The sequence below is a fragment of the Copidosoma floridanum genome, unplaced genomic scaffold (assembly GCF_036245765.1).
Source record: "Copidosoma floridanum isolate Cflo_tuat_1 unplaced genomic scaffold, Cflo_Japanese_pri ptg000019l, whole genome shotgun sequence".
Lineage (NCBI taxonomy): Eukaryota > Metazoa > Arthropoda > Insecta > Hymenoptera > Encyrtidae > Copidosoma > Copidosoma floridanum.
Window position 1 is genome coordinate 11752787 of NW_028321896.1, and position 72089 is coordinate 11824875.

Below are 72089 nucleotides of genomic sequence, written 5' to 3' on the forward strand. Positions count from 1 at the left end.
TCACCCGTGTCTAATGCCGTGTATACTCCCTCGGTGGCAACATAGTGGCTCTTTATCTCTCTCTGTTGCGCAAAAACGGCTAACTTACCGTGTCCCCGTGTATATGTACGTGGGGGTCCAGACCAACGCGCTATAATGGCACCCCTTTCTCAGCTGCCCTTTGTGTGCGCAAGGGGCGCGCGTCGTATTATACATAGACCGTGTACTGAGCGCAAGGTGCAAGGCGCCGTGTACACGCGTGTCTGCGATTATGAATCGGATTTACATGTGTCATAATTCATTAATCGTTCCGATGCCTGGATGGGATTATGGGTACCTACCATTCAGATTTTTAGCCCCTTCATCGTGTGTACTGTGCTCGCCCATTTTCACGAGGCATGCGGGGGGTTTTTTTTTTTTTTTTTTTTTAGCTTGTCGCTCTAATCTCGCATTCTTTCAGGGATCGATTTATCATCTCTTTTCTCCTCTTTTGTTTGCCGAGGATCAATTTATTAATGCGACAACTCTGTGTGCTTAAATTTTTATACATGCGCCGAACTAAAGCGATAACGACTTGTGAGCCATTTGGAAGCGTAGTATTTTCACGAACCGAGTGATGGTTATGTCGCAGACCAGAGGACGAGCGATGAAATTACATTAAAAAAAAAAGGAAGGGATGAAATAACGTTATGCTATTGCAAGTTGTCTTAATTAACATGAGAGTTTCGATGAATTTTAATTCGCGACGCTTACCGTATAGCACGTTCGATTTGTGAAATCAATGGGGGTCGACAACGACAGGAGCTAAACATACACGCCGACAAACGAAATTAATTGAATGATTGGTGCGTGTGGGCCTTTGAAAAATGGTTGTCTCTAATTTAATATACGCCTCGCTTTTTTGCAGCCCGACAACAATTGCCCCCCTCTCTCACTCCCCCCTTTTTTTCCCTCCATCTCTCTAAGACGAGGTTGTTTTAAAAGTCGTTTAATTCCACGCGACTCCCGGCGATCAATTGTGCCTCCGGAGGATCGATCAATTACGAGGATGCGTGTTTACCCGCCCCGCACGAAATTAGAGAAAATGCCCAATTCCACTAATTTGTCATCGACGAATACAAATGCGCTTGCGTGTGTCCGACCCCGGATACATTTGTCGATCGCTTACCCACGCTTCTGTGTTTCTCCTTCGCAATGAAACTGGTGATTAAAAAATTGTACGAAACGACTCCTCATTTAGACTCTTTTTTTTTTTTTTTTTTGGTCTTTTTTTTCTTTCGATTCACATCTGAAAATAGATGAATGCTTCGTTTATTGTTTATTTTCGTAAGAGCTCAAGAGTCGCGTGTCGGAGTTGTATATACATTTGGTCCGCTCGCCCTCGCTCTCGGGGGAATGATCGATCAGCTTTAAATTCTGTCATGTGCCGTATGCATAATGGACATTATTGACCATCGATAACGACGTTATTCCCGGACTCTTTTAGGAGACCTTTTTTTTTTTTTTTTGCTTTTACTCTTGTACGTCAAGAGAGCCGCCTCGAGCACGTGCCGCGGTGGCTACAAGACGGATCACACATCTGTTTTCCTTTATTCTCGTCAGACCTTGGAAATAAATGTCATTCGATGGTTGGATAGGGATACTTCGTAAAAAGGTCGGGGTATGCACGTATATAACGAATAATTGATTGTTTTATCCACTAAGTCGATGGAGCCGTAAAATATTCTTGTGTTTAGAAAAAAAAAAAAAAACATCAATCAAATATTGCATTGAATTTAAGTCATTCGCTTGAAAAATATTAAATTCAAACGTTTATCGCAACGAGTGAATAAAATCAATCGAAAGCTACTCTACAAAATTCAAATGACTGTGTTTGATGTGCCTCAATGTGTTTGTATATCTCTGCTCCCTTCCTACTCCCCGGAAAAGTTGATTCGAGCTTTCGACTAAAATTTCCCCGAACAACCCCGTATCGCCCTCCTCCGGACTCCAATAGTGCGATTCCGGGTTATTGATACCATCCCTTTTGTCCAAGTAAGCGATTTTTATCAAACTCACGCACGCGTACATACAGTTATACAAAACATATCCATGCGTATGCGTGTATATACTCCCATCGTTGATGTTGGCCTGGCTCTCTTTCACCTTTTTTTTTTTTTTTTTTTTTAAAGCCTCCCTTTTATGCGTCGGTTTTAAAAATCGCACCGATGATCGCAGCTCTTTGGGGGTAGCGCGATTTTTCATAAACCGCTTTTTGCGCGCAATTCCAACGGTCGATCGGATATTTTTTCTCCCCCAAGCGGGCGAGTACGTTTTCGCGTGGAATCAATTTGCGTGAAAGCGCGCGGTTGTGCTATTTTTGCCCTTTTTTTAAAAAAAATACAAAAATAAATAAAAAATTCCCGATATCCGGGGTCAATCGAAAGGCCAAAGTGGCCATTGTTTTTTTAATCAATTCACATTTTCCAGATGACCAATCGAGCCTTTTGTTTACTCGGTGTAAAAAAAAAACGAAAAAGTCAAAGAGTATAGGTATATGGGCACACATAAAGTCCGTGGAGAAAAGTCCGCGCTGCAGCTTGAGGATTTGCGCGAGAGCGCGGAAAAGTTTGGCTATTATCGGTTTACGGCACACTCTCGAGAGCTGGACAAGTAAATCGTACAACGCGCGCGCTTGCACACGAGGAGCGACGGAGGATAATAAAATAAAATTAAAAAAAAGAAAAGGAAAAAACAGAGTAAGAGAGTGAGAGGAAAGAAAAAGGAAGACCTCTCAGGGCAAGCGATACGTTCCCTCTCGGTCGTGTACAACGCGTTACCGATAACTTCTTCGGTGATTTAACTTGGGAGGGTTATCGAGTTTTCCGGCTTGCTCGATGTAAAAGATACGACGAGGGGAGGACAAGGGGAAGGTGAGCCCGGCCCAACGATGAATATCCCCTTTCGCTCTTTTCTCCGCGCCCAAGACTCTCGTTCTCTCTGCTTCGAAGACGTACCTATATATAACGACAACGGCGGAAAAATTTCAGAAACGCTTGTACATCTGTACGTGTATACAGGCTTATCGTGGAGGAAAACGTATAATCCCATGAATTAAAGTACTGTGAGTTTTGGAGCTTTGGAAGTTTTCGGCAATTGCAAGCTGTCATCTATATCCAAAAAATGCAATGTACCCCTGTATAAGAAGTCCCAGTAAACTACAAGTCGTATCGTGCAAATAAAAAAAGGTTAACTGATAAGTACAACATTTTCATTAACTATGGACAGCAGCGTGGTAATTCACGATGCCAACGAAAATACACGGCCAAAACCGAGCAAATAAGAACAGCAACGCCCAGCTCGAATCGAATTCCACACGCGGAACTTGGACACCTATAGTCTCCCTCGCTCTGGTCGTATTTCTCCATCAAAACTCGAACTGCAATTCCCCAAACGGATGCAAAATCTTGTTCAACGACCATATAGACAGAGAGACCCGAGTTATATGTGCTTTCGAGAGCATCACCACGTCGTAGTGGTCCTAGTGGCGGTATACCTATACTCCCTATGCACACGAAGCACACACATATAGGTAATAACAGCTATCGAGAGCGGCTTTACCGCGTTTGGCTGTCCGTGAGTACATATCCATTTCCACGTACGCACAGTCGTATCGCCGAACCCCCAGTGCAATCCTACACCCTCCCTCGCATCCTCGCGTGTACGCGATACACACACAGCCATCTCATTTAGCCGTAGTCCGTCCCTGCACTCTATCTCTCCTGGTTCTCCCGCTTAGCGGCGGCAGCGTTCATGTAAACAGTTAATCTAAATCCAGAGCAAGCAACGATGTAATGTTATGCGGTGCGCAAGACTCATTATACTTGTAAACCAGACCCGTTGGCCCGACCGCAAGCCACAGCAGTTCCCCCGTACCGTAGGTACACGACTGTATACTTGCCTGTACCCCTTGTACCTACATACATATACGTACGCGTGTATATACATATTACGTCCAGAAAAGAAGAGAAGAAGAAGAAGAAGTACCGATAATCGTAGAAATTCGCGTATACACGTATTTTCTCACCGATACACGATACGAGAATCTATTCTCTCTATCTCTTGCTCACGCGATCCTCGATACACGTATACAGATAGTTTACATAAGGAGTAAATTTTTTTTTTTTTTCTTACAAACGCCTCTCCCCCTGCGTATGAATGCATTGCGAAGGAATAATCGGACGGTAGAAATAAGGCTCCACACACTCCTTCCACTGTTGAACAATGCCTGCAACGTTTTGCCCCGCGCGATCGCCTTTCTTTGCTTTCGATGTTAACACGCTGTTTTCGAGCATGTTTTTCATGCACCGGGGGTGTATAGCTCAACTCGTGAATCACCAAGTTCAAATGCTTGTTATTAGGCACCTGTCATATTTTCATACAACAATAACTGTGACGTAATCACTGAGCACATAAGTATAATCACTTGTTATGTAGTTATTACATAGAAATTAAATTTTTGCAGTTCAGCCACCCTTAAGTGAACGACATTTTTTTTCTTCAATATCATACGAATTGTAACCAAAGTTATACTCAAGAAGAGGAACTATTGATTTCTATAACCAATGATACAAATAATATAAAGACAAAATGATTTTTAAACTCCACGCAAATGTCGTGCTGGGTTTTTTTTTCAACGGCCCTGACGAAATAACGTGTACACTTGAAATTATAATTTTTTTTAGCTCGTTTACGTTATTGGCACAAGTGAATTCCAGTTTGGCCACAATAGTTACTATGAAAGTAATCTTTGTAGTCATGTAGGGTAGCTAACTATCACGAGATCGTTTAGTGTATTTCGATGCCCTACTGACCGAGTGGAATAGCAATGATCAAAACGATGCAAATAATAGAATGATGCCAGGTGGTGGTATAACCCCACCGTAAATTCGTTAAAATCAATTTTTTTTAACCATGTGCAAGTGGACAATCAGAAACTCAGCTACGCAATAATCCTTTGAAAAAAAAATCCATTGTATCTGTACTGTATGCCCTTAAGAGAGCCCTATAAGAGCGAGGAAGAAGCGGTACAAAGGAGATACTTTTGTGCAGCAGCCATGCAGAGTACTAAAAGAGTTGCACACACGTGTATATACATTTACATGATACCGCAGTCGTGTATAAGTATATATCCACGCGTACGAGCACAGCTTTTTTTTTTCTTTTCGTTTGCCGCTGAGTGCGGCGAAGAGAACAATGCCCGCGAGATTTAACGTGGATAGATAGATTTTTACACCAGTTGCGGCACAGACGCACGTATATATATATATATATATACATGCTTTGCCGTTCTGGTTCAGCGAGAGTAAGTAAAGTACGCACACGTACCTGTGCGAGCACATCCCGGACCGATAAGGAACGACAGGCGCGTAGAATTATGTTATTCGCGCGGGATTAGCAAAGCTAATTGCTTGGCGGCACCGGGCGAGGAATATCATGCTTCGGGAAACGCGGGGTGGTACATCTTTCTCTCTCGCTTACGTATATAAGTATATATGCGCACTCTCTCCTTTGTGCCATATGCGTAATGAGTAAGTGCAGGAGGTAGGGGGTGGAAGGGAGAGAACTCTGCTGCTGTGCTGTTACGCTGGCGTGATTTATCGCCGCCTTGCGAATTTAAGCCCCGAGTTTTTCGCGAAAATGGAGACAGAAGCTCGGAGCTGGCTGCCAACCAGAGTGTTGTATATTATGCACTCTTTCGTCCTCTCTCCCGGTTTTTATGTTTTTTCTTCTCTTCCGTTTTATGAGATTTTTTTAACGGCCAAGAGCAAACTACTTGGCACCGGTACGAAAATTAAAATGTTCCCAAGGACTCGGCTCTTTTTTTCTCCCGCAACAGTTTATATTGTAAATGTTACTCTTGTACATAATATATATATATATATGCACAATTCAGCTGCGCGCGTCGCCGAATATCAGGCTTCGATCGTTTGACATATACAAATAAACCTGCTTATTCAAATTTCATTCACAGTATTTTTGTTTCCAAATTGAATATTTATACAGGACGATCTGGAACATGGGCCGGGAATAATCTATGCCGCACAAAAATTTAAAACGTATCGATTATTTCGATCTGGCTCGACGAAGAGAGACAAAAGTATGACGTTGAAAATAAAAGCGTGTGTATGCATGTATGTTAACGAACGATTTGAATATTCGAGCAGGGGCCAGCTTCTAAAAAGAAACGTATTATCACAATATTACGCCCGAGTAGTCGAATGGGGGGGGGGAGAGGAAAGGGGAAGGAACGTCGTCGAAAATCAAACTGATAATTCGATGCATATGTAACAGTATTGTAATTCAGGCGCGTAATCGCGCAATTTATGGCCGTGTCTGATGGCATGTAGCGAAAGACTCGAGTTCGAAAGGCAGAGCGTATCGGTGTACAAATAAATGAAAAAACGAAGACATCAGAGGGGCCAGAGTTCGATCGACATCGGGGTCATGCCCGCGCATATTATACGCAATCGTTACACGAGCGTTGCTCAATATACGCTATGAGTATTGCAATATGTGGCTTCCAATTTTATATTGCTTACCACGACATTGTCAATTTGACTGCGATTTTTGACCATTTGTGCGTCTGTGTGCATCTAAATTCACAAGAGATCATATATATGTCCTCACGAATACCTCGAGCAATTTTCAAGGCTGCTATTGTGCTGTTTTTTTTTTTTTTTTATTTATTTCAAATTATTATTCAACGCTGTCATCCTCAACACGGCATTTGGCTTGCGGGTCAAGGCGATACTCTTTAGACGCGTTTTGTCTAAAAAATTACTACGCATACCCGTATGACTATAGAACAAGCCATTATCTCACCCATTAAACATATGGTTAGGTAATTGTTTCATTTGAATGTAATTCGTGTTTTACAGAAATAAAATGGATCCCGTATCATTTAATACTCTGGCCACTCGTTTGATACGATTGTTCGATGAAATCGTTTCGCTTTACAACATAACATCGTAACGTTGATCACCCGTAATATGACCAATTACTTTTTGATTGATCCGAGGTACAATAGGCTGACTAATACATGCAATGATAAAATAAAGACGAGAGACAACGAGGGGTTGGTTTACACGACAAGAAAGAGAGTCATGGGCTTTCTTATCGCATTAAAACTCACCAAAGTTAATCACCTCGATGACAGTGAGCCCGAGACTCGGATACACGTAGGTACATATATTATATGTACATGCATAACATAACCGGCATGAGCTCGGCCGGGCCATACACGCAGTCCATTTTATTTACATTCACACATATTATACGGATATTAGCGATTCAGCTCGTCGCATATGGTGTCACTCGCCCGCATCTTCCCAGGGGTTGGCGGGTATAATATATATTCGAATTGTGTGTGTGTGTGTGTGTATGTGTGTGAGAGAGAGAGAGAGGCTTTACAAACATCCTATAGCTTTGAAGTATGTTATAGGGGTATACGTCCCCCATTTTTTACCTAAATTTTGCTGCACTTATGAGTTATATCGCTTGGAAATTCCGGCGAGATTTGCAGGCGCGCGCGCAAATGAAAAATTGCCCGCCTATCTCGTGTTGTTTCGCTGCCTCGCTTATAAATGTTTCGAAAATTCAAGTCCGCGCTTTTTGTACCGTTACTCGTTCATCTTGCTTAAATTAGACGCCCATTTTGATCACAAATTCAATGCTGGTCGCTCGCGCTTTTCTTTTTCATTAGGCGAACCTCGATGGCTTCGTCGGAGCTCGAGTTGAAAACTTTGCGATGATTAACTTGAATTACGGTGCTCCATGTTTTTTTTTTTCGACACGCCGTAATCGCCCCGACAGCTATTTTTATCAAGTTTGCTAACGTGAATCATCTCGCCAATACACGTACCTCATCGTTATGCTTTTGAATAACAAAAAGAAGAAAAAAAAAAAAAATTGAAGCGAGGAATTATGGTTGGCGGAGGCAGTTCGTCTATTTGGCGTTTATCTTTTTTCCCCCGTCGCGTGTCCTCCCGCGCAATTAGACCCGAGCCGATAAATTAAAAGCAAAACAGACCGAACGACGAAAAAACAGTGGACGCACGGAATAGAGAAAAAGGTGATGTCACCCCCATTGGCCATATGTGACCTCTCAGAAGAGTGGATGCTAATAGTAATTGATGGCCGGTGGAGCGAACCATAAAACACGTCGTATAGTCGTAGTCGTGCCACTGCCGCCGTGAAAATACGGAAGGTATACCATACATGAAGGCACCAAGAAAGAACTCGAGAGAGCGAATGGCAGCAGCTGTTTGTGTACGTCGTGCGCGCGTATAATACCGATGGACGACGGGGCGTTATTTTGCTTTTACTCTCTTATCGAAGCAAACACCGTAAGATTATATATCTACTTGCGAAAGTGTATACAGATCTGGGAGTTTTCCCACCCTCGACCCGCTATCATTATTCCTCTCGCACGTATGAATTGATATTTATTGCTCATAAAGTGTGACTGTTTAATGTACAGACAGTAAGTGAGAAACAAGTTAACTTTGACTCGTTCACAGTTGGCTGTACGACCTGAAAAATTAAAAACGGTCAAACATACCGTAAGAGTAGGTGTAGCGTAAAAAAATTATATTGTTTTTTGTTTATCAAAGATGGGTAGTTCGCCCCTCGGCTATTCTATAGCAAAACCTAAAAGAAGTTTATCGCACACGTCAGTCATGATAACCCAATAACCCTCACATCGACAAAAACATGGTAGAGGCCAATCTCGTTAGGTGCACTCATATATACGCATGATATAAGTACGGTTCGGCTGGGGTAAAGAGAATGGGGTTGGGAAATAACTATATACATATAAAAGGGAGGCTGGGTTCCGCACGGGGTGCGTCAGTCAATCAGTCAGTTATGGAAGGATATTTCTGGAACAATTAGGGGCGCAGCTAGCCGATCACGTGCCAACAGCCCGCGATAAATCTCAGTGGAGGAGCAGCGGGAGGAGGAAGTAGCAGAGTCCCCGGGGCGGAAGTGTCGCCCATAGACGCGCCCTGTCATAACAGGGGGCGCCAGCCTGCCACGTGGCTATCCCCTTTACTTTTTCTCTCCTCGTACCTATATGTATACTCCCGTTAACGCGCATTCATAACTCCGCACTCGATTCTCTCTCTCTCTCTGTGTGCGTACGGCTCTCGTCTGTTTCCGCTCGTCGGCCGGTGCTGCCCCGTTGGCTTTTCATCCTCGCGCAGTCAAGGAGGGAGGAAAGATCGAATTTTTATTGATACAGGACCAAGGGCTCCGACACGTGCTGCAAACAGCTAATAACTTTTTGCCTAAACATTTGTACGGGAGGCGCGTATAACCCACGTTATACGGTATACGCGCAATATTATCGTTGGTCCCATGTTTGAAGAAGCAGACCAGTTGATGTTTTCTGTAACAATATACGCCCTGGCTTTACCGTTGCCCGGGTAGTCATTGTCCTCACAATCATCTTTGGACTCTGAATTGTAGTGATATACGCTTTCACTTTCGCACATTTCGGTCGGGACAGCTTGAGTTCAGAAATGAAGCGATCATTCGCAGGCTGTGGAGGGCCGTTTCGTGAAGAATTTGCGTCCCCGGTTGGTGGCCCACGACGCGTGTCTCGCTCGTTCATCAGCGTGTGTGTGTGTGAGCGATGCTCCCCTGCAGATCCACGTACGCTCATTGTCCGGTGCAACCCTCCGTGGACTCAGGAAACATTAACGTCTGCAGAAACGGGTCGGAAAAGCTCGCACGATAAATCATTGCTCGCGGCTGGAGAGAGCCTACGTGGACGCGCGAAGGCGCAGCTATTAATGGGTTTTAATGTCCGCGCGCGTGTGTGCGATTCGCTTTCGAAAATCATGACGAATGAAAAGTCCGTGTCGATTCAGTTTCGAATGTTAGTGTTTGTGCCATTGTGCCGTTTCCATTGAGACGTGAATAAGTAGTCGTTCTCCTTGTTCGTTTCTTTGCTACGCACGACCATTGCGTGGGAGTATCGTTTTGTTGTTGAAGAATAATGCCAAACTCCCTATGAACAACACATTTTTTTTATTTAAAAAAAAACTCTCTATTTTAAAAAATGTGTAGCTTGAGTTTATTGTGCGATATGTATTATGTTTCTGTAAATGTATAACATTACATGCTTCATACGTTGCATAAAATCTTCATACTTTTCATTAAGGTTTATTTTCTTTTTTGTTTCAGAAAATACCCGGCATGACCAAACTCTGACGAATAACGACTCTCCAGAGCACGCATGGTAAGTAATTTTCACAACTGCTGCATAATGGTAAATATCACTCGAGCCCCTGAAATAAATCAATTACCACCGATTTCACCGAGTAGAAGTGAAAAAAAAAAAAAAAAAAAAAAATCATCTCTTGAAGATGATAAACAGAGAGCGTTTGTGCGCTCACGCACGAGCGATTAAGGGCACTTTTATAACGTGATTCCATTTTATCTCGTACAGTGCACCCACTTGCCTGGACTGCCCAATAAAACGCGCCGCAAAGCGCGAGCGAGTGACATCTGTGTCAATAAGGCGAATATTCCCAAGGGGATGTATATGTATATATTCTCGTCCTTTCCAGTCCAATCATCGATTTTGTTTGGTTAATAAACCGATTATCCCGACACCCGCGCCAACTCGGACGCCGGTGGTCCTCGTCTCGATCAAAAACGTCATTTACATCTCTTTATTCGCCGCGAAATTGAAATATCGCCGCGCGAATCAATCTGCGCCGGATCCCTTTTCTCTCGCCTCCCCTCGTCGTCATATAATAAAGCTTTGAAGTGATCAGCCCCGCCGAGAGTTTCGTCTGTGTATACTTTCTGTTCCGCTCGTCCTTCCCTCACCGTCGATACATATACATATATACTTTTTTTTTTTCCTTGGTCCGCACGACTCCACGGTCTGCTGCTTCGACGACTCGCCTTTCGTTCGACTCGAGAAATATCACAGCTTTTCATTTTACGGACGATCAAATTCAGAGGACTCGTCCTGACAAAGCCCAAGATCCGAGGGAATTAATTTCAATTCTCATTTCGTATCGCACGACATGGTTCCAGTTTTCCATTTCTTCGGAATCATTGTGAATCGCGTTCCCTTTGTCGCGAGTAAAGAGTTTTTTTTTTTTTTTTCATGTGATGTAGGAAAGAACGTCACTGATTACTACTCTATTGGGTTCCCTAATTATTGAAAAATGTTAGACACGAATTTTTTTTTTTTTTTTTTAACGAAAATTGTCGAAGATTGTCAGAGTTTGACAAACAGGGGGTGAATGACGTATATGTCCCATGACGTGGTAATCAACAGACTTTATCCATTTATTTCAAAAGCAATGTTTATCAGGAAAAATGTAAGCACAGTGTAGCCTACACGATTTATGTCACTGTTCAGCAATAAACAATCGATCCAATCCACCCACGTGCACGGATCCCTCTCTCTTTCTCCCTCGTTCATGTATATACATCGGCTCTCGTCATTTTCATCACTTCCCCCGAATTAATTAAACGCTCTCTGCAAAATTCCGCGAACCGTCCGGGGATCGGTATGTATACAGCAGCGATCGTAAACCTCCAGCAGTGCCTATTTTGCAAAGTACGCGTGTGCTCACCCGCGCGCGTATACATTGTACAGTATGTATATGGCGAGGACGGGAACGAGGAAAAGGGAGTCACGCGGTGTGTAGCAAAAGCGGGGGGTATAAGACGAGGCGTCCCACTACGGGAAAAACAGTAGGGGGGGGGGTGGCAGCAGCCCGAGATTGCCTTTAATCCAGCGAGATTTAATACGAGCGACAAATTTTCAGGCGAATTAATGGAATACGGGAGCGGGATCGGCGCCGCGCGGATTATTGTACGCCGGTTTAACGGCTCCCTCTGTCTTTTCCTGCGCTTTTCCCTCGTCGGGCTGGTGTACTCGGGCGATTTAGCCGACGCCATTGAATTTCAATACGCCGCGCGCACTTACTCATCCGAATTTCGAGAGGCTCCTCGCCCGCGTAGGTACAAAGTTTTAATTTGTTTCGGGGTGATTGCCCCCCCTCCCCCACCCCAGCCACGGCACTGAATATGGATCCGAGCCTAGGCATTACCGGGCTGAATCGTTAATTGAGAAAATTACTTGCACTTTGTTCCCCGGACAAATTGCTCCGGCCCCCCCCTGTGTAATAAAATCATCATTGCGACCTCTCGACTAATTTCATTGGCTGGAATTTGAAATTCCGGAGGAAGCTCAAACTATCGGGGATCAACTTTTTTTCTTATTTTTCAAAGGGTACACATTATATCGGTTCAACTGTAAACACCAGAGCGGACAGTTTATTGATGATTCGAAGAGTATGTGTATATGTGTGTGTATGCGTGCTGTCGATAGCTTATCTCGAATTTACGAGCACACGCGCGGCTACTGAGTCACGTACATACGATAGTACGCGAAGCAACTCTCGTTGTATCAAGTTTAGCTTTCATTAAACAATCGAGCATCGACTCGGACGTGTACTGTGCTTCGTCCCAAACTGCACTGGGCAATGACTCCGTTTCGACTCTTGACAAGTTTGTTGTGGTGCTTTCGCATTTCCGTCGCTTCAAACAGCACAGGTAAATACAACGTTTGACTGTTTGCTTCGTCATCCATCCACTGTAGTACACTTTCAAATCCATGCAGATGCTGGTCTACCGGTCGGAGACATCGAATTTCTAGTTACCAATAAAAGCGACATCCATCGGATGAGAGAAACTGGCGAGAAGTACCTGTACAAAACGAACGCAATGGCGATCGGCGACGTTGACTACCACTTGGAGAAAAACTTGCTGTTCTGGATCGACACTGGAAAGCACCAAGTACACTCGCAAGCTCTAAATGCCAACTCGACCAGTCCCAGCGTCATTTTCAAACAGGACAATTGGGAGCCGATTGCCCTGGCAGTGGATTGCATTGCCGACAAGGTCTACGTCGTCGACATCAAGGGAATAAAGGTAGACCTGTTCTCGGTGGACGGCAAATACCACAGCATTTTAATAGGTACGGACCTCGTGCGGCCCTCGGATATCGAGTTGGATCCTTACGATCGTTTGTTGTTTATTTTGGATGGGTTCAGAATCATCCGGGCTCGCATGGACGGAACCGAGACCGTTGCTATTGTCAAGCAAAACATCAACGCAGCTTCCGGGATCTCCGTGGACGTGGTCAGCAAGAAAATATACTGGGTGCACCGGAATCAATCCAAAGTGATTGAGTCCAACTATTTCGGCCAAGAGATTCGTTCTCACGAAGTAAACACGTCATTTCCAGGGTGGTCCAAATTCGTCGTTGTCAATGAGAGTATCTTTTGGGCTGGAGAGCTTGTCGATTACAGAGCCGATTGCTCCGATGAAAGAATATACGCGTTTTCATCGTTAAGAACTTCCGTGGGAATGAGACCTGTGCACGAAACCAATCCAGTTCCAACTATAAAAGTGTTGCGCTTTTCTGGTCAAAGTTCGGCATCCGATTCATGCAAAAGTGACAACGGCGGGTGCCAACACATGTGCGTCTTGGTCTCCCAGTACAGTGACCCTGGGAAACCTTCTCGGCGATGTGTTTGTAACGTTGGATGGAAGCTGGATACAGATTTAAAGAGTTGCGCCAAAGTGGGAGATTTTTTGATGTACACGCAACCAGGCGTCCTCAAAAGCCACCTAACGGAGAACTTTGCGTCGTCCAACGAGCCTTACTTGCCGATTGCTGAGGATAGGAGTAAATTCATCGACTTTGATTACCAGTACAGGGGCAACCACGTGTATTACATAGTGAAAAAGGCTGTCAAGAATGACATCGTTTATAGGGTACATCCAAATCTGCACGAACCAACCGTCTTTTTGGAAGGTACGAGAGACACCTACCAAAGTTTGGCCATCGACTGGATGCTGAACCATCTGTACTACACGGATCCCCAGGCAAGAGTCGTCAAGGTGATGGGAACGGAAGGTGAGAGAAAAAGCCTAGCCGTGTTGGAAAATTTGGAGGAGCCGGAGGACATATCGGTCCATCCGAGAAGAGGTCTCATATTCTTCCTCCAAACGAACGGGAGCACCAAAGTCACGGTACTGAGCCGAGCCCACACCGATGGGACCAACTTGACGACTCTGGATGCTACGCCGCTGAGGAAGCGTTGCGGCTTCGCGGTGGACAATTACGACGACAGATTGTACTGGTACGAGTGGAGACGGGGCCACATTCACCACATGGATTTAGACTTTGACGACGCGCAAGTCGTCCAGTCGCCCTTCACCAAGTTTGTGTACACGATATCCATTTACGAAAAATGGATCTACGTGGCGACGACCATCAGCGAGGGCGTCTATCGGATGGACAAGAGGACCGGCCAACAGGCGGAGTTTGTCCTGTCGGACCTGAGCAACCGAATCATCAGGATGAAGGCTTTCGGTGCCGGTGTTCAAAAGGTTAACGGGGATCATCCGTGTCTCGTGGTGGCCAATGGCGGCTGTTCGCAGTTTTGTTTCGGCGTGCCGCGGTCGAGTGGGAACAGCTCTCTTGTCAAAGCGTGCACTGGTTAAATGTGTCGAAGCACGTGTGTCACGGTAGAAAAAAAAAAAAAAAAAAAAAGAAAATGGATTGCTCGCACATCCCCCCCTGGCAAACGACCCGTGTAACGTCAAACCGGTTGAGCCGAGCGGGGGATCGAATGTCTTGGCCTCTTCTTGCGAGAAATTCAATGTCCCCGAGAGACGCGCGTTAATAACCGGAAGTAGTCGGCGACAGTGTCGTTTGTCGACAAATATGCGGCGAACTCGGGGTGTAAACGAGAAAAGGCGAGAGAAGCCCGACCAAGACGACCCATCAAGGGGGGCGAGAAAGGGTACAACAATTGGCTCTCAACTGTACTGATCCGACACCCCGTACTCCAAGTGTATTTTCAGTCGAAACGACGGTTACGTTATATTTTTAGTTCGGCCGCTGCAGTTAATTTTCTTCTCCTTCCCAATGTGTCCCACCCTATACCGAATGCGCTTGTTCGTATACATTTTATCACCGGCCATTAAGAAAACAATATATTTGACGATGGTTTAATTGTCCCGAGACTTTTCGAACGAACAGCATATATATATACGTATATAAGTAGGTATTTATTGGTGAAAACTTTATGACGCCCGTAACACGAGTCGCGTTGGACGCGTCCCCGAGGAATTTTTATCGCCCGGAAAAAGCGATTAAAATATCCGACGTATCCCAGAATGCGTCTCTTAATTTCGACAGTACTCGCGCGATCGGGTAAATCCGCTTCCGTTTGCTCGAGGAACGTGAGCCTCGTATGGAAAAAAAGTCCCCCGTCTCCCTCTCTGTTTTCCAAAGCCGCTATACGTATCCAGCCACTTGTACAAAATCCGTGCCGTCGCGGGTACACAATGCACGCGAGGCCCTCACGAGTGCAAAGAAAAACACCGAACAATGGCCGAAGGAAAATATTATTCTGAAAAAGACAGAGAAACCCAGGGATAATTTTAAGAACTCCCGGTAGCAGTCACGCGCGCGTGGGTGGCACGTCCCCTCCATCCCCATCCCGTCGTCATATCAATTACGGAACGATGCGCCTGCAACTCTGCGCGTGTATCCATCGTTCGGTTAGATAAACGCGCTAGAAATGGCCTATTAATAGAGGCGTTTTTTTTTTTTTTTTTTTTTCGTTCTGTTGCCCCTGTGGACTATGACAGGCCGATCCTATTTATACGCGTCCGCGGGCGCGCGTCGGAGCGATGAAATCATTTTGAGGAAAAATTTTATACGCGCGGCCGACGGGGTTTGTTTGCTCGGGAGCTTATACGGCCGATCGTAAAGGCCGCCCGGCTTTATCTGTTATTTGAGATTAAACAGCTGAAAGAAGTTAATAATCACGCGCGCGCTCAGCATTGCCTCCTCTGAGTGGGAGAATTAATGTTGATGGCGGGGATTTGTGGCTGGAAAAATAATGTATTCGGGAGAGAAAGAAAGAAGAAAAAAGGTCTCGGATCAATATTTATCCCCCGTAATTTCTGGGACTCACCACGTGACGTGACGAATGAACGCGCGTTTCGTAATTCCAAGCGTCATTACGTCACTTCGTTTTCATACACATTTGGCGGTGTGTATATACCTATACTTCTTTTTTGTCACAACAAAATCGAAACGGCCTTTGGAAGCTCAAATGAAACCCACACGCGTATACATGTGCACACGGGGTGAGGGGGAAGGGGGAGGCTTTAATCAGCTGGAGCGAGGGTATATACCGAGCGAGCTATTGGAATTTTAATTAAACAAAGACTGTTCTCTCGCTATTGGCACACAGAGGGGCCGATAGCAGTATCGTTACCGTGTGTAGAGTGTACAACAATCGGCAGTGTACATAATATACTCTGTATGTGGGGTACAGTGGCTCATCGATCGACAGCACTGTGGCACACGCAGTGAGTCTGTCGCGCGTGTGGATTTGTATTCGCGTCCTCGCTTCCATATTCAAAACGAAACAACGAAAAATCACGGGACGCAAAACGGCGGAGCATGTGAAAGCCGAAGGAGAGGAGAGAAGGAGTTTGGTCGGGTCATCAAGAATTTATTAGTTTTTGCCAAAATGAAACGAGTCGGTGGAAATAAATATTCATGGGATGAGTGGAAAGGGAGAGGAGGGAGCGGATACAAGAGGGGCGGAGAGGGCCATTTCGTGCGGGAGAGGACGGGAAGAATTTCGCGAAGGGATCGCGCGAGCGAGCGGCCCATTAGCAAGATTGGTCATAGCTTTGTGAAGCGAAACTCGAATAATGTCCCACGCTCGCAAAATTTCGCCGCCGTGTGTATACGCGTGTAGGTATACGCGCGGTGGAGCTTGCGAGAGAGTTATACGCGCGATGCCTCATAGGAAAGCCCGTGCTTTGCTGTACGCGTGCCCTTCACGCGTGTATGGGATGGATTTTAGGAAAGCTGCTCGAGCGCGAGTAATTTTTACGCCTCGTTGCTCCAAAGGCCCGTTTTATTATGCACGTATATATTTAATGGAAGCATCTGCTGTATTGGTGATGGTGATTTATGGGACATGTGCATTAGTTGATGAAGCTTGTCTTTGATTATGTTGGATTCGGTGTAAGCTCCCGGTTGACTGTCAACGATTTGGATGATCAAGTGGTGCTCGAGACTTTTTTTTTTTTTTTTTTAATTTAAACGTACCGTCATTCAATGCACTGTATGGTAATTACCATTTGTTCGGTGTAAGCGACTACTTGATGGCGTTCTCTTGTATAGTTATTGTTACAATCCACTTGCTTTTAATAAACCTATATTGTACGAATGAACTTTGGCTCATTTTTAAAAGTATACATTTATTTGTTGGTTGGGCGTGAGTTGTAAAGTTAATTTGAAAAAATAAAATTTTCACCCTCTTTAAACCTGATTCGAGAGCGTTGAAAGGACCATCCGCGGGGACGCCCCAACTCTATCTCACGCACGTGCGGAGTCCCGTCGTTCAAGATTGGAAAGCCAGAAACATAACAAATTGAATTTCGGAACATAATTAGAGTTTTGGCCCCGACCCTTCAAATCCATTCTTTCCTCGGTGAGAAATAGCTTTTAATGATTGCCAGATAAAAGGTCCCACCGGCGAATTGCAGTTGAAGGGGTTGGCTGCGCTTGGCTGTGGATAATGTAATCACTTTCCACCCGAACCTCCCCCTCCCCCACCTTCGTAGTTTGCGATACCGTATAGTAGACACGGTGTACTGCGCGACGACGAACACCCGTGGAATCACTCTAAAACGCTCGCGTGTTAACCAATGATTGTGGTGTATCAACTTTATTCTAGAACTAAAAATAAAATCTTTTTCCCGTAAGCAAAATAGTTTCGAAAATTGCGTTTGTAATACCACAAAATTGTATCACTACCGATGACGAAGCAAAGATCTGACATTTTTGCAGCTACGTTGGTATTCCTTTTCAACGTTTGGCGTTAGGTACATTGTTTCTCAATTATAACTCCCTCGAGGACTTTACAGCAACACTTACAGGATGTTAGGAATCGGTTGGACCGTAACCGTTGAAATAACGAAGAGTTATTGAATTACTGAAACATATTGTTTGAAAAATGCACTGAACAATGATACGAGAAATAAAACACTTTGATAAGCATTATTGTACAAGGACAAAAAAAAATGTAACAAAAAAAAAAATTTGTACGAATGCAAAGTTTGAAAGAAACTGGTGACGAAATACGGTATAAAAAACAAAGATAATCGAAAAATTATTGTACCATGGTCGAAGTCTAAAAACATCCCGAGCATGAATGATTCGTTTGGCAAATAAAATAATAAAGTGTTAATCGAATAAGCATTAGAGTGCTCTTTTAACTCGGTGAATAAATTACTTGGCCAAAGCACTTGCAAATTAAACAAAACACCGAACGAAAGAAACGTCGAAAAGGCAAATTATCCTCGTGCGAAGGAAAAAAAAAAAAAAAAAGGCAAGTAAAATTTATTAGCCGATACAAGCGCAGCACACGCCGCTCGTGGCTTCATAACGAAGCCATAATCGCAAATACTTTCGGCGACAATAATCGTTTTACGAGGCACTCGAGCCGCGCAGACCACTCCCATGATGCTCGCTATAAACTCTTGAATTGGAGGCTCCAAGTATGAAATAGACTCGAGGTATATACCTGCGGCAAAATCCACTGCAATATGCCGTATTCAAGTAGTAAAAGTCTCGGTGGCCGGGAACTCGTCTCCGCACATGTTGCATCGGCGAGATCGCGGATTATATGAGAAAATTATGCGGTGTCTGGCAGCTTTTCTTGACAAAAACTGACCCACCGAGGTTCCGTATTGATGTTCCTCGGGTAAACTTGGTCTCTTCTCGCTGTACATATTCCAAAAGTGTCGAATAAGTCGCCATAATTTATGAAGTTAAAATTATCGCGACGCGACATCGCACCCGGCAATATAGACAGTATTCATTTTAACTTATCCTGGTTTTGGAGGATAACCTTTATTCTTAGCCGCGTTTTATTTTTGACCCACGTTTTTTACGTCAAATTACAACGTAGAGCACGGAGTTCCGATAAAATTTCGATTTATTCCTCGCAAGCGGAAAAACTACACACGAAGTCGGAAGAAGGGGAAAATTTTAGTGACTTATAGTTGGCGATGGAGTTTCAACGAAAACAAGGCTTCTTTTAGTCGAGAGGAGAGAGACACGTGGCCACAGAGGAGAAGCGCCAACGAGGCGGAAAGGGCCCGGATAATTGATACAGCCTCGCCCTTGTAAGCCCGCGCACCCTCTCCAACCCTTGTTTTTCCCCCCTCCTGGAAAAGAAAAATGAAAACCTTTACAGGACAAATACAGGCTCGACAGTGGCAACAGCACCGTCAACGCGGTACGGAGAGAAAAGAGGCCCCCCCCCAGCCTCACACAAGGTGACAAACAAAAAAAAAAAGAGGAAAATTTTCCCGGCACCGAAAACTCTGTCACGCGCCACCCTCCCGCGTACACCTTCATCTTGTGATCGAGCAACGGCAAAGAGACGAGCGCTCGCTAGCAGTTCTTCCGATTAATTCTCCCAACAATGCATTCATTGCCCCTCCGACGCCCTTTTTTTTTTTTTTGCATCGCGAGCCCCCCCGTGAATGCAGTCACTGCCACTGCTCCACCTCTCTCTCTCTTTTCAGCTTTATTTTCTCATCGCTGCGCATACGAGAGAGCGTTTAAAAAAAAGGGAGGGGTGGGGCGAGAGAGGGTCAGCAGCCGTTTATTGTCCGTCCCTTGGAATTGGAAATAAAACGCGCGAGCACATCCCGCGAGAGAAAAAAGGGACCCCCCCTTCTTTTTTTATTTTTTTCTCTCTCTCTTTTGCTCCCTTCGTTTAGCAGCGCTGGCACTTTGCACTCGCATTGTACGGGGGTAGAGCCGTGTACGCACACGTGTCCGAGAATCAGAAAGGAATAATTTTCGTTGGTGTATACGTGTGTGGAAGTACTTTGGGTATGTGTATGCACTGCTCTGCAAGTGCGGATGAAAAAAAAAAAAAAAAAAAAAAAAAAAAAAAAAAAAAAAAAAAAAAAAAAAAAAAAAACAAGCGAGAGAGAAAGGATCCGAACAACAAAAAGTGGAGGACGGAAGATGGGGAAGTAATGCTTGCAGCGGCAATTACCGGGGGGCAGAGACTGGCAGAGGATGTGCATCGTATACAGCGAGTGCAACTATGCGAGACGCGCGTAATACGTACATATATATGTATGTATACACGAGAGGGCCGGTATTCTCTTCCTCTCTGAGCTGCTCTCATCCTCGCCATGGAGCTTTATGTCGCGAATTCGGTGGGACAAATATAGGATGCTTTTTTTTTTTTTTTTTTTTATTCAAGCATTGAAACGTTTGGCGAGAGCGAGCGCCGGTTTTCCAATCAAGCAACTTGCTGAATTTGTTTCCCTCCCCCCCCCCCCCGACTGGGCGCGCGCATGTGTTTTCAGAGTTATTGATTGCCGGGGAGACGAGGGGCGGGTCGGCGGAAGAGTTACAAGCGGAGAGAGAGAGAGAGTGACGGAGGGGAGAAGGTCGGTGTAACTCCGGAGCGTCCTGTTTCGTTTCGCCTCGTTTCGCCCCGCGTTGTGTACGCGCGTTACGTTTGGTCTACACGCTCCCTTGGACGCTGCGGAGTTTCCCGCGAGATATGGGGGCGTTTCGACGGTTTCAGAGTTGCGAGGCCATACCCATGTAGTTTCCAAGTTGGGCTCGATTATCGCCTCCGGTTCGCCTATTGCCGATTTCTTGAGCCTTTATTTATTTATTTTTGTTTTTTATTTAGCTTGCACGCGACGGTATTTCTATAATGTTGTACTCCCGAAATGGACGCATGTCTCTATACAGCTTCACGGTCAATGATTAACTAGTTGCCATTGTTTCTTCTCCAATTGGATGTTATATTAGCCACGTTATATTCCCTATAGTTCAGCTTCTCGCTGTACCACTCGTTGATTGAATTAGCGATCAATAGCCGTGGCCCTTTTTTTTTTTTTTTCAAGTGAAGAAATTAACCGAGCATCATTTCACACGGTATTTCGAAGCTATAAAAAAAAACATTTCTTTCAACCATTGTTCATGTGAACGCTTTATAACTGCGTAAAGCGTATAATTATCACTTGCCTGAAGTTCTTTATTTTATCAACGTTTGATTCGATTGTAATAATAATGGTCGTGTAAAGAGTCCGGTCTCACCCAGTCCTGAATAATCGTCAATAATTAATTTTTGTTGTTAATGCTGACGTTTAGTTTGGTCCTCGATTATAGTCTTAGAATTGTTGGTTTCCTGTAAAGTTTGACTTGGTAAAATTTCCAAAAAAAAAAAAAAAAAGAAGCCAACGAAGCACACAACATATTACAATCAAAGCTATACCTGTACTACAGTTGGAGCCACAGGTGCATTTTCCGCTGATTTTCTTTTTTGCGCGGATTACAGTGCGAAAGACGAGCGAAATATGTATGTGCGCGCACGACGCTATATTATGCTCTGCTTATTATTATACACCTCGGGGCTCTATAAATTTAGAAAAGGAGTTGAACGCCGGTCGTCGTTTGTCGCGGGCATAACGAGGGGAACTTTTTTACCTCTCAGCGCACAGTCACCTTCTCTTCACAGCTGTCGAGCTCGGCAACGCGACTCCGCGTCATATCTTTGGATTTTGATGACGCGCGCGCCGACACGACGGCTCGCGTTTTTCTCCACAGGTTTTTGCCCTTCGGTCTACAAAAGGAGAAATAAATGTATCGACGATTCTCCGCTTCGTCGTGTGTTGCGGGGCGCAAAGAACATAATTAGCTCGTATACTTCGGGGCAATCGTCACGTGTAAAATACACACACGTAGGATGAGTCCGGCAATATTTTTCGCCCCGTTGTTTTAATTTTGGCTCTTTGTCGTGGGTAACTCGGGCTTTATTTATATATAAAGGCCTACGTGCAATAAATACACACACACACACAGAGTAAGGGATAATTGACTGTTCTGGGCAATCAGCGCAATTAAGCTCGACGGCGACGACGCCGACAACGACAAACTGGGCCAATAATTAGCGCGCACTCGATGGGTGTTTGCGAGCTGATGGTCAATCGTTTGAAAGAAAGTAACGCCACCGCGTCGATCGGCGTCCCCTCTAAATGAATTTTTAGCCTCTCGATCGAATTACGCTTCGAGAGATTAGCATAAATTTTGCCGGACTGTTGCGGTAGTGCTTTATTTCTTCCCACCCCCGTTATAATGAGAGCTCAAATGGACGGTAAATATATATCATGTACGAGATTTATGCCTCGATCGACGTCTTGGTCAATCGTGTATACATTAAAAGCTGCGATCGGCAGGCGAGGAATCAAAGGACCGGCGAATTAACCGAGGCAGCCGTAAATAGCGGGTCTAGGAATCTTTGCGAGCCAAATAATGTGTACCCCATGCATGGGAACTCTCGGGGGCTGCTATAAATATTTCCGTCCTCTCGGCGAGGAGTCGACGAAGAAACGAGAAAGATCGCGATCGATCATAATTTCGTGTTTTTTCCTTTACCGCGTGCCGATGCCCCCGCGGGAGTAGAGAGCGACGGTGCCCGATCAAAGGGAATAGCGCGGCCCTTTGGCGTATATATATAATATACCTCCTTCTGCTGCTGTCCGCGATCGGCGAGGAGGACAGCGGCGGACGCATAACGATATGACGGTCCGCGCGATATTTTATGTATAAGCGCGGGGGACTCTCTCTCTTTCCTTTCCTCTGCTGTTACGTATACGGACGGTCGTCCCCTTGTTCTCCGGCGACGGAGATGCCGGCATGTAAATCACACGATCGGTATACCGTTGTTTCACCCTTTTCGGCTTTTTTGACAATCAATTTGAAATTCATCCCGATTAAATTACGTTTAGACAATATAACACGTATGTAACTCTACCACGAGAAAAAAAATAAATAAATAAAATAAAGTCTCGTTCGACAGAGCATATGGCACCGAAGCACAAATGGTGGAAATGCCATATACGGGCGAGCATATATACAGTGGATGTACGTAGATACACATAATACCGGAGAGTAGTCGCGAGGGGCAGCAAGAACAGTGAAAGCTTTCCGCGGACGGACCAAAGTCAGGTTGTACACACGGGTACAAGAGGAGAAGAAGAAGAAGACGCGGAGACAAGTAGGGTCCGGGCATTCCTGGGGGACGCGAGTGTAGCCGCGGGTACGAGCGGCGCGCAACAGAAAACAGCCGGCGGTTTTTTCAAGCGACAGAGCTCTCTCGGCCAACTGACAAACGGCAGGACGGGGGCTCCCGGCATATTAGAACGGAATGCACCTGCATACATATATTGTATACGTGTACAGATGTACGGGCAAGAGCATACGTATGTTATACCTTCTTGCTGCACCGCTGACACTTGTACCGCATACGTATATATATACCAATAGGCAGTTTACACGAGTCGCGCCGTCCGGCTTTGCTTCGGGCGCAGGCATTCCAACTTTTGCTCCGTTGTCGCCTCTCGTGAACGACAAAAATCTGCAATTTCTCTCTTGCGCTCATTTTTGTCGCACCGCCTCCTCGAGACCGGTGAAAATTCCAGCCGGCCGTCTCTATAGCGTATACCTCGAGGTGTCAAACGCACACGCCCTTCTTTACTCACTTTAGCCTCCTTTTTTTTCCTCCCCCGCACTTGGATCTCCCTCGCGCGCTTTCAAGTGTTTTCCCTCTCTCGGTCCTTTCGACGAGAGTCGGGTAATTTTTCTCCTCCGTTTAATTTCCCCCCTCCACGATAGCTCGTGAGACGATGGATCGCTGTTTTTTTCCCCCAAAAGTACCCTACCGTCGCCCCGAACGGTGCAGGCTCGTAAAATATTTGCTCGAGCCAAACTACGAGCTTTAATCCCTCTAATGCCGTCAACCGCTAATCGAGGCGCAAACGCCGCTACCGATCAGCAGCAGGTACACGATGGGGTGGTGAGAGAAGGGGAGGGTAAAAAACCCCCCACAGGCCCAAGCTGCACATCTGAGCATTCATGCATTTTCGTCACTCTTTATCTCGGCCGGTGTACGTATATAGTATCGGCCGCACCGCGCCGCTTAACTTTTTCTCGCTCCTCCTCCGATCGCGCGCAATTCTTTTTCCTCGCACTCTCGGCATTCACGCTCGCGCGTGCAAGACACGGGATGCAGGAGGGGGGGGGGGGGCGCATAATAAATCTTGCGGCGGGTGCTCTCTTTCGGGCCGATCTCGGCCGATCTCGGATCGATTCGTTATGGATGAGAGACAGCGCCGAGAGGAGGCCCACTTAGGGCTGCCGCGCTATGCACCGGCTCGAAAGAGGTGGTGCGGTGCGAGCGAGAAACGGCCCCCTCTCCTTCTTTCCGCTGTGCATCCGTCTTCGATCGGGCCCCGCCGATACATATACGCGCTACCACTGCCCGTAGGATTTTCACCCCCCCCCTTTTCTCCCGTACCGATCGGATTGTTTTTGTGTGCCGGCCTGTCCTTGAACTTGTGTATAGGTTCTCGTTCAAGTCCGGTTGGGAGCTCTCCGGCGATGCCGTTTTGAAAAGGGAATTTATCTTTTCGGCAGTGGATAAAGAGAGAGGGAGTAGTCGGACGCGCTCGCGAGATTGGCGTTGTCAATTATTGGCCGACGCGCAAGCGATATCGGGTGCCCCGCGCTTGTGTTATAGATATAGGTATGCTTGAGAGACGTAAATTGTACGTGAATTTAGTGCACACCCCTTGGACTCTTTCTTCTTCTCTCCCCTTTTTTGTTTTTTTTTTCCCATTCCTGTCCCCGTAAATTGCCGAGTCTCGCTGCGATAACGCGGACTCGACGCGTCCAGGTCAATGACGACTTTTTGCGCGGCTCCATGCAAATTAACGCGGCATTCCGCTATGTATATGTATACGCGCACCAAGAAGAAAGACGTCGCGTCCCAACTAGACGGGTCCCCCCCTCCCCCCTGCATAACTGCTGTCAGCACGAGGGAGATTTCAATTTCTCGCTTTGCTCGCGCTATGAATATTAAAACGTTGTTCAAATGTACTCCTTCCTTTTCTTTCTTCGCGTGCACACACCTTTCGTTATGCTGGACAAATGAAAAAAAAACGAAACACCCAGCAAATTGCAGGGGAGACCGCGAGCCCGAGCAAAAAGCGCAGGAAAAAGTCGATCGGCCGGGGAAAATCCAAAGTATAAAAAGGGGGAGCGGAAACATGAGGCAAAATGATAAAAGAGGGGGGGGGAACTTGTAGCGCTCGTATGACACAAACCCGATGGATTATAATCGAATTATGGCGAGGGTATGTAACGACGGTGGTTCGCGGGGCCAAAAAAAAGGCGCAATTTTTCGATCAGCGCGAGCAACTCTAATTTTTCCCGATCGCGTTTTTGCGCTCGCCGATACCTCTGAAATTAATTATAATGGGGAATTTCACTCTCTGCCGTGCTGCCCTTGCTTTTCAAAACGAATCGGTATTTAATTACCGATAATTAAATTAATATCGAAATGAATCCCCACGTACGTACAAAAAAGGTTTTTCGAAGGCAGCGCGGCTCGCGTCGAATTAACGAAGACGCGGAGGGGGGGAAAAAAAAACGCACTGGCTACGGCGTTTCATACGTGCAACAATGAGCGTGTCCCGGCGCTCACTCGCGATGACGAGGTGAAAAAAAAAAGGGAGAGCCGATCATCGCCATCATTATCCGGAACAACACAAGGAACGGCACGGCAAAGCGCGTATCTGGACAAATACCCCAATAAAGCGCACACATATACATATACTTGTACGAGCATCCGTGTAGTGGCACAAAGAAGCGCGGCTGGCTATAGCTATACACTTGACAAACGTCACTCAAGTCGTCGACACTATCTTCTTCCGTCCGTCCGTCGGTCCGTCAAGGCTTATTTCGCAGGAAAAGTCAGTTTAAGGCGCTCCCCCGAGGTGTGTATGTACCTACCGGAGGTGTGTTGTACGCGCGGTAGCGATTATCACAGCTGCAAAGGGAGCCAATCGTCATCGCGACGGCACCCGGACTCTCGCTCGGGCCTCGAGAGGTATGGAGCTGCTGATCTCGATCGCATCCGCGTGTCCTCTTCTTCATCTTCTTTTTCTTCTTCTTTCCTCTGTTGTCCGGTGCTTCTGCTATGCTCCTTTTGCTGTTTCTGATGCCGGAGGCCCAAGGAATGTGGAGGCGCACGCCTCGCGATAGTGGTATACTCATTAGAAAAATTAATGGCCCAGTTTCGCCTCCGGGATGCCCCTATCGGGTAATCAGAGTTAGGGTCCGAGGGTGTTTTTCGGAATGGTCCTCGGGAATTTCTTTCACGTTTCTTATTTTTTTATTTCAACTCTTCCGTATCGAGTTTGCTTGAGCTTATCTCATCTTTTTTTTTTTCACAGTATCACGAAAACAACATTTTTATTATTATTAACCATCGCAATTTAATGAGAGTCTGTATCGTGAACTACGATTATTCCAGCTGAATCAGGTATAATTAATTGTTATCCTGTGTATACAATTTTGATAGAGATCCTTCGGGCTTCCTTAGATTTCTCTCAAACCAAGTTAGGACCGCTTAGGTTGAGCTCGAATCCTACGCGATGAATCAAAATCGTGTGGTCTGTATTGAATTTCGGGGCGCTGAGTAAAAGTTTTTTTATGAGTTAGAACTCCAAAAGAAAAGTCTAGAACCCACCAGACTTGATTGGATTCCTCAAGGTTGAATTGCAATTCTTGAGGCATGGTCAATCAAAATTTGAATCTGATTTAAGTTAATCAAAATCGATTGGAATCCAACTCGCTATGGGCCGAAACTCGGATCATCGGAAGGTCATCATGAGTCTCCACAGTTGATGGGAGTCCAGGTCGTGCATTATCATCGAGCTTTGCGCCAAAGGCACGTATACACGGGAAATTGGAACAATAAGCTCTGCTCCTTCAGGGAAGGCAAATCGAGAGGCCTCCGTGGCTAAAAAACCAAAAAAGAGGCGAGAGATAATGAGGCAGCCCCAAAGCTACAGAGTCCCCAGAAGGAGGGCGAGAGGGAGGATTTCTCGATCCCCTGACCCCTGCTACTATAATATATATCGGCGCACAACAGAAGCCGTTCGTAGCAACGTCGGCTTAGAGGGCAAACTGCAACAAATCCAGCTTTCACTCGGCTTGCGCGGCCCTGCACAGAAGGGCAGGGAAGACAATTTATGTGGCGCGCGCGCGAACAAGCAAAAGAAGGGAATAGTCCTGAGATTCGCCCTCCTTCTTTTTTCCTCCTCCTCCTCGACGTGTTTATATTCGCGCGCGAGAGGAGAACTTCTTCCCGCAGCGATCCGAGATATACAACCCTGTGGTGCTCTCTTTTCGCCAACCTTTGCACGTTTGCGCATACATGCGTGTGCGGTGTGCGCCCGTGTGTGGATTTCTCCGAGCGGCCTTGGGATGTGGGCTCTCGGCGGATTCCCTTTGCCTGCGATATAGGTATATATATAGGGCTGGGGTGAGGGGAGCTTGAGTCGCGAGAGACACTTGTCGCCGACGGCTCTTTATCGCTGCGAGGCTTGCGAGTCGCGAGGAGTAGGGGAGAAAAAGAGCCGAGAGACAGACACACGTCTGTCCTGCGTGACGAGTCATTCCCGCGACGGGTCCGCTTGACTTCTATTCTCGCGTGTAACACAATGTTGGCTGTTATTTTTGCGAGCTTTAGCCTTTTCCTTTGTTTTTTCGCGCTCGCCATTCCTCTGACCACTTTATCATTTTGTTCGGAAAGAAAACAAAAAATAACCAAGTCGCGGTTGCCAAGTTTTTTCCCCCACGCGTAACCCTCTTTGGACAAAAGTGACATTCAACCGCGAAACATTGGTTTATCTGCAACCTGCATCGGTTTCTCACAAGCACACATTACTTTTCGCAACTTCCAAATTATATATTTTGTTTTTCATCATGGATAAATCAATGCAATCGTGCGCAAAGCCATCCGTGAGAGTAGTCATAATTATGACAAATGTGATCAAGTGTAGAGAGGAGGCGCGGCCTTTCTTAAAAAGCCATAACCATTTGCTCGGAAGAGAAATGTCCATCGACGATGTCTTCATAGTTTTCACCTTCTTGCTTTATGGAGAAAAGCTGGAGACGCGTATTTTGTACAATTGGCACCCGAGCCGTGAATTATGGCGACGCGTGGGTCGTCCTTGCACCGGTAAAAACCACCGCTACACCATGACTCGAAGGGTCGACGGGGCCCTCCGAGTTTTTTGACCGTCACAAGTTGCACCCAAGGGAAGCGACAGTACCCCGGAGCAGTTGGATAAATATTCCCGTCGCAATCATACAAATGACTTTCACTGGATTTACGGCTGCAGCGAGGATGTGACGCTTTAATTGAAAAATCAAATGTTGCGGCCACAAAAGGGGCAAACGGAACAAAAAACAGGTGGCTGCTTCTCTCGGGGCACACCGAGTGGGAATATAAATTAGCCGGAAACTAAGTATAATATTTTAGATAGGCCGAAATAAATTGCTCGAGGTCGATGTATAGTCGATCCTTCCACGCCCCTGCTGTTTTGGCTTTTTTTTTTTTTTTTTCTTCCTCCATCATTTATCTTGTTTTTATTTCATGACCGTATATACAGAAGCCTCAGCAGACCAAGAGACGAGTTGGCTGTATGTTAATGGCTCCCCCCCCCCAATGCTCTTGTTATGGAATTATTATCATTAAAAGAAGGAGGGCTTGTCCCCTTGGATCGTGTGTGTATGTGTGTATATACACGTCAACGCGCCTCTTCATTCGCGAAGGGATAAGTGCCGGGCCAATTATAATAAATATCAATTAGAGCGCATAATATACATACACACCGGGGCCCATCCTTAAATATGGAGCCAGCCACGGGAGAGGGAGAGGAAACGATAGGACCGGCTCTCAAAACCCCTCCCCCCCTTCTGCCCCCTTCGTTCGGCCGACACCTTTCCGTTTCACGCGAGGCTTCCATCCTCCGCCTTCTCGTGCTCTTCCTTTTATAAGTTTTATGGCTGCATTAACGCTTATAAGTGGGACCGAGTGTTTTTGTCTCTCTTTTTTTTTTTTCTTCTTTTTACTCGATTGATTGGATTAGGATTTTTCAGCGACTTGCATATATTTGCATTTTTATCGAAATTTTCTTTTAATGCATCATCAACTTGGGACTTTTATGATTGGGATGACTTTTCAACAGTTAATTACAAAATTTATTTCGGAAACACCAAGTGAGCTTTTACAAGTTGACTCACTTATACAGTTTCTCCCACAGCGGGTGCCTTTTCCGCGTATACATTTATATATAACTTCGTGTTTGGTGAACGACAGCGTCCCCTCGTTGATTTGTCTTTTTCGACTTCTCTCCTTTTGGCACAACTCTTGTGGTACACGGGGCCTTTTCTCTCCCGTCACTTTATGCGGCTGATGGACGTCGATGCCGTTGAATTTTAATGGCAGTCGAGGAGCAACGGAGAAAGGGAGCATATACATACAGCATCGACGTTGCGTGGCTAATAAAAGTGAGCCCTCACAAAAAAAAAAAAAATGTCCAGGTAGGGCCAAGAGTTATCGTGGCCATTATACGCGCCGCCTTGCCAATTTTTGCCGCGTTTTCGACGAATTCGACTATAGTACGTGTGCGAACGAGGCGCGTGTGATGGAGCTTGGCTATATTTCGTGTGTACTGTCGAGAAATTTTAATGCGTTATTTATATGAGTTTCTCGTTTATCGTGCAAATTATAAAGCTGGACAGTGTCGAACCGCTTAAAGAAAATCGAATCGTAGGCATTTTTGGATCATTTCTACATACGTTTGATAATCTTTAGATAAAGTTTCTAAATATTGTGCATCGAACGGCGAAAAAAAACAAAAAAAAACTTGTCTCAATAATCCCCTTTTGATGAGTCGTTGTTTTAACCATTTCCTCGTTATGCGTATTTTCAGTTTAAACACTAAAAAACTAGTTGACGCGTGAAATCATACCCCAAAACGTGGCAAAGTTCAACTCTCGTAAAAGACCACGCGTGAAATTTCGCAGTTAAAAGCGCTAACCAAGAGAGAGAGAGAGAGAGGACAACTGGAGTCCAACCCATGTATGTACGTATAGTTTAATTAAAACAAGAGCCGCCGTTGGCAGGCCGGTGCTCAACGAGCCGGGCATTTTTTCGGCCCGCCCGAGCACGGAGCGTATACACAAGAGCGCCGAAGAGCGGCTTGCGGCTGATTTTCGCTCTCTCGATGCTTAATCGTTTTTTTTTTTTTTTTTTCCACCCGATCATCGCGCGCCCGCCCGTTCATTTGAATCGCCACCTCTTTTGGAACAAAACAACCAGCTGCTACTCGTGTTTCCAGAGAGAGACAAGACCATCGGCTTTAAATCAGCGCATCACGGCACACACTCGCGATCCCGAGAGAGGAAGATGAGGCTGGATCACTTAACGGTTATTTGTATGGGGGGGAGGCCAGGAAGAGAAGAGGTTTGTTGAGGTGTGCTGCAATGCCTTATATACCTCTCCCATTTTTTTTTTTTTTTTTTTTTCGATCGCAGTTGAAGCTGGAGTGGACGAAGATGAAGGAGAAGAGGAAGATGTGCGTCGCATCTACTCGCGTAATCGTGACGGCGCAACTAAATGTTCATAACCATAATAGGCTATAACGGGGAGAGGGAGGACAGCGCGCACTCCTCTTCCGTTATGCTTCAAATGCTGGTGGCGTATATATATATATACACATGTGCTCAGGCACCGTAAGAAACCCCGACTTTCTCGGAACTGTTGGCGCGAAGCGATTGATATATGTATATACATTTTATTTCATTTTATCGAGAATAATATGAGCTGGGTTTGCTGTTTTGAGGGGGAAAGTCCCAAGAGACGCTAATACTCGCGCGTACCGCGTGCGTGGAGACAGGAAGAAGAAGAAGAAGATGAAGAAGCTTGGCCTTTTATATACCGAGAAATATGACCAAGTTGGTAGCGTCCCGCACATGACGGGAATATCGATGGTGGGGAATTTCTCTAGGCAGCGCGCAAGAAGTCGCCGATCGACTCTCTCTCGATCGGCACGAGGAAGCAGTAATGTTTTTCTGTGGATTCGGCAAACAGACGCAACAACTGGTTCGTTAGGGCAGCTGGGATATATCGATTATGTACCAGTAAATATATCTATCGTTTGATTTTTCTGACGAACACGCGCTTTGATTTCCTATGCTGACGGCGCGCAAAAAAAATTAAAAAAAAAAAAAAAAACACCTTCCTCTCTTGCGTGCAAAACAAAAACGTATTTTTCATCTCCGGAAATGATAACTCAGCTGCATTCTCGGGATAATCAGATAAGCCGATTCGGCTATTAAGTTTCGAGCGGCCTCTTTAGCGTCACTGTGTCGCACATCTCCGTCTGTCTCGATACGATCTCCCTCTCCGCTGTATGCATTACAGCATAGGCGCCTTTTTTAATTTTTTTGATAGAGCCCGCAAAAGTAGAAAATAAAAAAAATGGATATAAATCAAAAACAAAGAGCGAGGATGAGGGTAGGAATGAGAGGAAACGAGCATCGAAGAGAGGCCGAGAGGAGAGTGACCGAGGCAATCTCGGAGGATTTCCGGTCACACGATCGTTAACTGCCGAAATAATTAATGTCCGGACCCGGCTCCTCTCCTCCCTCTCTCTCTTTCCTCTGCGTACAGTCGTAACTTTTGTATCGCATGACTCGTGGTGGTGGTGCAAAATCAACGTGAAATCACGAACCGATGGCATAGGGGCTGGCCGCACAACGATCGGATGTATCAGATAACTCCCCCTCCCCCTCCGCGTGAATTATAATCTATGCGAGAGAGTTTTCGCGCATCGCGTGCCACGAGCTCTGAAACTCGTTTCATAAAGTCTATGAAGCGTCGACGACACCCACGTTTTCCGAGAAACCCACTGTGCCCCCACCTTCCCCAACCCCCCTTGCCCCGATGTCAATGCCGCGACCAGCTTTTTCCCTCCCCCCTCCCTCACTTACTTTACTTTACTTTACTTGCCGGTCGAGCGAGGCGCGTGTGTAACGATTTATGGTGAATGTCGATTGCAGTTTAATTTCTGCGCTCACGGAGGAGGTTTTCCGTGATTTCCGAGGAATCGGTTATGTACACGTACCCACTGGGTTTTTGTCGCTCGATTTCTTCGGACTCGTGAGGTGTATAGGTATATGTATACATACACATGTACCATGGAGTTTAAAACAAACTGTGAACGGGTCCTTGGGAGGAGAAGGAAAAAAAAAATGTTTGGACAAGCAGTGCGGAACGTATTTTAAGAACCAACTTTCCTGCCGAGTCCATTGGGGTACGGGCTCCCGGTGTGCGGCGTGTATGATTTCTTAAATTTACGATCTCCAAACATCATTAACCATTTTCTCAAATCGGCGTTAAAACGTCGGTGACGACGACGGGGGCAAAGAAAATTTTTTAGAAAGTCAAACTACGCGTGTGCGCTAACTCGGCTTGCGAGGCAAAAACAAACTGCTTCGTACCCTTTCGTTCTTGGAACCCCCCCCCCGCCTGAAAATCCTCTCGCAGGTTTCCCACACTCGTTGAGAAATCGGTCAGTGTAGCAGTACGTAACAGGAAAACATGAAAAATTTCGGGTGTTTCCATCGCGCACTTTGTCATATTTTAATGGTCCTTTTGTGATTATTGAAATTTTTTGCCATTGTAATGATTACGTAACAGAAGGTAGCTTGGTTTTAAAATGATAATATAAAAGCTATTCAGAGTGAAATGATTTGAAAACTACCAAGAGAATTTTCCGATATAAATACCAATGCTCTGGCGAAAAATGTATCTATCAGAATACAAAGATTTTTGCAGCTTTTAATATTTCTGTGCATTGAACAGTGAACCAAAATTATAACATCAATGGTAAAGAAACACTTACAACTGCCAACAAGTAGCTGCTTTAGTTGGATTAGTAAACAATACACGTTAAAAAAGCACCTGGTCTATAAAATATCATCGTATACGTTTTTTGTCAAAGTTAAGCCATAGTAAGTCTCTGTATTTAATTTATCCTCATACAATCACATATCTCCAACAAAGGAATTCTGGGTGTTCCTTACTACAAATTCCTACAGGCACCCTGTATTAATCTATAATTACTCTAAATGAAATACCAACCTGAAAATAGCAATAGAACGACTGCCCAGAGAAAAAGTATTAATATCCTATGAATAAGTACACCGAAAACGATCATCGTGTACGCAATAAAACAAGGGCAAAAGCAATCTGATGCATTACACACCTGGAGCCAGATGAAACAGACTGAAAGGTGAAACAGACATCGCATCGAGCAAAAGAGAAGAAGGTGGGAGGTCAGGAAAAATGGTAGGCGCGCGCCATTTCTTTCAGCGAGCCCGCGCCATTCACTGAATACTAAAAGTTCGGGCTGAATGCTTTCTTCTTGCGGCTTGTACCTGCACAGGTGTATCATATACGTAATTCAAGACGCGAGGGAGAGATCCGAGCTCCGGAATATATCGTGTGGTTCAAAGGTTAACTATAGCTCTTACTCATTACCGCGTACGTCATTCAAGTGTATATATATATATATATATCCCGTGCTCGCAATTTTCATTAAAGTTTCGTGGGTATAGAGGTGTACCTATACATGTGCTCCTCGTAAAACGCACATCCAAACGCGTTACTCGCCTCTTTATTTTTCTTTCTTTCCTCGTAGCCCTTGGCTCTCTTAATTCTCTTTTGTAACCCAAACCAAAGTACCTGGGGAGTATTTTGCTCCCCCCCCCTACCCCCTTTTTCTTTCTCCACCTTTTCTCTTGCTCTATGTATTTTGTTTTTTGCTCGCCTCGCATAATCTCGCGAGTGATACTTTCTCTCTCTCTCTCTCTCTCTCTCTCTCTCTCTCCATCTATCTCTTTCTATCTCGTGCTGCTAGTCTTTAAATTAACCGAAACTCGCACCGCTGCAAAAAACGAAACATATAGGTACATCGCACATACGTTACTTCGAAGCAAGATCTGCAGCTCATAATTATTTCCCGCTCTTTCTTTACTCGTTGCGATTTACAGGTATTTTTCTCATTTGAATAGAGTTTACATAAAAATAGCTACTATAAATATCGGAATGTACCGAGTTTACGTGTAATTCATCGATATTGGAACCTTTTTCATGTATATCATGGAACCCATTTTTTTTTTTCCAAAGGAGAGGTTTCAGTTTCCTTTCTGGTGTTGCTCAAGACTTGTGGCTTTTCCTGTGCTTTAAACTGCCTCTGACCTCAACATCGGAAGTGTTAGACGTCAATACGTCGATTTCGTTAATTGTGTCGTTATACCCGCGTGACTCTGATGCATAACAATAAATTCCCTGCCAAAACTCATTGACATATATTCGAGGCTTTCGTGGTAAACAATTGGCCCCCACGCGAACGAATTTCTCGATCGAAAATGGCAACGAGGCAGACGGAGGCCGCATTCTTATCGATCCCCGTCTCCTTAACGATCCGCAATGTTTTCCCAGCCAAGCCTGCAATGCACTTCCGCTTGAGGCCGAATTCCCGGGGCGCGCTCCCTCGCGGAGGAAGAATCCAACGGCGGCGCAAATCTCGCGCCTCGTCGGCGTAAAACAATGCATGAGGAGAGCAGCCATTCTTCGCGTAAAATAGCGAGCTCCGAGGGGCGGAAAAAAAACGAAGCCGGCTCCGCTCCGGAATCCGTATGAATAACGCTGGTATTACGTGCTGCTCTGATGCTGATGCAGACCAAGAGAGAGAGAGAGAGATAATTGCATAATAATCCCGGTGCTAAATTAAGTCGACGCGCCCTGGGGTGTGGGGAGGGCTCGTGATGCATTGGACCATTGAAGCTGGTTCCCCGGTATATGGCGAGCGGGACGGCCCCGCGCCACCTCCATTTCGCGGCAATTTAAACTTTACGGCAAAACATGACAGGGATCCATCCCCCCTCCCAACTGCTCGCGATCTTGGGCGCGGCGGAGGATACCAATGGTGGGTGGAAGGGTGTGTGTGTGTGTTTACGCGTGGGAGGGGCAGCAGCGGCGTCGTCTACGGCGGCGTTTAGCGTTCGTTAAATAAACGTCTTTCGGGACGCTGCACCCCGTGTATAGAACCCCCGTAGGAGTCGGAGCAGGGGTGGGGGCTCGCGCGTCACTCACACGTACCCCGAAGTTTAATTGATCAATGATAAAGTTTATCGATCATTTTGAATTCATTAAACTTTGGCTCGCAGTTTCCCGTGTGTATACAGTGTATGTATACTACAACGCGCTGCTGCTGCTGCTGCTGTCGTTGTTGTTTCACGAGAGTAAGCCGAGGTATGTGGAAGCGTCGACGCCCCTCCATTTCCCATCCTCACCGTGTGATGTAAGCGCGAAAAGTGCAGCCATGGTAGCGAGCAAACTCATTTATATTCGCGAGTATACATCCCGTACGTGTATACGCGTCGCTCTTGTTTTACTTTGCTCGTGTGCATGGAGCTGCCGTCGTTAATTTATACTTTACTGCTTGAAGGAAAAAAAAAATATACATATATTGCCGTGCCAAACGTACCCCAACAGCTTCGTCGGCTCGATTACGTCAGCCGGAAAGTACTGTCGAACCGTTACCTGAAAATTGATAATAGCGACGTACGCAACCCCGTGAACACGCGACCATACCCTCGGCAAAATGGGCGGAGAAGTTGACGAAGGCATCAGCCTCTATACATCAGTTGGAATATTATATCATACTCGGGAAGCGATAGTACGTACGTTTTGTCTTCGGAGCGAGGCACGCGATGCCAAAGTGCACTCCCGGCCCTAATTCGCCTTAACGTCTCCATCGACGCGGGGCGCACCTTGGCTCTACTTATACGCGCATATATCGTACACGTGTGGGTGAAGATGTATGCCAACACTCTCTCTCTCTCTCTTTGTCGCGCTTTGTTCCATAACACGGCGAGGGGTAAGTATCCGCGAGAAACCAGCTGTCGCGTGTTTGTTTATACTGCATTTCCATACAGTAGCCGCTATACACACGCATGTTGTACGCATACATCGGAGGAGACGAGGGAATATGGGTGCCTTTACTTATGTGGCGCGGTGTGCGTCTTTATATAGCTTCGGTTGGCCGGCGTAGGTGTTGGACTGAAAAGGTGCGAGCATTTTGTTGTCGTTTTGCGCTCCGCTCGAAGGAACAAAGATGTATCGGGCGTTGCGTTTTTACCTATATAATATACCTTCCTCTCGCTCTTTTTTTTCCTTTTTTTTTTTTTTTTTTTCGTTCCCTTGTTTCTTCATTTTTGTAGATTGTTGGCTCTGATTTTCATCCACCCCACACCCCCTCTTTTCTTCGCGCTTCTGTTTGCCACACGTAACATATATAATGTGAGAGGAGAATAGCGCACGATGCCGAGGCCAGATATAGGGGATTCTCTTCTCTGTAAAAGAGTGGCGCATTCATATTAATAGATGCGTGTTTTATTCATGATGCGTGATAGAAGAGGTGGAGTTTGGCAAAAATGCCCCCGCATTTACAATAATCTCTCTGTTTTGCATGAATGTGATGAACAATGGTAATATAATGGCAAATCCAACGTTTCCAACAAATTTATTCCGCGTAACCGTGCACGTTCACGTAACAATACATGTAGAGCAGCAAGCGGTATGGTCAAAGTCGCGTGGATTGGGAAGACATGGTGTGTATATAGTATAGTTTGACAAAACGATGTTATTGTCAGCGATATCTGGAAAAATTATCTTCCGTGTATAGATTATGACACCCGAGCATTGAGGCACAAATAAACGGCTCAGGTAATTTAACGACACAGAATTCAGATGATGCGAGGATGTAACACCAGGTATAGCATACGAGACTGACATACTTAAACTTTGAACCAGATGTTAGAACACGAGGCCTAGTCACCAAGGCAAAAAGTCATTATTAAAACAGATATTAATAAAAAAAAAAGTTTTGGACAAATAAATCAAGTATTAGCTATACTGGATTCTTATAGTATTGAAAATAGGCTTAAACCTTAGCATACGTACCAAACTTCCGAGATAAGCTTTTAACTTTGTCAATGTTGAAGGTTGAGTATGATTGTTGACAAAACCGTAAAATATTTTACGAAGTTGTACAAAATCTCAAGCCTTGAACTTATTTTCCTGATTGAAAATGCTATACCTTTTGCCTTTTTGGTAATCAATACTTTTTCTACGCCCGAGGAACGATTCTCCAGTGGGAAAAACGTACGCCTCATGATTGGTAATCAAAGGCCATCAAAAAGAGACTCGTATACCTGTCGAGCACACTTCTCTCATGAGTTAATTTCAAAGCCTCGGGATGCGTGTTATAAACCATCACAATTAGGCGTAATGAGCAGTTGGCTCCTCGCAAACGCCTCGTCATCACCATCGTTTAACAAAATTGACCGATAAATATCTGGACTCAATTATTTTAGAATTCATAGCAGCGGCCGATTCCTTCTTTATAAACTCGAGCTCTCGCCCCACACCCGTCCCTTCGACGTCTAAATTAATCCTTCCCAAACTCGTTCCCAAAATATATGTATACACACACGGCAGCATCAGCATCGGGAGATGGCGACAAAAAGCAAACGAGAGGGAAACTCGCAATCTGATGCTCTTCTTGTACGCTGCAAATACAATATAATATATACAGCCTCGTTACGAAATCCGAGCACGAGCGCGAAATTGATCGAACGTTAAGAAGTGCCCATACATAAATATATGCCTTTTGCATTAATAAATCCTTGGAGATGCGTGTATTATCTAGATGTTTTGCTGCCACGGAACAATAACTATGTGGATAAAAGCCCTGCCCTTTTTTGGAGCGTATATACATATGTGTGTGTGTGTGTGTGTAAGAGAATATCGGGCGATTAAATAAAAATTTTCGACACGACTGAGATCACGAGATGGGAGTGAACAAGAAAAGAGGAAGGGGTAAGGGGACGTGGAAAGGATTCAGGGAATATATAAGTGCTCGGACGTTAACGCGGACACGGAAAAGAGAGACGAGCGACTCACGTTGTCGGACATACGTTATTCGAGCGATCGGTTTCTCCCCTCCCCCCCTCTCTTTCTCGCCTCGGATGCAGCGTCGATCTGGTATGTACGATTTCGCCTCGGCTTCCACCATATATATATATATATATACATGTATTTGTGGGAGAAAAAGAGCGACACAGGTAACTGCTTGTTCCTCCGTGACTTCAATTTTTTATTTCCCTCCGCGCTATCTTTTTTTTCATTGTCTCCCCCTCGGGCCCCTCGTATATTCCTTTTTGCATTCCACGCGAATATCTTTGCGCGGTATTTTTTCTTTTTCTTTTCGAAATTTAAACTCGTGCGCTCCATATTGAATGGCGTTTTAATTTTTACGCACGTAAGAATAATATACACACCAAAGAGCGTTTCTTTTTTTTTTTTTTTTTTATAGTTCATTATGTATTTCATTAACACGAGTTTAACGTTGTTCGTTGGATAGTTAATGAAAACTCGACGCTCACCTCGGCAAAGGGGTGCTTATATCCAACTGAGTAATCAAATAAATTTATTTCTTAATATCGTGCGAAAGTTTATACTGTTGATTGTATTGTCGATTGAAACACACGAACGAGCCGGTGATTAGTGGCATTTCTTCTGTAGCCTGTAGATTATATGATTGCACAATTAAAAATAATTATTCAAATGCTCCACAGCAACTTGTTAACAATGGATATTTTTTTTGTTCGTCAACACTCGATCAACGTTGATCAAATACCGTGTGCTCTGTATAACCCACACTTTTCCCAATTGAAACAAAACGCATGGAAGCTCAGACCGAAAGTTTCTTCGGTGTAATGTACGCATAAATTCGGTCATCGGAAAAAGCCGATAGAAATGATAAATATCTCGAGGTCATGAATTGCCAACGAAGCGTTAAATTTTCGTACGCGCGTACCCAATTTCTAAATTCGGTGCCCCCATAAATTCACCCGCGACTTATATATTTTGCAGACGCGCGCGCGTGCGTTTATAATATGAGCCCGTCCGAGAATGGGTATATATATATCGGGTGGCGATCTGCACATGCGGAATGGCAATAACTCGGTGCGAAGAGAGTATAGGGCAAAAAAGAAATTGGATGGATCGAGATACGGACTCGCTCGATCGAGGGAACACGGCAATGAGCGCAGAGATTGGGATCACTACGGGACACACTTTGGAGGACGACGCCAATGAGCGCATTAGCAAAGAAAAAAAAAATTTACAGTGCGTTTTGCGTAATTCATGGAAAATAAGGAGCACCAAGTGCATAATATATGTACAATAAACACGTAATAACGCGCCGCGTTTGCAAAGCGCTCCGTAGATGCCGCGATACGCGCTTAATAAATTTATGAGGGATAAACACGTTTAAAGATGCGCGTAATGCAACTCCGATAAAAATCGGGGTTTTCGCGCTGCATATAAGTATGGTATATCCGTGACACCGTATCACTGTTTGAGGAATGCGTTGTGCGCGCGCGTGGGACATCCGACACCGCGTTAAATTAAATTCCGAATCTCCGGATAAATTAAAACGTACGCGTGCTCGCGCTTTACGTAACTATACGATGCGCCGCGTGTACATGTTTATATACGTCTCGGGCTCAAAAAATTTCAGTTTATGCGTCAACGAAGAGGGTATTTCGTTCCGCGGCGTCGAATAAATATTGATAAGTTTCCTAGTCCGCTGTTGATGGATTTTGCCGGGCTCGCGGGTCGTAAATACGGTGAGCCGGGCTAATGTGTCGGGGAAAATTATGCTGGTAAGATGGAAAGATGGATGGATGGGTTTTTTTCATCTTCAAGTCTGATGGTGTCGTTCCGTCTGTCTTTTCTATACCAATCAAAAAAGTAAAACGTTGTAAATTTGACGATTTTTCAATAAATCAACCCGATATGGAAATCTCGCCCAATCATTCTCACGCTTATCGCGCTTGTACAGATGCAACCACCGGTGAGCAACAACATTTTCCAGCTGAGAACTTTTCCCTTGGTTTTTCCGCGTTGCGTACAAATGCTCTTACGAGAGGGAGAGAGCGAAAGGTACAAGTAATTGGCAAACACGCTATAAATTTACGATTACACCTCCTCCAGATATTATCGCGAGCGTTCAAGTATCCGTTGCACGTAAGCGTTATATTTGAAATTTATTTGAATTTTCAAAACGTAAATTCATAAAGGAAAGAAAGAAGTAACGATAGTTCAACTTCCTCCATACCCCCCTTAAAATCGTATAATGCAATGGCAATCAGGCGTGGTCTTGATGCCTAGCGTCTTCTTGCGCTTGTTTGTACACTCGAGTGCAATAGAGTGTATATAAATGTTATGTAGGAGGTGTGGGGAGTCGCAGGGGGAAAAAAACGAAAAAGTCGTCGCGGAGCCAATTAGTAATTTCAAGCAACGCGATAACTCGCGCAAAAATCTCCCATAAATCGCCGCGCGAGCCCTGCAAAAGTTGCACAATAAACTTCTGCTGCGGAATAAGACGGAGAGGAAACACGCGCATACGGACGAAAATCGTCACCTCCGTCCCTCTCTCTCTCGAGAAATTGGGGCCCAAGGAAACAACCAGCTCATAACTCTCGAGGTCATTCGATTTAATTCCTCGGTTTTTATCCATATATCCCTTTGCCTGATGTGTACACACATACTTTTCACGGAGCTGCGCGTGCAAGGTACAACCGGAGCCCTCATGCGGTATCCCCTTCCTCCCCTTCGTCTTCTCTTACACACACGCGCACCCGAGAGGTGGAGATGTGTCGCCGGCGCGTGGGCGCTCGCGCGTTTTACATTCATCCCGAGGTATCATTTTCACACACGACTCGACGAGATGGAGGAGGAGGAGGAGGTCGTGCATTCGCCACCCCCGAGGTTGTAAATAAGGATTTTACAAAAGCGAGAAAAGGCTAGGTTTCTCTCGGGCGAGGGAGCTCGTATCTTCGCGACTTTGGCAGGAAATAAATATGATAAAGGGGTGCGGTTTTGTCTGCCAATATTCTGCGGTGCTGGGAACGTTCAATACATCACGTGGACTCGGGTAGGATGTAAGTCTCTTTTTCTTTTTTTTTTTTTTTTTCTTAAACTGCCGATCTCTCCTTCGGATCGTTTTCGTTAAAAACCAGTAATTATTTACAACTCGCTGTATTAATGTTGTTCATAAGTATACGGCTCGTATGGGGCTAAAAAGTCGCGATTGTACAGATATTATTACGGCAGAAGGGGGGGGGGATCGCGTCGTTGAAAGTTACAACCGTATTAACGAGTAGTTTTTCAGTTGGGCCGCTCGTGCGCTGAGGTTCGAATGTATACATGTATAAATTCTTCTCGGAAATATGAGCGTTATAAATAAAGATAAAAGCAGGTAATGGGAGAATAAGAGACGCAGAGGGGGGAGTCCGGAGATTATCGCCGTATCCCCTCGGATGTGTACACTCCTCCTCGCGTGTACGTAATATAAAGCACTCCATCACGCGTTAAATGCTCTTTTGCTTCCATGTAGGAGAGCGAAAAAGAGATCTCTATCTGCAGGCGCGAAGGAACATTGGACTTGTCGACGTCGTCATCGCGATGAGTTGGTGGAGAGAGAGAGAGAGAGAGAGGTCGGACCGGTGTGCTGCTGCGCTATGAGGTTTTACTGAATGTACGAGGCCCTTTTTTTTTTGTTTATGAAAATTATACGCAGATGACGCCAAGGTTGTATTATTCAGGAATTTTCCCTCTGCATGGTATACCGGGAGATGCTTTAACGTACAAGCTTGAGACCTTTTTCATCTTACATATTTTCTCAGATAGCGAGGACGGAGGCCATTAATTTTTATTTTTACGTCAAAATGGGTTTTTTATTTTGTTTTTTTCCCTACTACGGTCAAGAAGAGCAATAAAATACATTTAAATGCCGTTTCACAAGGTCTTCATCAAAGGGCTAGGAGAACAATTATAATATTTTTGAACGAACCATAAAAAAACAAAAATAAATAAAATAGGAAAAATAGTAAAAAAATTTCGTATCCGAGGTATAAAAATGTTGAAATGAAACGAGCGTTTCCGACTGTAAAACTCGGGAATGTACATAAAAGAGCAAAAAAGCAGCTGAAGCCTTAAACGTATAAACACACACACACACACATAGTATAGACACTTCCCGGGCCTTAAATCAAGTGTGCAAGACGGAGAGATGGCACATGCGTATAGGTATATGTATGTTTAAGACACAGTAAGGAGGTAAGGTAATATTAAACGCCAATAGTCGAGGATCTTTAAAAAGCTCACAGGAGAGGTCGTATACGTCTCTCTTTCCCCCCTCCCATATTTCGAGAAGAAGAAGACCCCAAGAATGATCGCTTTTTTCTCGAAAAATCTTTTCAGAATTAATACCACTGGGGGCGCGGACGCAGAGCATTTCCCGACCCCCCCCCTATTCCTTGTATACATATATATACACGCGCTGGCGCAGATTTATGACGGCTCCGTCTACACTCGGGACCGTATTACTCAGCGTATATATATATATATACTTAGACACGTACGCGGTGTGTATTTTTAACCCATCGGCCCATTAACAAAACAAATCTTATCTGGCTCGCGTGTATCGAGTCCGGATTGTCGTGTACGAGCACCCTCCCTTTGGGCGCACTGGAAAAAGGGTGCACCGAAAATCGACAAGATACAGAGTGCCTAAAATGTACGTATGTATATATAATTATGTGCGTGTTCGTGTATGGCATTGGGCGATCGCCGAGAGTCTAGACCGAAGAGATTTTTGTCGCTCACCTATGGTTAATTTATGCGCCCGCTCGTAGATTTGGTTTTTACGCGCCACACGAGGATGTTTAAATATAAAACCGTACGGCCCGAGGAAACAAAGTCTTCAAAAATCATAACTCGTTGTTATTTACTCACGTACGATGCTTTTTTATTTTTTATTTTTAATGGCTTCAATAATGGAAATTCATGTCATTCGGAATTTCGATTACTAATAAGCGCAGTAAATTATAAATGCTGTGTTATTGATGTTTCCGGCACTTATTTTTTAATACTTATGCAACGATGTCCCAAAAATAAAACTTTTTCAAAGTATGCAATTTGAAAAAAGACTGGAAACAAAAAGAAAAAAAAAAAAAAATTAATCAACACCCGTAATGTGTTTTGCACGAGAGTAAGATCCAAAGTGAGCCTTGTGTACACGTTAAATATGATACTTAGGCTACGAGCACTGGAAGGAATTCCGGGGGCCCCCATATCGTGTACATGCACCCCTTTGTCTCCGCAGCGATTCGGCTCCTCGGCCACCACACGCGCGCACCTTCTCCTCCTTAAACTCCCCGGGGGATAGTAATGTTGACGTTAACTGCATAATTATGGACCGGCCCGGCGGGCGTTATTGCCGGTTAAATTACCGGGCGAAAGCAATTACGAGCCGGCTTTATATTCATAATACCTGCGCCCATACCCAGCCCGTCCTCCCTTCCTTCCGCGCGAGGTGCTGCACCTTTTTTCAAGGTCGTTGGCGCACTTTCGTCGACCCACTGCGACCACGGGCGAACGCCGTGTGCTTCGGCATTATAAATTACTCCCGGGAGTCGAGAGGGGCAGGGAGAGATACGTTTCTTTTAGCGCTGACTCTTTGTTTTTAACATTATTAATTAACATTATGCAATATCTATCATTACCTTTTTTGATCAAGTTGATCAGTCACGGATGATTATGAATAACATCGATGCGGTACGTGTATATCTATGTAGAGGAAAAATATAATTGAGTTGGTAGTTTGATTGCCATTGCGTTATTGTTTGGATTTACATCTAACCGCTCGGGCATGAGTAGGTATAATGAAAAAGGAAAATCCCAACGAAAAAAAAAAAAAAAAAAAAAAAAACTTTATGGTGGATGGACGAAATCGACAATAGAAATATAATCTTTTCAATGATTACGCAGCGAATTTTGGTCGATGGCTGGTGTACGATAAAAAATGAATTGCTCCGGCGTCAGCTTTGTAATAAGCCAAAAAAAAAAAAAAAAAAAAGAAACGGAAGAGAGCGGCTGTTCCTTGAATGAAACAAAAAAAAAAAAAGAATCCCGATTTTCGAAGCCGGCCAATCATAATCGATGTTCCGTGAAATATTCCTAGGACGTGAACCCAATGAAAAATGAAGAAAAAAAGAAGAAACGGGAGCACCGACAATCGTTCGGGATGTAAAAAAAAAAAAAAAAGGCCGATTTCACGGTAGCTCCTACCGGCCACCGCCCCCGTGACGCCTTTGGCTTTCGCCTCGAGAGGCGCGAGATGTGCAAACTAGCCTTTGATTCTTCACCGTCTCTTCTCTCCCTCTCTTTTTCTCTCCGTTTTGGGATCGCCGGCTTCGCGTTCAAGCATAACGTTAATGAATTATGCCGGTATATCCGGTGAAAGGCAATTTCGGGGCCGCCTTGGCGATGATGATGATTAATTTTTGTTTAGAGTTACCTTGTCGAGCGATGAAAAGAGGTTTTTACACCGCACGTGATCTCTAAATTAATATTTGTTAATTTGAATTGCTATCCAATCAACTTTCATTTCTGTGTACCATTGGTTGGCATGGTTCGGTCAGTGAGGTGTTTGTTTCGTAAAATCCAAACCTAACTTAAGTTCGAGTCAAACGAAGGACGGCATTGACTATTAGAATTACCCATGTAAAATTATCTGGGATGGGGTAAGTAGGCGCATTTGTGTCCATTTTTATTCTTTAACACTTGTTTATTAACCAGCGTTGTATGTTTTGCATAATCATGAGGGGATACAATTTTTGTTTTATTTCCAACACACACCCGCAGCAGAAGTCCTATCTTAGAAAATTGACTGTCAGACGACCGAAGCCGTATAAGGTGGATGTTCCAGTACTCGCTCACTTAACTTCGTTATATTTTCAATTGAGTATACACGTTAACTTTTATTAAAAAAGTAATTGCTTAGAGTCTGAATAGCTACCCTCGTAGCTACCCGATTTATCTATATTTTGTAAATTTATAGTGATAAAATCAGCGAGATGACCAACTATTGGGACCGAGTACTGGAACATCGACCTTAATTATTTGAAGCAAAAAGCGTGGTTTGTTTAGTAATTACCTTTTCAATAAATTGTAATTTTGTTTAATTAAAACTAGTATGAAGTAATTCGCTGAATTTCCAACTAAGGTTGAAGCACGTTTAATTACAACATTATTTTTAGAAAGCAAATCCACAACCCTCGAGATACACGAAACCCTAATGTACGAAACTCAAACTTAGTTTTGGCGCTTACGTCTTATTTTCTTTATTTCTTCGAGTCTTTGTCATCTATAGCTATCAGCAGTATCGGCACACAGTGTCAACATCTCGGTCGCTGAAACGAATAACTCCTAACGAGGTATATTGGAGATTAAGGCTTCCGTAAAACTTTGCGAATACCCGAGAAAGAAAAAGGTAGGACGCCCGCTGGTATAACTTTACCTTCGTTAAGGCATAATCACCGTTTGATGCAGATGAGTCGCGCTCCAGCCAATAAGAGCAACGACCGTCCGTCCCACGAGTCCTGATTCATCCAACATTTCATCAGCACGATAATTTGACTATTTTTTTGCCCCTTCGCAAATGAACCCCGTGGTTACACCCTCGAACGTACAATATATATCTCGAAAACAAAAGTTACGCACTCATGTGGCATCGCACGCAAAAAATGTATAAAATTTGGAAAAAAAAAGGAAATTTGATCGCGCGCAAAGCCAAACGTAAATCCATTGCCGGCTGAAATCGATAATCGGGCCCATAAACAACGCCCGCGGTAGCGGAGTGCATTTTGTATGTATAAACAACCTCATTAGCGAGCCCGGGGAGTAAAGTCAATTTCCAATTTTGGCTAATGGCCCCGGGCCATCCTGCATCATTCAGCCCAGAGACTCTCACCATACACCGACGTCCCGGAAGATCGCACAACTTGCGCGTGAATGACGGATCGCCGCAGTTTAAACCGTCCCCTTCCCCCACCCATCCATCGCTCCTACACAACACCGCATCGCAGCACGGCACATCGGCCACAGTACCTATACCTACATATATATATATATATATACACAGCCACCATAATTTCGGCTGAGTCAGCTTGATACGCGCTATGCGTTACAGCTGCAACGCATACGTGTGTTGTATATGGAGGTCCATTTGCGCGCCGCGTCATTAAAATCCGACACTTATTCCCACCGTTAGCCCACCCCCTGTATGGACCCATTGTGCCTGCACGCGTTATATATTGCATCCTTCTCCTTTTCTACGTCTCATTCCCGTCCGTGTACATAATATTATGTGTACACACAGCAGCAGTGCTCGGACATTATCGGTATGGACACACGGTCCATCACCCATGTACAACGTCAGCTTTCCCGCGTCGGACTCTTCGGATATTTTTCATCGGACTTTCTTTCGCGATCGAGCGGAAAAACTCCCTCTTGACTCTCGGAAGGTGGAATCGCCCTCCTCACCACTGCCAAGTGCCACGAGTCACAATAGGTATACTGTCAATGGTCCCGGAAAAATGCAAGACACGCCTGGGGGCGTATGCAGGTATAAGGAGGTGCGTGGATCCCTCGCGTTTTATTACTCGGAAAATTGCGGGCAGGCACGTCATTGCTCTCCCCATATATAGCTGCTCGTCCTTCGGATAGTTAAAGAGGGACACTCGTGGAACTTGACAAATTTCAGCCGGTCAGCTCCTCAAGATTCTCATACCTGTATATCCAAGGGGCTAGTACTTAGGGTGCGAGCCTCGCCCTCTCTCGCGAAAGACACCCGCGTGTACGACGAGCGAGTAAAGCCGCTTATGTTTGGGTTCTCGCGCACCTCCCCATCACCGTTGTATACATCGGGAGATAGGAATGGGGCGGGGGTGGGCTATATTGCGAGGCATTACGGACATTAGATTGGGACACGGGGCGCAATAAACCTATCCGTATAATCTGCCCTGTAGGAATTAACAGCCCTCCGAAGGTGGCCACTAACGAAGTAATTCACTGGATGAACGGCTGCTGCGAGGGAGGCAAAGAGAGACGACACACACATACAAAGAGACGAGAGGGCTCTCTTTCGCTCCGATAGAGATATAGAGCTGACGTTGCTCCAATCCATACGTGCGTATACTCGTGCGCATGTACATCTCTGGTGTGTAGGCGAGGTGGCGCTTGTACGATACATGTGATGGATAATGCCACCTCTTTCTCCTCCTCCTCCTCCTCCTTCCCCTTGTAGAGAGGCGACCGACAGCTCAAATTGAGATTTAGATCAAGTGTCTGCATCAACCACATGGAGATATAATTAATGTGACTCCTGAAAAGTCATCAATGGCGTGTAATTTGTTTTCATCGAGGTAAGAAAAAAAAAAAAAAAAAAAAAAAGTGTATATACATCCAAACGATGAATAATCGGAAAAGTGTAAAGCATCATTCCGGCAAGCAAGTACGAACGATTTCTCGTGTAAGTTTCGCCGAGGGTGCAAGTGTTGCCGAAGCACCATACATACATGCACACACCCCTCGGGCACACGTATACATTAAACCGGCCAATAGGTCTGGCTCGGCTGTGCACCGGAGCTCTCGCGTTGCCCGAAATATCCGTACGAGTGTATACGTACTCGGGGGAGGATATAAATGAGCGGCCAAAGTCGACAAATCAAGAAACTATCGACATAAATAAATTTGCGGCCCACCGGGGCACTCCGGGTTTCGCGAGCAAGACGTACGTACGTATATGTATGTGCACGCGCGCAAAAGCACACACACACACACACACACACACACACGTATAACGATCCTCAAACACGGGGTGGAAAAACGGCAGGCCCTAAGTTATAGCAATTACACCCCAGCCCCCCCCCTTCCATTCCCACACACATGTACACGTATACATCCCTCGCGTAGCTCCATTTTCCGACCACCCGCCCTTCGTACGACTCCATACCTCGTTATATTCCCTCCGGTACTTAGTCATTAATGCCTTTCGTCTTACACGATCCGCTGATGACCTTTATGGCGCTCGTCTCGCGTCCGTATACATCCAAGTTTTTCCCTTTTCCCTCACTTGGCTGAAACGCGTACACACAGCTGTACGTCCCAGGAAGAATAATCACGTGCCCTCGATTGCACCATGTAACGAAAGTTTATCTCTCTCTCTCGGCGAGTGGTGCGATAAAAGTAGCTACGTAAAAAGAAAAAAAAAAAAAAAGCTGCAATCATGTTTCTGTCTAAAATTCACCTGTTGGCTTGGCTGTCTTGGCTGAAACCCACAGAGAGACAGTACATATATACGCGTCATACGCCTACGACCCGAAGATATGATCGATGGTGTTTACCCGGCCCGAGTCACGATAATCAATCAAGTCGGGCGCGCGTGCGTGTTGACAAGGCTGTAACTCATCGCGCGGAGAAAGCGATAACCCTTTGCCGTCATAAGCCCTTGAAAAAAACAAGTGGCGGGCACCATCACCGCGCCTGTGTTGTATTCATCGCCGAGACGACGGGAGCGGTTTGTTTGAGATAAGGGATACATTATGACGGAAGCTGGGCTTAAGTGGCGGTCTGATCGTTGTTGAATGGCTCGACGTTTTGATCCGGGCCCCGGGGAGTGAGTCGTGGTTTTAATGCGCTCAATCATGCTACGGCAGCAGCGGGTGCTCTGATTCTTGATCTTTTTTTTTTTTTTTTTTTTTTTTCTCTCTCTCTCTTGTTTGGGGGGGCCAAAGTGTCTTGTCGCGTCAAAAGTGATTTCGGGAGTATAGAAGATGAAAAGGGAGAGAGTCGGGCTTTGTTCTTGCCTCGCGGCGATTTCACTCGTTTCCAAAGAATATTTTCTACTCCCGGTCCGACAAAGCGGAGGAAAAAAAAAAAAAACGGAAAAGTCGTGCGGGCGCTAAAAAAATGAAAATCCAAACGGAGAGAGTGTGCCGGGGAGGGAGCCACCCAGCGCTTGTTGACTTTCACCACCGAGGCACTTGTATCTTTTGTCGGCGACGAGAAATTTTTTTTCTCCCCCACCCCCCCTGGAGTCCGTGAGGGAGGATACAAAGAACGAGCGCATGCAAAAACGCCGAAAATAATGAGAACGAGAGGAAAAGTAGCGAGGGAAACTCGATGGAGAAAATATTGGCTCACAAAAAACAAAAAGGTGGAAAAAACGGTGCAAGAAAGCTGCGTCAAATTTGGGGTTTTCATTTTCCTTTTTTTTTTTTTTTTTCCCAAGTCAGCGGGGTAACAAACACCGTAACGGGTAAATATTGTGGTGCTCGCTTTTCCGAAAAGATCGTGCGTTGGAGAAAAAAAAAAGAAACGAGCAGAGGCCGAGGTCTCAGCTGCGAAGAACTGGACCGCAATAAATCCATCCCAGGTTGCACCATTCGGCTGCATTACGTGGAAGAAGGAGAAAAAAAAAAACTGGCAAAGAGGGGGGAAAAAAAAGACGAAGGAGGTCAGGATGGGCAGTGGCCGTCATAAACTAAGCTCGAATTTTCCGTCGATCGACACCACAAAGGCAATTTTTATGACGCGAGCAAGAATCGGCCGTGGATTGCTCGTCATCTAAAAATTAAATTGTAAAAACCCCTTTCATTCGCGTTTTTCTTTTCTTATACTTTGTTCGACTATAAAGTGCATAATGACAATAATAGCCAATGCCCCGTATAGACCATTCTTGGATCTCTCAATTTTCCTATACGTGCATGGTACATACAGAGACACCATCGAGCTATCGACAATGACACAGAAAGGGCAGAGATGAGTAAAAAAGACAATCTTTCATTCCTTTTCTTTTTTTCTCCCCTATTTTTTATTAGTTTTTCCATTACACCGGGGCTCGAGAAGTCGTAAAGTTGATCCTCGTAACCCGAAGCCATCGAAGGGCATCGAACGGACGGACTCTCCTTTATCGCGAGGCGTAAATTTAAGTGTTGGAGCGCGCCAGGTGAGTCTGGCTGGCCGTAAAGCTTCGACCCATGCGAGGGAGGGAGGGAGGGAGGTATAAAATTAAGGGATGGGGCTGAGGTTCATATATTGGCGAGAGTGACTTTGACGAAGCGGTTAAGCCTATACCACAACACGAATGCCATACTATGGCTAGTTTACGCCGAGATTGGTCCATTTATAAGTATGTCCAAAAGTAATGATTTTTTTTTTTTTTTGGTCAACCGTGTTACGTTTTTGGAGATAATTAAAAAGTATCCCTTTTACAATTGATTGGTAAATGCTTTCCAAGTCAAATAATATACCTATTATATATACGAGAAATTGAAAAAGTGCAAAACACGTCCATGAAAAAAAAGAATTGGTTTGTGAACATACGCATTACTATATTTTACGATAAGAATTAGATTATCATAATTCAACGAGTGAAGAAGAGTGTATAACTTGAAAATTCGTGAATTTTCTCAGTTGTTTTTTAGTATTGCAACTACAATTGCGAACTTTTAAATAACTGTGTGGTTTGTTTAATTACGGATAATACAATTTAGATTGGTTCAGCTGGTTAATCAAGATAATTTGTGGGACCACAGTAGATAAAAATCCCTCGAATATGATTACCAAATATCCACTTAAATCAATGATCATTTTCAAGCAAGTGGCGGTAATTGATTTTAGTTTTTTTTTTTTTTGTATCGTTAATATATTGCCTGCCACTTCGATTGAAGAACCGATGGACCTTCTTCGCGGAGAATACAATCGAACACAAGTACACACACACACACATATGTATGTCGACAAGGGACAGGGGTAAAAAAAAAAAAAAAAAAAAAAAAGGGAGCAAGGAAAGATCGATCGGAGAAAAGGAATAAGCAGGGAATAAAAAAGCACGCGCAATATCTTTTGGATCTAAAATAAATAAATTCCTTGATCAAGGTCGATCGGTTAATTATCCGCGCCGAGAGAGAGATGTATATATAAATATACGTACGAGTGCCGCTTAATAACCGATGGAGGTAAGAAAGAGAGAGAGAGAGAGAGAGCCAGGAGAAGGGGAGCATTATAATAAAAGAAGGACTCGGCTAACCCAATTATTGAAGATTGAAAGGGGAAGGGCGCTCGCGCATCTCATCCCGATCGTCGTCGTCGTCGTCGTCGTCGTGGCTTACAAAAGAAGAGACCATACACACAGACAACGTCGCGACTGCTTGTGAGGAAGTGTAGTAGGAGGAGGGGGTGGACTGCCGGACGGAGCGACTCCCACGGACAGTTTTCTGCAGAAACAATGACTATTAGGCGAAGTGCTCGTTCGTTTATTACGTGAATAATTCCGCGAAGAGTAGAGAGAGAGACCGTTCGTTCAAAGTGTGTGTGCCCGTATATATATATGTATATATGTATATATACGTGCACAGCAAGCAACAGCAGGAGCGATCTCTGGTGCTCCTCGAGCGGATAGTTAATGCTGATATATGGCGAGCGGAGGGCCGTAATATAAGAGAACACAAGAGTTGGCGCGGGAGGAGAGAGAGAGAGAGAGAGCGAAAATCTTGAAATTGTATCGGCATCTGTATGGCCATTAGCATACTGGAACTGACGTATCTCCAAATGTTCTCATTAGGGCGGCTTCCCTCTCTCTCTTCCTCCATCCTTCTCTACCCTCTACTCCATGGCTGGGAATCTTTCTTTGTACATATACATGTGCAATATACATACACACACACACGTGATGGCCCTGCTTTTGCTTGTACATATACACGGCAAGGCTCTCCAAAACTTATCGCGATGCCCCTTTTTCGCCCACTCGATGCTCTCCTTACTCTTCGACTCTCCGTGAGAATCATTCAAAACTTGATGTTTTTTTTTTTTTTTTTTTTTTTTTTTTTGCGGTGCATTAATCAACCAACTAATAATTAGTTCACCCTTACACGCAACTTGGATAAATCTTTATCGGCTGGGTTTTGTAGGTAAATAAATCGGCAGCCTTGATTGTCCGCAACACCAACTGTGATGAGTATAACGAGAGCATCGCGTAACACGCGCACAATGGGCGAAAATCGAGCACGCAATCGAATTTCATTCATACGGAGCGAGTTTTGCATTCTAGATAGCTTATAGGAATCACAAAATCGCCGAGTTACAATCGGTATACCGATTTACTATACCGTAAACAGTAACAATGCACATGAGAAGAAAGTAGAGTAAAAGTGCAAACGCACCCACACATAAATATAAATATAAATATACATATGTATGTACAAGTACACGTATGGAGAGCCGAGGTGGTGGTATGTGTACGTTGTCGTTTGGCGAATTGAGAAGCCATTAATCTTCGGGCGGGTCGTCAAGAACCGATCGGTAAATTATTTGCCGGGCATCGGGCTTCTTCTAATTATTTTTATCAATGCCCTGCAGAGAGAGAGAGAGAGAGGGAGGGAGGGAGGAAGAGGGTCCCACAGCCCACGTATGTATAGAGACGCGCGCGAGTCTGCATGCAAAGCGACTCCGGAGGGACCCTTATCGCCCCGTCCGCAAAACATACTAAACGCTTTTACTTCGACGAGTGTGCCCCCTCCGCGCCGTGATTCGTGTACGTCGTGCGCGTACAACATGCAAAAAATACACACAAGCATTACAGGTACCCACGGACTTTGCCAGGGAGAAATCATTCGACTCATCCGCGGTGTGCGTGTACGTGTAGATAAGGTCGTAATGGAAAATCAATATGAATGTATACTTGCGGCGTTTGAAAGCACAAAAGCGAGAGACAGGGAGACGAGGGACACTGCATCCTCTTACTTGACGTACAAATAGACGTCGCTCTCGCGGCTGCGTCGACGAATAATTGATGTTCAATTTTTGCATATGCATCTTATGACGCGGTTGCCATGCGGCCTTCATGCGCAATAGCATGACATGAGGAAAGATGCCGAGACGCAGCGTAACTATTTGTTGGGATGAAGCGACATCTCGAAAAACGATCTTACCTTAGGTTGTAGAGTTAAAAAATCTGTGATTATGTCTTTTTTTTTCTTACTTATCGAAAACATAATTTATATATTCATACTAACAGCACATTCTCGAAATGGCACTTTTCCTCTCAAATGAGGTGAGAGCTTTTTTTTCCCCCGACAGGATTTTCCTTCCTCGAGTTGCTTCGGATACAGACGAGTCGAGTATACGTCTCATGGTCAGTATGGTTATACTCCGTACTGCAGAGGGGAAAAAAAAAAACTTTTCCACGTGCGTATAATACATACCTATAGAGGAGCTGAAAGCATAATAATAACACGCGATAGAGCAGAGCAGCTGTACAAGGTCCGCTACATGTGTGTACACGGTTAATTACGAAGCCTAAATAATTCAGCGCTTAACATGCGATAGCCCAATAACATTCGTCTCTGCCTCCCTTTTCTTTCCCCTGTGTATATACCTATCCTCTTCCACTTTCCCGGGCGTCGGAATGGCTGTGCGTATCCCTCATGTAGCGCGTTAATCGCGCATAATAGCGCGCATAATTTCCATAAAAGCGCCGCCGTTGCACGGGTAAGAAAATAATAAAAGAAAAAAAAAAAAAAAGTCTCGAGAATCTCCCCCCACCCCCCCCTAGCTTGTGTATAGCGCGCGCGAAAAAGCATAAATTCGCGCGTTTGGAATGCTCCTCCGCGCTTGTGTCTTAAGAGCCGAGTATTACTGCCCTCTCGACATGCGCTTCCATGGACACTCGTGCGCGTGAACTCAAGTAGCCGAGAGAGGAGCACCCATTACCTATACATACACACGCGCATATAAGCGACAAGAGACGGACCGACCGGCAGGGGCAGCAAATCATGCATCAGCGCAGATTGTTGGCAGATCCTGTCAACGCCGCCAAGACTTACAGTTATATGCGCCGGCCGACCGTGGACCCGTACCTACCGAGGAATGCCTTTATATGCAAATGTCAGCTCTCGCGCTTGCACGTATACGTATATAATATATACACATGAAGGTTCACCGATGAAGAAGAAAGAGCGTATAATATATAGAGAGAGACGACAATGTGCCGCTCTCTCTCTCTCTCTTCTTACATATTACAATATTATATTCCACGTCAGGGACGTTTGTGTATATATTTATAACCAACGCGTCTCTGATGGAGGGTATATATATATATATATGAGCGGCAAGCACGAGGGAACAAACATTTATTCCGTACATATATATGTATATTTATACGTAAGAGGGTGTACATATTATGTGTATGTATGCATGGTCCATCTCTCGCGGCATGCACGGCTAAAGTATACATAAAAGAGGAAAGAATCGCCGTGCGTGTAGAATCGATCTCCTCGAGATATGAATATATACCTATCCTCTGTGCCGCCTTGGTTGGTTTTTTTTTTTTTTTTTTTTTTTTTCAGAGCCAAGGGTAGATGATGTCCACCTCTGGTGACTGCTGCTTAGGTATACGTGTATGTGTAGGTGGACCGATTGTGACGACGAAAAGATGGTCCCGCGGTGATTTGCGGTAGCCACGGAGATGACGTACACGCGTATGAATTATTAATGCAACAAAAGGCTCCCTCTTATGGCCAAGGGATTTATCAATGACGCGCGGACTTCTCCATCCCGCCCTTTTTCTCCCCTTTTATAGATGAAACACTGCATACTGTCCGTCATCGCTCTCTCTCTCTCTCGCACTTTTTCTCTTGTTAGGAATTTCTTTTCTTGCTCTTGCTCCTACATCCTTTTAATGCTTCTTTGTGCGTTTGACAGGTTTGTGTGATATTCCGGCGGAGAAGTTTCCCCTTTCTTCGTCTCGTCTGCGTGCTCGCGCTCTGGAACCTGTGATGTGCTTCCTCTGTTTTTCCCACCCCAACTGATGCGCGTCTTCCGAATAATCGGTGCAAGACATGATAATACGGGGTCTTCTGATCTCGAGACCTGATACAAGTCGAGAGCTAAGAGGATAAATCAATGTGGAGCTTGTTGACCGTGACTTATTGCGACGAGGTAAAAGTTGATGTTTGTTTCAGGAAGTGATTCCTTTTTTTTTTTTTTTTTTTTTCGTCACTTGCCCTCATAAATTTTCAAGGGTCAAGTACACACACGTGTACGATTATAATAAAAACTTTGGTTTTGGTACCAGGAAAAACACAAGATCGCTTTGTTTATTTGCAAATAAAAGAATCAAAAGAGATAATAAGAAAATGCAGAACGCCATACAATAGACACGAGAACAAAAAAATACTAGGGAAAAATAAAAAAATAAAAAAATAAAATTAGAAGAAGGAAATAAAAGTCTTCCAAAAACAAGGTCAAATATAGTGATAAAAGGTAGGGAGTTGAAAAAAAATGCGTTGGTAGGCAAATTACAGCAGTTTGAAAAAGACGATCGAAAAGAATCAGTAGAAGCGGAATAAATTGTAAGTGGTTACGAAAATAAAAAATAAAGAAAAATGATAGCAAAGAGAGGGAGAGAGAAATATCACGGGAGTTAAGAAAAATAAGAGCGTATGTCAGATGCTACGAAAAGAGTATAGTCTTAATCAACGGCTCACACGAAAGTAGAAAGTTAGCAAATGGGGAGGAGAAGCAAAGACAAACGAGTGAGCATATGGGATAAGTATTACGGACAATAAATAAGCAAAGACGCATGTATATCGTGTACAGTTTTTAACAAAAGAAAAGAGGACAAAGAGGTGGAGGAAGGATCAGATGGATCATAAAAAAATCAAGTAAATAACATTGTTCACATCATCTAGTTCTTGATTAACAAAGAAATTCACGCTCGAACAAAAATCGTGTTCACAAAAACAAAGCACAGTTATTGGGATTGGCACTATCGGACACGGACTCGACTCATTATCATTCGTGCAAAGAGCCGAAGCTAAACTCGAGAGACAGTGACAATCTGCTCGGATGATCGAGTGTAGAGACTGGCTGAGTGCTTTATCGCGCCTTTGTATTCCCCCAACGAAGGCCAAAAAAAAAAAGAAAAAAAAGAAAAAAAAGAATAGAGAAGAAAAAAACGCAGTCGACGACTCGGATTGTCAGTAATTATCTATTTTTCAGAGGAGAAGGGAGCTAAAGGAGGTGAAAAAGGAATCAAGCTGCACGATTAAGAACGTGTCCCCTGCATCATAAGTGCGGAGTGGCGCGCCAGCCACCGCGTGACCCGTCTTGGGAAGAAAAGATAGGTTGGGCACTTTAGCTCTGTCTCCCCGGGACTGTCAATCATTCGATCGGTTTATCTATCCCCGCTCGTCTCGTACCGTATGCCTGTGTATGTGGGGTGTCTTGTCTTTTAAACGAAAAAGAACAAGTCCTTTAAGGAGACTTATCGTGTGACTCGTGGCTGGTGGCGATGATGTCTCCTGGCTTTTAGCACTGCTGCAAATTACCGGCGACGAATACCAAATTAAAAGGGACGACGTGATGCCTGCACGGCTTTGCTGATTGTCATTCACGCTTGCACTTGCTGAGATTGCCTGTTTAATTGTTTGCTTCTAGGAATGAAGTGTAATTGAGTCGACGATTACTTATGTTGGGCTCGATTTTTTTTTTTTAAGAAATCTACTTGGAGAGTTGCGTATACAGTATCGATACGTTTGATTTTGCGAAAAATGTACATTGGCATCGGAAGATGTCGTGATTTTTCAAAAATTACCAAGAAAGAAAAAGAGCTACTTTTTATTCCGTGCTTCATTTTGGAATATAATTGAAATGTATCCATACGCGATGAACAAAAGTCACTCCGTCCCCATGCCCGAATCTGTAATTCCCCATACACGTATCATGCATTAAAACGTCAAGCGGTGCGAGCGATAAGTACCCACTCCGATTTTCAATAAAGAAGCATAAATTTCCAATAAGCCTTTGGAAAGGGGTAAAAAGCTCGTTGCTCCCTTTAGGTCTGAAAAAAAAGGAGAGATGGAAAAGTACGACCGAGCGAGCGAATGAGAAAACAAAACCGGCAAACTCGACCGACGGAGGGAGGGGGGGAAAAAAAAATGACAAAACAAAACTACCGGGGAGAAAGAGCCTAGCAGGTCGTGCAATCGCATCTACGATATTCAACGTCAATTTCATCGATGCGCGGCGGTAGCAGTGGAGTATATATACCAGCAAAACAGCGTAGCATATACATGTATAACTATCTCCGAGCAATCTTGCACAGTATATCACGAGTGAATGGGCTCCACCAATTATTGCGATCGATCTCTTTTCTCTTTCCTCGACCCCCTTCTCTCTTTCCATCCAGGGCGTAATCGGCCGAGCGCGTTGCATACATACGAGGAGGCAATCGGAGAAAGACGAGCAGTCATATAGCGTGTGTATACCCTACGCGCGGCCGGAGAAAGAAAGAAAACGAGAGAGAATCGAGAGACGGACAACAAAGGATCATCGACAGCGCGAGCCGGCTTTTGTATACGAGCGCGCACCGCGTGTACACATGAGAAAAAAAAAAAAAAAAAAAAACAATAAATAAAGGGAGTAATCCAGAAACATCCCTTTCTGACACTCCCTTCTCCCCCTCGGACCAATCGGAGAAAGACACGCGAGATTGACAGTTTAAAATATGTATAATGGATCCGGGGAGTGGGTGGGTGTAGTCCACGTAATGCAGCGTAGGCTCGGATTAAATTGGACGCCCCTGGAATTAATCGGCTTCTGTTCGAGTGAAATTGAGCAAGTGCGCGCGCTCGCGTTATGAGGCCCATTGTCTAAGGGCCGCTGCACGGAGATGCCACCCCCATGCATGCGCTGCGGATCGTTTCACCTCTTCCGTTGGTCTCGTTTCTTCCTCCATGTCGACCTATACCCACGTGTACATGTGCCGGCGATTTCGGTCATTAACGCGTATACGCACGCGTGAACGAAATTGGAGCTCGGTTTAGCGTGTGTCCCCCTATGTGCTGTACTATACTATCCGTGGAGTGACCATTTGGTGTAATTATTATTTTCCTCCATTCCCTTATTTACGGTGATCAACCGAGAGATACTCGAATTCGTTTGGATTGATCATCGTTTTCAGTCTTTGGTCTTTTTTCGGCAAGAGAGTGCAAATATATTTCATCAATCACCTGTGCGCGTTTACCAAGTTCGATGTTGGTTCCATCGCGTGTAGACTTCGAGCCTAACTTTAAGTTTAAAAAAGTCTGTATACGCGTAGTTCGGAATGAACGGTAAATATTTCTCTCGACTGAAAATTCGAAAAGGAATTTAATTTATTTCGCGGTCTCATCCGTCCCCCGAAACTTTGGAACAAACGAATAATTGCACGAGGGCAAAAGGGAGAAGAAAAGAAAAGAGAAAAAAAAAAAAAAAAAAAACCCGTAACGTACTACATAAACAAACACAAACTACCGATCCAATGAAATTTCCTTTTTTTTTTTTTTTCTTATAGACAGCGACACCGTCCCACCACCAACAACTCGTGAGGGTTTATACCTATACGGCACATGAAAATTCGATCTGCTGCTGCCAGAGCTTCTTTCTTCAAATTAGTTTTTCGCCCTTCGCGATGCCCCCCCGATATCCCGTTTCCTCTCGTTCGCTCGTTCGTTCATTCGGTAAAGTTTTCTAGTGTACAAGCGAGAGACCGAGCAAACGTTAGGTGCATCGTGAATTTATGTACGGGGCCGGGGCACATCGAACTTTGCGTCCGAGCAAAAGTTTCTCCCACTGGCCACCCTGTGCTCAGGAGTCCCTAGCGAACTCGTCGCAGCTCTCTCTCCCTCTCTCTTGATTTTATTTATTTTTGCTTCCTTTTATTATATTTGTTTATTTATTATCCGTTCGGAACTACTGTGAAATTTTACGAGATTTTCTTTTAAATCAATAAGAATATGTTTATTAAATTATGGTAACAATGTAAATGCTTTGTACTCCAAAATTGCCATTCGGGTGAGATATAAACCATTCGGGGCATAATAAACCAGTTTTCAATTCTCAATTCTTTTTTTTTTTTTTTTTTTTATGTTGCAAATAATCTTTTGATCTGCGTTTCAAACCAAAATGTTAAAGTACAACTCAACGAATGGAAAAAAAAACAATTGTTGATAATCGTAGTAAATTTTGGTCGAAATAATAAGTTTTGCGATTTCGTAGATTGTACAGCGAAACGTTGAATAACGACGTACACGAGAAAAAAAAAAAAAAAAAAAAAACGCAAGAAAAACAGTGGCAATAAATGTACTTGCCTGTTATACACACCGCTGATTAGATACGAGAGTCTCTTGCAGTGTGTGTGTGAGTGCCTACTACTTCACGGAAGTCTTAAAGAACGACCGCATGGATGCAGCGGTGGCACACATAGGCACACGACAGCGGTATATTTCACCGACGTATGTATCGCGACTCGGATAACTTATGAATTATTAAATTATCGGCGAAGCGCTCGTATCGTGCCTTCCCCCCCGATTTCCCGCGATTTGTACCGTTTGTTTCGAAATATATCCCCCCCGCGCGCTACTCCATGCACGGAGTATACATCTGCAACAAACAGTGACATTGAATTTTCATAATTATGCGCAGTCGCGCTGTTGCGAGAACGGAATGAGAAGGAGAAAAAAATCACTTGAATTATCGCCTCATTATTTCAATCCGTTCGATTGTCCGCGAATGCTGTGAAAAATCGTTTCGAAAAACCAAGCGAACGCTTACAACTTTCCGCTGTCGGTGTGATTAGTATACCTACATTCGATGGTTTTGATTTATTGAGTCGAGAAAAACGCAGTTACAATAAAAGTACGCGAAACTAGAGTGATGCAATCTATCGAGACAATGACGGCGATAAATCTATATAAGAGAGTTGACTCTTTTACACGACCCTATATGCAGTTCGTCTCAAAGTCAACCATTGATGAACAAACAAAACAGGCATATGAAATTTGTTATTTAACCATCGGTGTAATCTTTCCTTCCTTGGCTCAAAGCTATAAATTTCCTGTAGTTTTTCCCCCTTTATTCTGAAATGCTTTGCAAAATTAACACCGCGCTTGAGCAGATTTTTCGTGAAAGAGTTTTCAAGCTCATTTTTCCCGTTTTCGAGTTCAACGAACCTGCAGCCCACATTTGCGGACGAAATCCAAGCCCAATGGGGTCCTATTTTACTCCCCACGAGTTAATTACGATCGGAGCGCACTTGATATCACGTGCAAGCAGTGTACACCGCGCGATGCATGTTACTCTCGCGTTTTCGCGCCCATATAGCTTCCATTGCGCTTCGAGCAGCGGCAGACAGGTGTACACTTATCATAAGCCGCGCGCGTGTAACCCGTGTCCCTGTGCCGTGTGGTGGTTTTCATATTTGCCAGACTTATCGCTTGCATGCTCTAGCCTTTTTTTTTTTTTTTTTCCTTTCATTTTGTTGATTTTTCCCCGCATCGCTTTGGATGGTACGAGTGGAATGAGCGCACTTTCTTGCGCGCGGATTGAAATGAATATTCGCACGGCCGACATTCCCGCATAGTATATATACAAGGGTATGGGTGTTGTTCCAAAACCAGCCTCCAATCATTGGAGTCCAATGATTAATTTGTTTTGTTACTTTTACGTGGTACGAGGAAATTTCATCATCGGATTGCATGAATAAAAAATAAAGGAAAGTGACAAATTCAAATTTGTCTTCTCCTAATGTTGATTAATGTACGTCTGATGCTTTGGTTTTTGTGAGTTGAGGGCACGAGAGATGGTAAATTCAATCTTCGAGCCCGAGAGACGTGCTTTGCAATGGATACACCGAAGCTTGGAATTAAACGACTCGGGAGCACGTAGAAAACAATTTTGCCCCGACAGGAAAAAAAAAAAAAAAAAGCTGGCAATACTTGTACAAGCAGCCCTGTCGATCTTTGCACGGGGACCGAGAAATCACTGAGGGAGCTCTAGCGTGTAATTTACATAAAATCAAGAATCGACACGGAAAAAGAGGGAGAGAAAGTAACCTCCCGGTACAAACAACCTGGCTCTTCTCCCCCCCGACAGCCCACATAATAAACTATTCCCTCCCGAGTCGATTCCAATCCCAGCTCCTTCTTCGCTCACCCTCGACTCCCTCGCTTCGACTTTTTGGGCCAAGAGAGAGAGAGAGATAGCCGAACCTCATAAAAGCATATATGCGAGATGGCTCGTTTTTAGGTCTCCTCTGGGCCTCGCGAGCGGCATACGGTGTCATTACACACCCCATAAAGCAGAGCCGGACGCTACTGGGGGCTATCTTGCCCCATGACCCTCCTCACACCCCGCGCGCCTTTTACATATTTTCTCCCCGGAAAAAGCACGAAATTTCCATGTTTCGCCGAGATTTCTCGTCCCTCGCTCTTGCAACACATCTCGTTTACTTTTTGATGTACTGCCTCTGTGGACTTTGGGGCACAATTGAAGACTCTTTGTTTATGACTCTCTGGACGTGTGGGAGGGACAAAATTAACTTTACTCGTTATTCATTCCTAAGGAAGGCTCGACAGTCTATTTTTTTATTTTTTTTCATGAACAAAAATTGGATTCGTGCGTATATATATATATATATATATATATGTATACGTATATGTAAGCATCGGCATTTTTGCACGTACAAACCCGTGGTATGCAAGCCCCATAATTTTCTTGCCCCGCCGCGAACAAATAATTGGCTGATTTAAATAAAATCCAGCGGCTGCCGGCTTTCCAATAATAAGTGAGACATAATTTTTGTCGATTTATGCAACGAGCTGTCGCTCCCGATCGTAATATCGCGTCCGAGCGTCACTTTTTAACCTCATGCCAAGCCATAAAGCTGTCAGAAATACATACATGTATACCTGCAGAAAGAAACTCGGTTGGATTTTAAAACCCGAAGCCTCGTAACTCTCGACGACCAAGCGTTTTTTTTCAACGGGACAAAATTAATAATAAAACAAACACAGTTGGTACAAAAAAAAAAAAAAAAAAAAAAAAAAAAGAAGAGCTACAAGCCGCATCAAAGGCAAATAGACAATTGGCTACCGGCTGAAGAGCGAGAGTATAGTACAACATAATACCTGCCGCAGGCTGAACAAAACCGAAGAGAGAGGGAGATAGGGGGGGCACTACTGGCAGATGCACACGAGATTGTCAAAGCCAGGAGATAGGCGGAAGAAGAAGAGAGGGGGCGACTGGCGATCGATCTGCAATTCATACGTCGTCGGCGAGAGCATGTTTATTACGTTCATAAACATCTCGACGGTATAATAATATATATATATGTATATATGTATAGGCGTACTGGCAACGTGGTTTATCATATACCTTTCGTGCACAGCACTCGAGCGTGGCGTCCGTCGATTTCATAATGGCTCCGTAAGGCACGAGAGTCGGAGTATAAGATATCAAGAAGATGCTGCCGATGGCGAGACGATCGCCCCGGGATTCATTACGGCTTCCCTCTCCCCCTTCTCTCTTGTTATATATAGACCAGGAGAAGACGAACCGATCACCACTATACACTCTTGTTTCTCTCGGTGCCTGGATTTACGACCTTCTCCTCTCGGGGGTGTGTATACATATACGTGTGTACGCGCAAGTCGAGCAGCGGGTTTCCCTATTTTGCGATTCGTGGTTTTGAGCACCGAAATAGTCGCATGTATACTGCGAGGGAGGAGCGCTGCAACCACGAATATTTGGACAAGAAATTGTGCCACCTGCTATACATACCGCAAGTATTTGCACAGATATATATATATATTATGTAGATGTACACTCGAGCGTGATGTTATTATGCGTCATCCAATGGGGATGGGTTGAAAAAAACAACAACAAATGATTACGTTTTATTACATCGGAAAATATACTTAAAAATAAATGTTTGTTCAGTTTTTGATTTTTCACGCATCGACTTATACATATATAAGATCCTCGTAATTGGTCGCTTATCTCCTCGTTAAAGTCGACAGAGCGTCCGACAATTATTCGCGGTAATTTTGCGTAAGAGTCCCTTCCCCCAATTATTTCACGCATCAGGTCGCCCCGTACAGCAGCGTGTACAACAGGACAGGGGATGAAGAGGGGGTGACAACTTAAAGGTTGACAACTCGAGTGCAGGGGTATAGATGAGAGTCGTCGCCCGTGACCCTGTACCCATGACGCGACGATTATACTCGAGGTAGAGAGCACTGCACTACGCACGCCGTGCCCCTATACCCGCGAATATGATATTGTCCCCAATGCCTGTATACAGGAGAGGTGAACCCTACACCGGCTGATTAGGCCCGTACGAGGCATGTGCCACGCGTTATTAATCCGCGCGCACGAGCACCGCGCGTAACTTGACCTCTAACGGTTTAACGAGCAAATTGCCGTGATACGTGCGCGCATGCACGCGAGTAATGGAACAGAGACAGAGAGAGGGAGAAAGACGGATACTTGGTTACTTTCTCGGAGAATTTGCGACCCCTCGGCTACGAGAGGTGTATGTACGTAGATATTTCTCTCTATCTCTCTCACTCGCTTATAATATAAGTATGTGCGAGGAAGCGTGCGAATAAGCTGCAACAGCTTTATATTACGTGCATACTTACGTTTTATTATGTGTGGACGTGTCGATTTCCTTACAAGGCACGGTGCAGCAGCCATTAATGCTTCTGTACTCCTTTTTTTTTTTTTTTTTCCCCTCTATGGGAAAATTCTCCGCCGAGTAATTATTTTATCTGGTCGGGGCGCTACACGACGAGGGTATATGCATCTAAATTCATAAATCTATTGGCGTATAATTTTAAGCAAATCTCTCCTCTGCTCTCTTCCTAATAACACGATTGTGTGTGCTCGTTTGGTCTTCCACGTGCAGGAAAATGCTAGGAATGTTTGCCTTTTTTTTTTTTTTTTTATTTACTCGCGAGACATGGTTACAGGAGTGCCTCGTACAGCGCGACCACATGTTAATCATCCATTTATAGGGCGCAAAACCGTTTTAAATACAAAAAAAGAAAAAGAAAAAAAAAAATGTGTGGTCCAAGTGGTATCGATTGCAGATGGATCATGCAGCCTTTGTTTGAAAATTTTCAATATCATAACTCGGTTGCCTCGACTGCCCTTCCCGAGAAATTTTTCATCATTAATGATCATGAAAAACACAAGTTTTGTCGAATCGGGTTAAAACCACGAGTCAGCCACACAGAGCGTCGTACACGAAAAGTCGAATTTGTACAATCGGTAAGTAAGTACTTTAAATTCGCTGTTGCCCCAACAAATAAGTAAGCCGTGGTAGTACAGCAAAGGCATTACAATTTCCGAAAACGAACTCAAAACAACGTGTAAAATTACCTACCCCTTCCCAGTGCTCCAACCATCGGCACCACCGCCGGTGCTACACGTGTGTGTCAATTACTCGCTAGTTAGTTTGTACACAAAGAAAAATCGTATACACGGTGCGCGAATATATAGTCCACAAGTATGTCTGTCTCTACATTTGCACCCTCCCCCCCTCTCTCTCTATATATACATATGTGTGTTTACGTCTACAAGTGAGTGTGTGTGCACGAGAGGCGCACGCCCCCGTTATTTTTAACATTCCGTGTCGGAGAACCGTTAACGCGGAAAGGGTGTCTCGCTTACTCGCTCGAGCATAGGTATATGTACACACATATACGTACGAACGCACCCGAAACTTTTCTAATTTAAACTTCCCGCGCGCGCGCGCGCGCTTCTGACTTTCACACTTATATTGCATTCGCGCGGGTTGCTGGAAGAGGGTGTGGGGAAATAGTACGCAGGTATTACACGTATAGGGTATATACAGGGCGCGAGCATCCCGGGGAATTATTACCAGCTGAGATTCTTCTCTCTGAGCTGAAAATTGAAAGAAAAAAGAAAGACATTTCACTGCCAGGAATTTCATTATTAGAAAGCTGGTTGCTGCAAAGGGAGAAATTCGTACAGAGCGCTAATGTATAGACGTGTACAAGCGTGACGGCATTAAATCCAAGGGAAGCGGTCAGTTGGCGCGTTACAAGCTCTATCAATAACGAAAAAGTAGGTGCAGAACCGACGCCAACAAACACGATCGGCTTATCTCTCTTCCTAGCTATCCCCCCCTCCCCTCTTATAATTAATAAATAATCCTTTCGCGTACACGTTCCATGAGAAAATTTTACCAGCCCAGCGTGACCTCCGAGCCGCTGCGAAGAATCTCCCGCTTATATCCCGTGATGTATAAATTTAATGTGCCCCGTTCGACGCGGACATATAACCGGCGATGTACACGCGCATCGTTACGACGCTCCTATAAACACGCCGCGGTTAATAACGCGTTAATTTCAATTTACACCTATATCTCTCTGTTGCGCTGCAGCCACCGTTTCTGTCGATACATGCAGGCACACACATGTATACGCTATATGTACATGCTAATGCATTCATAAACGAAACCAAGAGAGCCGGTGGTTTGTTTAGCATAAAACGCGGAGTATGTATATATAGGCCTCCGTCTCGTTAAAGAGTCGCGTGCCTTTTTCCTCGTTATCTAGTGAATTATATCACCCGTCCTTTGTACCGATCGGGACTCACCGTACCGGTGTAGGTGTATATAATACATCTGCATGTACACACCAACGCATACGTATAGGCACGCGGATGCACGGGGACGATCGGCCCGTCGTGATTCTCCAACGAAAGTGCATCGGGACTTTTTTCCGCGCAAAGAGCCATTACACACCGAGATGTCCGCTGCCGTGTGTGTCCGAGCGATCGTTACGAGAGATGATGTATAAATAATCGATTGATTTGCGAAGCCAAAGTGTATGAAGTCATGCGTGCCCGTGTACGAGTGAGCGTTGGGGAGATCCGAGAAATTGATACCACCGATCTATCCCCATACAGCCTCCGCGTTTACTCATCCTCTACGTGTGTATATATATATATATTGGATGTACGGTAGCCAGAGCCGTTTTATGCTAATGTTCCCCCTGTGTGCCCTATCGGCATTAATATCACGTGTTTATGACGGCCGGGAGTATGACTTACGCTACGGGACTGTTTCACCTCTGCCTCCCCCTTACCTTGCCCTCATGGTGTACATAACATCGGTTTGCGCGCGATTCGCCGCGGTTTATGTACCACATAAAGATGTTCATACACGTGCCTTACTCGGTCGAGGCAAATTTTCCTGTTTGTCCGCGCATCCATTGAAAGGTTTTTTTTGTTATTCTTTTTCACGGGGCGCATCTTTTGGAACCCAGTCGTGAGATTCTTGCATTGTACGTACATGGATTTACATTGAAAAGGGTGTAATTCTTCGTGCCTCGCAAAAAGGGGGACAAGCCCCATCTATGATTTTTTTGTTTCCCCGTGCATGATCTAGACTTTGCGCCGTTAGACCTGTGTGCAAAGATATACTGCTGGTGTAACACAGCTTCATGAAAGTATCTCCCAATATTTCGCTTTTAATAAGATAAATCCTATACGGTCGCGTTATACAGGGTAACGGAGGTACGAGTGTGCAGTAGGTATATACGTGTATGAATTTCATTAGCCTCCGCTTGCGCCGGCAGCAAAGATCGGCCTTTTTATTGGATTATTAGACGTGATTTATGAATGCATACGTTGTCCCTCTCTTTCGCGCTTTGCTTGTCCCTCGGTGTGCGCGCGTATGCACAGAGGTATTGTCACGTATATTTATATTTCCATGTGTCCCTTTTCAGCTGTTGTGCATGTGTGTACGGTTATACACTCGTACAAACTGCATAGGGGCTAGCGTCGAAAATTTTGCGAAATCGCGGGTATATGCGTAATCACTCGCTCGGCTGCCATTTCAATTTCAAACGAGTCCGCGTCGATCCGAACAATATCAGCGATACACACTTGTTACACGTAACTCTCTCGCTCTCTTGTAATTGCGATTCATTCAATTGTTTTCGCGTCTGATGCCGTAAAGTCGCGGAGTACATAATACTTGTACGCCTCGAATGTGTATACCAGAGCTGCCTTTTATTGTATGGATACATGTATATATAATACCTGTTGGACTTTTTTGAGGGAGCTGGAGCTCCGTTACGTAATAACTTGCATTGTGTGTCTGTGTATTGACGTGTAACTTTACATTATATATATGTTGCATACATTCGTGTGAGTGTTTTAATTGATCTCGCACATCAAGCGCGTATTGGCCATAAATTAAACTTCAATCGATAATTAAGAAGGGGTTGCAATGCCTCTCCTTTACGTCGGTTCCACGTTATTCATCCGATTATTTTTCATCGAGGAATATTCTCAAAGGTCATTTTTGAAATTCGTTATTTATTGCGCCACTTGGCTCATTTGATTCGTATGTACGGTTATTATATTTGTGCCGTGTTTCAATCACTCGCGGTTCGCCGCAACGAAAGGTTTCATATTTTCATGATTTTTTTTTGTAAAGCACTCGAATGAGCCAAAGTTTTTGCGAAATTATTATTATTATTATTTTTTTTTTTGTTAACCATTTTATCTTGTATTTTCCGAGCTCACGATTAAAATGTTTAACCGCGATGAAAAAGTACCCGGCACTCATTAAAACATCAATGGATGACTCGCCACGGCGGTCTTTTGTTAACGATTCCCGAGATGCACGCGATACGCGAAAAGAAGAAGAAAATGTCTCATCAATATTCAGGAATAAGCGAATAAATCAGTTGAATGTCGAAGCTATTAGCGACTCCCAACTGCTTGCTTACAAAATTGCTGGAACTACGAGGCAACAGCTCGCTTTTTCGCGCTTATTTTTTTACCGTAAATCATAAAACGACGTCGCGGCGAAGGTGAGAACAGGACGATAGTAAAAACAGCTATAACCTCGCTCTATCATTGAATCGAGAATAATAATGGTACCAATAATTTTACATTGCGAATAAACAAGCCGTACGTCATTTTTCCATTGACACATTCTCAGAAGTAGGAGCATATTTTTCTCGAACCATCATCTTTCATTCAAATTTTTTAGAGATAAGGGCATACCTGAATCGCATTATTTTAAACACATACAAGTTTATAATTAATATTTATCCATACAGTATTTCGTGTTTCGCAAAAGTGAAGCAATTTACTTTCATTTTACAGGTATACTCCGTGGTCCGCTCGTGACATGGTTCACGATAATGGCTCTCGTGCGAGAGGTAAGTTTTTTGAAAATAATTTTATTTTCATCGGCAACGAAGGAAATAAACGACCGCGGGCAAAAGACTCGCGCTGCACTTGTCGACGTATACGGCAAAAAAAAGTGCGCGTGCCTCCTAGTGCGCCATAAAGTGGAACGACGGATGGATGGACCGAGGCACGTATAGCAGTCATCGACCGAGTTATTGGTCCTATAGTGGCCTTTCAGTGTCACTGCAATTGCGCAAAAGGGGAAAAAAAAAAAAAAAAAAATGGCAATACACCCGCAGGACAGGAGCTTGGTATCAGATGTCACGCACAAGAAGGAAGTCACTGCTTAATTTATTCCCATTCGCAGAGCGTGTACTATAATATGAACCAAAGCAAAAGAGATCGAGAGAGACACAGCATATAGCGTGTAGCACGTCAAACGCAGAGAAAGAAAAGGAATGCCCCAGGGGGGGAGGGTGGAGAAAACGTTGGGTCTGCACTGGCCAATGGAATTATTATCGGCTTATTATTATATAATTGACGGAGGACAGGAGACGGTTAATGAGACCTCTTGAGACAGGAGGAGTTGGACCCCACGACGAGAGAGAACGAAAGAGCCGCTGCCCGTCCGAGGAGACGATTTGTCGCGACTTTAATTGACGGCAACTGGCCTGGGATTCTCTGTATACGCCCGGCTATCTCTCTTTTCCCTTTGCCGACCAGAGCCGCGCATTGTCTGCTGCTCTAGTACACCCTGTGCACACACACATATATATGTACTTACTCTCTGCTCGCTTGACTTTAGAAAATATATACATATAACTATAGGTACTCGGAACGATTCTGTACCTATTGTGTGTTCTCCGTACCTCTACATTATATATATATACACGTACAGTTACGTGCAGTGGTGTTTGGTGATGCATAGATCGTCGCTTTGATTCTCGGCGATCGGCTGATCCTGATGTTCTCGCTGATTGACACAAATGCACTTTGCGTGTACTTACTCTTCGGGACGAATTTCTGCGGGAGATAGCGTGTACACAAATGTACCGGTGATATACATGTATATGTATAAATATTCAGATTGGCATTCATCTTATCTGTACCCTATATATATTGGTATCTACAAGTTTCTAGCCAACAATTACACGCGTCGTACAAACATTGCCAATATTATCGCTATTTGTTAAGCATTTTTGCAATATCTTTGCATATACGTTTGCACGTATGGAATGAAACACGGGGGGGGGGGGGGGGCTCGAGTATGGCAGATATACATTGGTACAAAGAGATATTTTTTAAATGTTGGAGGGAAACTCTGTATTGGTGATCATTTCCACCAGTATTTGCTTATACCAGGAATCTAAAAGTTATGTCTGACGGGACTATCCTATACTTTTATCCTTGCATTACTTCCGGTACTCTCCGCAACGTATTTAATGGTTTTCGAACGACAATGTGTATTTTTTAAATTATTTGTAAGGTAAACCTTGAACACCAAGTGTATTACATTCTCATAAAGTAGTCTTCGACCGAAAGGAGGTAATTTTTTTTTTTTTTTTTTTTTTTTTAACGAACTTGGAAGAAAAAATTGGTTCGGTTCGATTGATCGAGGCTCGCGGTAGCGCTTAGTCCTACCAAAGTAATTTAGCAGCTCGCAAGAGATTGAGTTGGCGAAAATTCATTTTCGTTTGCACGATGATGTGCCGATCAGATACGGGCGAGGATTTATGCGGCGCGATTATCACTGAAATTGGAAGTCTTTTTTTCTCTTTCTAAGTTTTTCATTTCGGATAACGCTATGAATGGTTTGTGAGAATTATTGGTAGAGTGGATATTAGGTTCATTGATTCATGCAAGAAACGGAAAATATTTTAAATACTCGTACGTACGCCTCGGAAAATTTAAAACGTTTATAAGCCAATGAAAAGGTAGATAAATTTACATGTTCTGCTTCACTTTATGGCAAGGATTTTATTATAATTAACCTTAGCCTATGCTTATGCTTACTTTTACATGATTAAACGTCAGGGTATTTGTCATCCGTATAATTAGTTCCTCATTTGTGCGTTTTCCTACAAATGTAGACACCGTCTACGACAACCGCTCTCTGCGATTCTGCGCATAATAATCACAATCTTTTCTTCTTTGCTCTGTTCTTTGTCGGCATCTTCTTTTTTTTTTTTTTTTTTCTCCTTTACTAAAAAAGAAAAATTTCATTTTTACAACTTACTTGTACCTTTCACTAAAGATTTCACCCTTCATGACCTGCTCTCTTCTCGTATCCCTTTTTTTAATAGACTTCATTTTGTTATTGATCACAAGACACACTTCACTGGCAAATACTAGTTTGTTAAAGGGACAACAAGCGCTGATGGACAATCTACCTATTACTAAATAATTTTCATGTACAAAACTCCACAGCATCACATGCACAAGAGTCCCGCAGCTTTGCGACATAATGCACCCTGGACAGTCGTATAAGTATATTTCTCAATCTAGTCACGCGCTCACCTTCATTCACGATTCATCCAACGCCATACCTGTACTTTACATCACGGCAAATCTGGACGCGACAAAATTGCCTCCACACACAACTGCAATTACAACAGCCGCAGTGTCCACATAATCGAAAAGGCCCTCGCATACCAGAAGACTCTTCTCTCGACCGATCTGCAAAAAAAAAAAAAAAAAGAACACAAGCACGCCAGTTATGTATACATAGAGAGGCGTTTGCGTACAAATATAGCCGTGCACGGGTATTAGGCTCGGTCATTCTCTCGATTCGAGTTTGCGCTTTCGCGGTTTTGTAACTCCCGCAGGCGCGAGCGTTTAGTCGCCGAGGTATGGATGGCGTGTGTATATATATACGCGAGTACCCGTACACACGTATATAATTGTATGCTCTTTCTCGCGTGTCCCCGTCTTTCTTTTCTCGCTGCGCGCGTGCGAGCCCGACGCGTGCTCCAGTTCCATTTACGGTAAAAACTCTCGGCGCTGCTAACTTGACTCTGTCGAGGTTTTTTTTTTTTTTTTTTTTTTTTTCCAGTGGTCCGCAGAAAAGACGTCGATTCGCGAGAAGAGTCATCTCGCGCACGTCAGCATACCAGATTCTAGTCGTCGCCCCGCGAACGAGGGGACACGGCTAAGATGATGATGATGGATGCGCGGACAGAGTCGGCGGGAAAGAGAGAGGCGAAGGAAAAAAAAAAAAAAGTGGACGGCTCGGTTGCGCTCGAGAATTATTTAGGTCGTACGAGCAGAAATTTTTAATGCGCCTTTGATGGCGTGATGCGGTTGTGCGGCGCGGGGCTGGTATGCGCGTCGAGGCTTTTGAAATTTTTTTCGAGACGAATCCACGGATGGGAATCGATTACGCACCGAAAGAGAGTCGTTACGACCACCTCTTCATTTGCAACTCTATCCTGTCGCCCTTCCCTGCACCCAGTCCTTCTCGCCCTATCGACGCATTTGCGATGCTGGATGCATACAATCAATTTTATCCACCACAACTCCCGAGTAATTTCTTTCGTGAGCATTTTTCCGAGTAAACGCTACAAAAGTCGAGATTGATTTTACGTCGAGCTACACGTTGTACGATTTGCAATGATCTCGGTGCAAATGTACTTTAAAAGTATTGTGATAGCACCTACGTGAAAAAAAAAAAAATTAACCGAAGCAACGATAAATCCGTATGTAGTCTGCAGCGTCTCGCGAGGGATATAACTTAATTGCGAGGGAGAAAATACAACACAGGAGCCGTACGTCGATCGGCAAATGAAAAGGCTAAGCAAACACACAACACCCGAGCGGCCTATAATATATGCGCGCGAAATTTATGCTTTATAAACAAGGACGACGTTAATCGTCCGTTTATACTCTCATAATTTTATACCTGGCCTCAGTGAGAAAATCCAGCCTCCCGTCGACGCATAAATTTCATAAATTATATCTCGGTTGGGCTGCGGAACCTTTGCCGTA

At 44.5% G+C, this 72089-nt stretch overlaps 1 protein-coding gene across 1 annotated transcript; it reads left to right on the forward strand.

Moving 5' to 3' along the window:
* Nucleotides 1-5658: 5658 nt before the first annotated feature.
* arr (low-density lipoprotein receptor-related protein 6) lies at nt 5659-14808 on the forward strand. Its single transcript, XM_089592565.1, has 4 exons — nt 5659-5694; nt 5767-5865; nt 12471-12606; nt 12674-14808. The coding sequence occupies exons 1-4, from the start codon at nt 5659-5661 to the stop codon at nt 14563-14565; spliced, it is 2163 nt and encodes a 720-aa protein (XP_089448691.1). The 3' UTR covers nt 14566-14808.
* The last annotated feature ends 57281 nt before the right edge of the window (nt 14809-72089 follow it).

Bases quoted from the DNA above. Each gene is read 5' to 3' on its own strand.
- arr (XM_089592565.1), top strand. From the start codon at position 5,659: ATGGAGACAGAAGCTCGGAGCTGGCTGCCAACCAGA. The intron at 5,695-5,766 runs GTGTTGTATATT...CCGTTTTATGAG, and splicing joins GGAGCTGGCTGCCAACCAGA to ATTTTTTTAACGGCCAAGAG. The intron at 12,607-12,673 runs GTAAATACAACG...AAATCCATGCAG, and splicing joins CGTCGCTTCAAACAGCACAG to ATGCTGGTCTACCGGTCGGA.